This window comes from Sinohyriopsis cumingii, chromosome 2 (assembly GCF_028554795.1).
Source record: "Sinohyriopsis cumingii isolate HCF-2022 chromosome 2, ASM2855479v2, whole genome shotgun sequence".
NCBI lineage: Eukaryota > Metazoa > Mollusca > Bivalvia > Unionida > Unionidae > Sinohyriopsis > Sinohyriopsis cumingii.
The window spans coordinates 26375342-26447430 of record NC_142962.1 but is presented as its reverse complement, the minus strand read 5'-3'; the positions used below and the strand labels follow the sequence as shown (position 1 = coordinate 26447430).

The following is a 72089-nucleotide window of genomic DNA, read 5'->3' as shown; positions in this document are numbered from 1 at the left end:
TCATCAAATGACTCATCTCAACATGACAGAAAATGATAAGAACATCCTGCTAGAAGTTCTGAAAATGAAACTCTCCTGTGATGTTGTAGAAAGATTGCGACTGAACACAAACACACAGAAAAGTGAGGCAGTGAACAGATCAATCAGTGTTTCATTACCTAAGAATGTGAACTATTCCAGAAACTTTGAGGCAAGAGTGCATTCAACAATACACAGACTCAATTAACAGCCTGGGATCATCACTGAAAAAAAAAGTGACACACTTGGGAGGTAAACTTTCAACAAGGACTCTGAGATCACTGGAGACAATGGATAAAGACTGCACTTACCATCAGTTGTATCAAAAGCATCCCAAAACCAGGAAACGTATTCTAGCAAGACGAGGAAATATGATACAGGCCCATCTGAGGTACAGGACACAGCAAGGCAATAGGAAGTCTGACTACTGCAAAGGACTGCTAGATACCAAGGGCGATCACTCCTATGCAAAGGTTTAGCAGGAGCCAATGGACACTGCAGACAGAAAAAGTTATCTTAATTCCATGTGCAAAATGAAAGCGCTCAAATACACCATGAATAACACATTGTACAGAAGGGAAAACTGTAGTGGGGAAATCCGTAGGTAACACAACGCATGTTATGTGCAGTTGTGTTACTTACTACCACCTGATGAGACCTATGGAGAGGTCGAAACAGTTTTCTCTGAATATGAAGACACAAATAAAGAAATTAAAAAGCAAAATAAATAAAGATTAAAAAAATCAAAATTAAAATAACATGACATGACAAGACATGACTTACTAGACTAGCTGAATGAATGAATGAATGAATGAATGAATGAATGAATAAATAAAAGGAACGAAAGATGGAAGGAAGGAAGGAATGTATTTAAGAAAGCACTGTCATACCAGCATGGTCTACTAAAATAAAGACCACACTCTTTCCTTTCTCCTTGTTACTCAACACATACATACATCCATCCATCCATCCATCCATCCATCCTTCCTTCCTTCCTTCCATGCCAGACATACATTGATATGGATGTGGGTGGGTGTAAAGGATATATCATGATACCTGAATTTATTCCATATTACAATTTCAACTTTAACATGCAGTCAGGATAGTCACCATGGCCAATGCAATGACCATAACCTTTGCAATACTGTCTATTATTATTAATGGAATGACGCTCTAGAACCAGATGATCCACATTCACACACAGACTATTATGGCATAAATGGGATGCATCTAGCTCCTTTGGCATAGTCAGACTTCTCAACTTCACCATCAGTGCCAGTCTGTGAACATGTTTTTTCTTCCACGTGTTTGTTGTGGGATCCTTATATGACAATAGGCCATATAATCCATTGGCTGTTACATTTCCTGTCCATATTTTACAAACACTATTATGTGCTATTACAGAATTCAATGAAATTTTTGCTGACAGGCTTTCAAAAAAATCCTCCATTGCAACTTCAATATGGTGTAGGAATACACTGCTGCTAATAATAATGAGTGTCATCTCCAACAGATACCATTTCTGTGAATTTATAGGGAATTTTTTTTTTTTTAATTTTTAAATTTTTTAAAATTAATTTAAAAAAAAATTAATTAATTTTTTAAAATTTTAATTATATTTTCGGATTGCTACAGTCAATATACACAAGGTGTGAAAATCTCATGTGTCTATCATTAATAATAAAAATATTATAGCAATTTAAAGTTGAATCAATGCTTCCCTGACAGGACATAGGACACAATTAATTTTACTATATGTTATCTACATTGGTTTCTCAGTACTGACCTTTCCACTGTGTGACAATCAATACAAATCATATGCTAATCTAAACTACCTTCAAAGATGACTTCACGGTGAAGTTCTCGTCAAAGGTTGACCTGCTCTTTTTTTAGATGCTGAACTGTCAACACATCACCATGTACACAGAACACACATTTCACTTCCGGAGCATCACCAAGGCCTTATTACTCACTGTGCACTGTCGCCGAAATACACACATACAACAACACCCTGAGCTCATATTATGAAGAATAAACAGTTACCTTTAAATCCCTACCAAAAATGCATAAATAAAACTCTTCTATCACCACCAAAATGAGAGAGGAAAAAATGTTCTAAAAATAGACTAGAACTACATTCGTGGGTACTGAACTGGAAGTATTAATTGTGAACTGATTCCTGACAGGGTTAGACAATTTCACCTCCATGGATAAAACTTCCATCCATGATCAAATCAATGTCTCTTAAATGCTGCTGCAAAGTTTTAAGGACTTTCATCCATGAATAGGACAGATACAGGCTTTTAGCTGACACCACTGTAACACAGACACAACTCAATTCCAAATGGCCGAATTTCAAAAATGCACAAAACTTAAAGTTTAATTGTGATTTTGCTAATCAAGATAAACACTTCAAATAAACTGTAATTAATTTTTAGTTCTAACACCAATCTGGAAATTACTAGAAATTAAACTAGACTGTTTAACTTTCTTAGAAAATTCAATTTTAAAAAATCATACATATTTTGATATGAAAATTTAAATTTAACTTAAATTTTAATGAAATTTTAAAACCTGAAGTTGACAAATTTTGTTCTATGGCAAAGTCTCTCCAATCCTTTGTCATAAACATCAATGGTTTTCCTTATCAGGTGTGAAGCAATTAAACCAAAGCTTGTCAATGAAAGGTAACACCTGAAATCTGGTAGCATCTAAATACGCAAGCTAGGTCTAACCAAGTACATGACATCATTTCCACCCATGAAGGGGAGGAGTCTTCAGATGTCAGGCTTCCAGTAGTATTGAAGAGTTGGTGAAGTTCTCTGAAACCAAGCTAGCATGCCTTCTCCTAACTATATAAGTGAGAGAGAGAGGATGATTCTTGTATTTTACATGCAGTTATCGTAACTGAAACCATGAAAGGGTACAAGAAGAGGAAGACAACTTTTTTTAAACCTGGATATATTCCACATAACAAAGGAGTCACATATCTGACTGATAATACTCTACCAAGTTCCAGTGCTGCATCTGTTCCAGTGACAAGAAGAATGGATGCAGACAAGTTCTCTCTCACAGCAGTGACAAAGCCGACAAATGGGGGTCTCAAGTCAGTTCAGGCACCAGACTGTAATGGCACACCTGGGACTGCAAACATTCTACAACCATCATCCAAAGCAAAACTGGACCTGAAAGAGACAAATTTGAATGAGCATGATGGGACACGTATGATCTGTATGAAAAAAAATGTTGAAATGTGGAATGATATCATTCATCGCCATGGCAATCAAGTCAACATATGTGGTAGACCAGAGTTCCAAATTGCTAATGAAATAAAATGGGGACTTGCTTGGAAGCATACTATGATGTGTAAAAACTGCAGCTTAAGTCACCAGAGTATAAGTTGTATGATGAGATAAAAACAAATAAACCTGGGCCAAATCCTGCTGCTGTAAATATGATGTTTCAAGCTGGATTACAAGATACACCAATGGGCAACACCAGGGCTAGATACTTGCTTGCAGCCACTGACATTCCGCCACCTAGCAAAACATCTATGCAAAGGGCCTCCAACATTGTAGGCAAAGCAACTGTGGAGCTGAATGAAATGGACATGACAGAGAAGCTGAAACTAGTCAGACAAGTTAATGTTATGCGTGGTGTTCAGCATCCTGAGCAAATAAATGTTGCTTTTGATGCGAGATACAATGCCATTAGCTTTGGACATGAAAAGAAACCTGGTCAAAGTTCATCACAAGCTGTTGGAATTGCCTGCGAAACTGTTACAGAGAAGCAATACATTGTGGGAACTACAATAGAAAACAAGCTGTGTTGGACTGGAGCATGGCTGAAGGGAAAAGGTTTTGATGTGAAATGTCCAGGAGGCCATGTTGACTGCACAGCAAATCTGTCACCAGTTGCACCACATTCAGAGTATGAAATGGCAAGAGAAATGGGACAAAAATTTGTTCTGCAAGAGATTCTCATCAGACATGCAACAACAGATGGAGATGCACAGGCTGCTGCTGGCTTCCAAAATGCTTATACCATTCTGCATCCAATGTGGAAAGTAGAAAGACTGTCGGATCCCATCCATTTGGGTCGTTTACAGTTCAAACGGTGTAATTCTGCAATATTTAGTGAAAACATGTTTCCAGGAATAAGAACAAGAGAAGGAAAAAGGCTCAAACAGAAAATTTTCAGCCAAGACATTAAAGCACGTTGCGGTTTAATCTTCAAACAAATGATGGAGGACAATAGTGGTGATGTTAAAAAAATTAAATGTCAACTTCCCCAAGTATTGGATGCCACTCTGCGCTGTTATTCAGGGGACTGCTCCAAATGCCGGCATTATTCAAAGGTCTGTGGGGGAGGAAGTACTAACAGCTGGTGGATGCGATCAGCATACCTGGGCCCTCATCAAATGACTCATCTCAACATGACAGAAAATGATAAGAACATCCTGCTAGAAGTTCTGAAAATGAAACTCTCCTGTGATGTTGTAGAAAGATTGCGACTGAACACAAACACACAGAAAAGTGAGGCAGTGAACAGATCAATCAGTGTTTCATTACCTAAGAATGTGAACTATTCCAGAAACTTTGAGGCAAGAGTGCATTCAACAATACACAGACTCAATTAACAGCCTGGGATCATCACTGAAAAAAAAAGTGACACACTTGGGAGGTAAACTTTCAACAAGGACTCTGAGATCACTGGAGACAATGGATAAAGACTGCACTTACCATCAGTTGTATCAAAAGCATCCCAAAACCAGGAAACGTATTCTAGCAAGACGAGGAAATATGATACAGGCCCATCTGAGGTACAGGACACAGCAAGGCAATAGGAAGTCTGACTACTGCAAAGGACTGCTAGATACCAAGGGCGATCACTCCTATGCAAAGGTTTAGCAGGAGCCAATGGACACTGCAGACAGAAAAAGTTATCTTAATTCCATGTGCAAAATGAAAGCGCTCAAATACACCATGAATAACACATTGTACAGAAGGGAAAACTGTAGTGGGGAAATCCGTAGGTAACACAACGCATGTTATGTGCAGTTGTGTTACTTACTACCACCTGATGAGACCTATGGAGAGGTCGAAACAGTTTTCTCTGAATATGAAGACACAAATAAAGAAATTAAAAAGCAAAATAAATAAAGATTAAAAAAATCAAAATTAAAATAACATGACATGACAAGACATGACTTACTAGACTAGCTGAATGAATGAATGAATGAATGAATGAATGAATGAATAAATAAAAGGAACGAAAGATGGAAGGAAGGAAGGAATGTATTTAAGAAAGCACTGTCATACCAGCATGGTCTACTAAAATAAAGACCACACTCTTTCCTTTCTCCTTGTTACTCAACACATACATACATCCATCCATCCATCCATCCATCCATCCTTCCTTCCTTCCTTCCATGCCAGACATACATTGATATGGATGTGGGTGGGTGTAAAGGATATATCATGATACCTGAATTTATTCCATATTACAATTTCAACTTTAACATGCAGTCAGGATAGTCACCATGGCCAATGCAATGACCATAACCTTTGCAATACTGTCTATTATTATTAATGGAATGACGCTCTAGAACCAGATGATCCACATTCACACACAGACTATTATGGCATAAATGGGATGCATCTAGCTCCTTTGGCATAGTCAGACTTCTCAACTTCACCATCAGTGCCAGTCTGTGAACATGTTTTTTCTTCCACGTGTTTGTTGTGGGATCCTTATATGACAATAGGCCATATAATCCATTGGCTGTTACATTTCCTGTCCATATTTTACAAACACTATTATGTGCTATTACAGAATTCAATGAAATTTTTGCTGACAGGCTTTCAAAAAAATCCTCCATTGCAACTTCAATATGGTGTAGGAATACACTGCTGCTAATAATAATGAGTGTCATCTCCAACAGATACCATTTCTGTGAATTTATAGGGAATTTTTTTTTTTTTAATTTTTAAATTTTTTAAAATTAATTTAAAAAAAAATTAATTAATTTTTTAAAATTTTAATTATATTTTCGGATTGCTACAGTCAATATACACAAGGTGTGAAAATCTCATGTGTCTATCATTAATAATAAAAATATTATAGCAATTTAAAGTTGAATCAATGCTTCCCTGACAGGACATAGGACACAATTAATTTTACTATATGTTATCTACATTGGTTTCTCAGTACTGACCTTTCCACTGTGTGACAATCAATACAAATCATATGCTAATCTAAACTACCTTCAAAGATGACTTCACGGTGAAGTTCTCGTCAAAGGTTGACCTGCTCTTTTTTTAGATGCTGAACTGTCAACACATCACCATGTACACAGAACACACATTTCACTTCCGGAGCATCACCAAGGCCTTATTACTCACTGTGCACTGTCGCCGAAATACACACATACAACAACACCCTGAGCTCATATTATGAAGAATAAACAGTTACCTTTAAATCCCTACCAAAAATGCATAAATAAAACTCTTCTATCACCACCAAAATGAGAGAGGAAAAAATGTTCTAAAAATAGACTAGAACTACATTCGTGGGTACTGAACTGGAAGTATTAATTGTGAACTGATTCCTGACAGGGTTAGACAATTTCACCTCCATGGATAAAACTTCCATCCATGATCAAATCAATGTCTCTTAAATGCTGCTGCAAAGTTTTAAGGACTTTCATCCATGAATAGGACAGATACAGGCTTTTAGCTGACACCACTGTAACACAGACACAACTCAATTCCAAATGGCCGAATTTCAAAAATGCACAAAACTTAAAGTTTAATTGTGATTTTGCTAATCAAGATAAACACTTCAAATAAACTGTAATTAATTTTTAGTTCTAACACCAATCTGGAAATTACTAGAAATTAAACTAGACTGTTTAACTTTCTTAGAAAATTCAATTTTAAAAAATCATACATATTTTGATATGAAAATTTAAATTTAACTTAAATTTTAATGAAATTTTAAAACCTGAAGTTGACAAATTTTGTTCTATGGCAAAGTCTCTCCAATCCTTTGTCATAAACATCAATGGTTTTCCTTATCAGGTGTGAAGCAATTAAACCAAAGCTTGTCAATGAAAGGTAACACCTGAAATCTGGTAGCATCTAAATACGCAAGCTAGGTCTAACCAAGTACATGACATCATTTCCACCCATGAAGGGGAGGAGTCTTCAGATGTCAGGCTTCCAGTAGTATTGAAGAGTTGGTGAAGTTCTCTGAAACCAAGCTAGCATGCCTTCTCCTAACTATATAAGTGAGAGAGAGAGGATGATTCTTGTATTTTACATGCAGTTATCGTAACTGAAACCATGAAAGGGTACAAGAAGAGGAAGACAACTTTTTTTAAACCTGGATATATTCCACATAACAAAGGAGTCACATATCTGACTGATAATACTCTACCAAGTTCCAGTGCTGCATCTGTTCCAGTGACAAGAAGAATGGATGCAGACAAGTTCTCTCTCACAGCAGTGACAAAGCCGACAAATGGGGGTCTCAAGTCAGTTCAGGCACCAGACTGTAATGGCACACCTGGGACTGCAAACATTCTACAACCATCATCCAAAGCAAAACTGGACCTGAAAGAGACAAATTTGAATGAGCATGATGGGACACGTATGATCTGTATGAAAAAAAATGTTGAAATGTGGAATGATATCATTCATCGCCATGGCAATCAAGTCAACATATGTGGTAGACCAGAGTTCCAAATTGCTAATGAAATAAAATGGGGACTTGCTTGGAAGCATACTATGATGTGTAAAAACTGCAGCTTAAGTCACCAGAGTATAAGTTGTATGATGAGATAAAAACAAATAAACCTGGGCCAAATCCTGCTGCTGTAAATATGATGTTTCAAGCTGGATTACAAGATACACCAATGGGCAACACCAGGGCTAGATACTTGCTTGCAGCCACTGACATTCCGCCACCTAGCAAAACATCTATGCAAAGGGCCTCCAACATTGTAGGCAAAGCAACTGTGGAGCTGAATGAAATGGACATGACAGAGAAGCTGAAACTAGTCAGACAAGTTAATGTTATGCGTGGTGTTCAGCATCCTGAGCAAATAAATGTTGCTTTTGATGCGAGATACAATGCCATTAGCTTTGGACATGAAAAGAAACCTGGTCAAAGTTCATCACAAGCTGTTGGAATTGCCTGCGAAACTGTTACAGAGAAGCAATACATTGTGGGAACTACAATAGAAAACAAGCTGTGTTGGACTGGAGCATGGCTGAAGGGAAAAGGTTTTGATGTGAAATGTCCAGGAGGCCATGTTGACTGCACAGCAAATCTGTCACCAGTTGCACCACATTCAGAGTATGAAATGGCAAGAGAAATGGGACAAAAATTTGTTCTGCAAGAGATTCTCATCAGACATGCAACAACAGATGGAGATGCACAGGCTGCTGCTGGCTTCCAAAATGCTTATACCATTCTGCATCCAATGTGGAAAGTAGAAAGACTGTCGGATCCCATCCATTTGGGTCGTTTACAGTTCAAACGGTGTAATTCTGCAATATTTAGTGAAAACATGTTTCCAGGAATAAGAACAAGAGAAGGAAAAAGGCTCAAACAGAAAATTTTCAGCCAAGACATTAAAGCACGTTGCGGTTTAATCTTCAAACAAATGATGGAGGACAATAGTGGTGATGTTAAAAAAATTAAATGTCAACTTCCCCAAGTATTGGATGCCACTCTGCGCTGTTATTCAGGGGACTGCTCCAAATGCCGGCATTATTCAAAGGTCTGTGGGGGAGGAAGTACTAACAGCTGGTGGATGCGATCAGCATACCTGGGCCCTCATCAAATGACTCATCTCAACATGACAGAAAATGATAAGAACATCCTGCTAGAAGTTCTGAAAATGAAACTCTCCTGTGATGTTGTAGAAAGATTGCGACTGAACACAAACACACAGAAAAGTGAGGCAGTGAACAGATCAATCAGTGTTTCATTACCTAAGAATGTGAACTATTCCAGAAACTTTGAGGCAAGAGTGCATTCAACAATACACAGACTCAATTAACAGCCTGGGATCATCACTGAAAAAAAAAGTGACACACTTGGGAGGTAAACTTTCAACAAGGACTCTGAGATCACTGGAGACAATGGATAAAGACTGCACTTACCATCAGTTGTATCAAAAGCATCCCAAAACCAGGAAACGTATTCTAGCAAGACGAGGAAATATGATACAGGCCCATCTGAGGTACAGGACACAGCAAGGCAATAGGAAGTCTGACTACTGCAAAGGACTGCTAGATACCAAGGGCGATCACTCCTATGCAAAGGTTTAGCAGGAGCCAATGGACACTGCAGACAGAAAAAGTTATCTTAATTCCATGTGCAAAATGAAAGCGCTCAAATACACCATGAATAACACATTGTACAGAAGGGAAAACTGTAGTGGGGAAATCCGTAGGTAACACAACGCATGTTATGTGCAGTTGTGTTACTTACTACCACCTGATGAGACCTATGGAGAGGTCGAAACAGTTTTCTCTGAATATGAAGACACAAATAAAGAAATTAAAAAGCAAAATAAATAAAGATTAAAAAAATCAAAATTAAAATAACATGACATGACAAGACATGACTTACTAGACTAGCTGAATGAATGAATGAATGAATGAATGAATGAATGAATAAATAAAAGGAACGAAAGATGGAAGGAAGGAAGGAATGTATTTAAGAAAGCACTGTCATACCAGCATGGTCTACTAAAATAAAGACCACACTCTTTCCTTTCTCCTTGTTACTCAACACATACATACATCCATCCATCCATCCATCCATCCATCCTTCCTTCCTTCCTTCCATGCCAGACATACATTGATATGGATGTGGGTGGGTGTAAAGGATATATCATGATACCTGAATTTATTCCATATTACAATTTCAACTTTAACATGCAGTCAGGATAGTCACCATGGCCAATGCAATGACCATAACCTTTGCAATACTGTCTATTATTATTAATGGAATGACGCTCTAGAACCAGATGATCCACATTCACACACAGACTATTATGGCATAAATGGGATGCATCTAGCTCCTTTGGCATAGTCAGACTTCTCAACTTCACCATCAGTGCCAGTCTGTGAACATGTTTTTTCTTCCACGTGTTTGTTGTGGGATCCTTATATGACAATAGGCCATATAATCCATTGGCTGTTACATTTCCTGTCCATATTTTACAAACACTATTATGTGCTATTACAGAATTCAATGAAATTTTTGCTGACAGGCTTTCAAAAAAATCCTCCATTGCAACTTCAATATGGTGTAGGAATACACTGCTGCTAATAATAATGAGTGTCATCTCCAACAGATACCATTTCTGTGAATTTATAGGGAATTTTTTTTTTTTTAATTTTTAAATTTTTTAAAATTAATTTAAAAAAAAATTAATTAATTTTTTAAAATTTTAATTATATTTTCGGATTGCTACAGTCAATATACACAAGGTGTGAAAATCTCATGTGTCTATCATTAATAATAAAAATATTATAGCAATTTAAAGTTGAATCAATGCTTCCCTGACAGGACATAGGACACAATTAATTTTACTATATGTTATCTACATTGGTTTCTCAGTACTGACCTTTCCACTGTGTGACAATCAATACAAATCATATGCTAATCTAAACTACCTTCAAAGATGACTTCACGGTGAAGTTCTCGTCAAAGGTTGACCTGCTCTTTTTTTAGATGCTGAACTGTCAACACATCACCATGTACACAGAACACACATTTCACTTCCGGAGCATCACCAAGGCCTTATTACTCACTGTGCACTGTCGCCGAAATACACACATACAACAACACCCTGAGCTCATATTATGAAGAATAAACAGTTACCTTTAAATCCCTACCAAAAATGCATAAATAAAACTCTTCTATCACCACCAAAATGAGAGAGGAAAAAATGTTCTAAAAATAGACTAGAACTACATTCGTGGGTACTGAACTGGAAGTATTAATTGTGAACTGATTCCTGACAGGGTTAGACAATTTCACCTCCATGGATAAAACTTCCATCCATGATCAAATCAATGTCTCTTAAATGCTGCTGCAAAGTTTTAAGGACTTTCATCCATGAATAGGACAGATACAGGCTTTTAGCTGACACCACTGTAACACAGACACAACTCAATTCCAAATGGCCGAATTTCAAAAATGCACAAAACTTAAAGTTTAATTGTGATTTTGCTAATCAAGATAAACACTTCAAATAAACTGTAATTAATTTTTAGTTCTAACACCAATCTGGAAATTACTAGAAATTAAACTAGACTGTTTAACTTTCTTAGAAAATTCAATTTTAAAAAATCATACATATTTTGATATGAAAATTTAAATTTAACTTAAATTTTAATGAAATTTTAAAACCTGAAGTTGACAAATTTTGTTCTATGGCAAAGTCTCTCCAATCCTTTGTCATAAACATCAATGGTTTTCCTTATCAGGTGTGAAGCAATTAAACCAAAGCTTGTCAATGAAAGGTAACACCTGAAATCTGGTAGCATCTAAATACGCAAGCTAGGTCTAACCAAGTACATGACATCATTTCCACCCATGAAGGGGAGGAGTCTTCAGATGTCAGGCTTCCAGTAGTATTGAAGAGTTGGTGAAGTTCTCTGAAACCAAGCTAGCATGCCTTCTCCTAACTATATAAGTGAGAGAGAGAGGATGATTCTTGTATTTTACATGCAGTTATCGTAACTGAAACCATGAAAGGGTACAAGAAGAGGAAGACAACTTTTTTTAAACCTGGATATATTCCACATAACAAAGGAGTCACATATCTGACTGATAATACTCTACCAAGTTCCAGTGCTGCATCTGTTCCAGTGACAAGAAGAATGGATGCAGACAAGTTCTCTCTCACAGCAGTGACAAAGCCGACAAATGGGGGTCTCAAGTCAGTTCAGGCACCAGACTGTAATGGCACACCTGGGACTGCAAACATTCTACAACCATCATCCAAAGCAAAACTGGACCTGAAAGAGACAAATTTGAATGAGCATGATGGGACACGTATGATCTGTATGAAAAAAAATGTTGAAATGTGGAATGATATCATTCATCGCCATGGCAATCAAGTCAACATATGTGGTAGACCAGAGTTCCAAATTGCTAATGAAATAAAATGGGGACTTGCTTGGAAGCATACTATGATGTGTAAAAACTGCAGCTTAAGTCACCAGAGTATAAGTTGTATGATGAGATAAAAACAAATAAACCTGGGCCAAATCCTGCTGCTGTAAATATGATGTTTCAAGCTGGATTACAAGATACACCAATGGGCAACACCAGGGCTAGATACTTGCTTGCAGCCACTGACATTCCGCCACCTAGCAAAACATCTATGCAAAGGGCCTCCAACATTGTAGGCAAAGCAACTGTGGAGCTGAATGAAATGGACATGACAGAGAAGCTGAAACTAGTCAGACAAGTTAATGTTATGCGTGGTGTTCAGCATCCTGAGCAAATAAATGTTGCTTTTGATGCGAGATACAATGCCATTAGCTTTGGACATGAAAAGAAACCTGGTCAAAGTTCATCACAAGCTGTTGGAATTGCCTGCGAAACTGTTACAGAGAAGCAATACATTGTGGGAACTACAATAGAAAACAAGCTGTGTTGGACTGGAGCATGGCTGAAGGGAAAAGGTTTTGATGTGAAATGTCCAGGAGGCCATGTTGACTGCACAGCAAATCTGTCACCAGTTGCACCACATTCAGAGTATGAAATGGCAAGAGAAATGGGACAAAAATTTGTTCTGCAAGAGATTCTCATCAGACATGCAACAACAGATGGAGATGCACAGGCTGCTGCTGGCTTCCAAAATGCTTATACCATTCTGCATCCAATGTGGAAAGTAGAAAGACTGTCGGATCCCATCCATTTGGGTCGTTTACAGTTCAAACGGTGTAATTCTGCAATATTTAGTGAAAACATGTTTCCAGGAATAAGAACAAGAGAAGGAAAAAGGCTCAAACAGAAAATTTTCAGCCAAGACATTAAAGCACGTTGCGGTTTAATCTTCAAACAAATGATGGAGGACAATAGTGGTGATGTTAAAAAAATTAAATGTCAACTTCCCCAAGTATTGGATGCCACTCTGCGCTGTTATTCAGGGGACTGCTCCAAATGCCGGCATTATTCAAAGGTCTGTGGGGGAGGAAGTACTAACAGCTGGTGGATGCGATCAGCATACCTGGGCCCTCATCAAATGACTCATCTCAACATGACAGAAAATGATAAGAACATCCTGCTAGAAGTTCTGAAAATGAAACTCTCCTGTGATGTTGTAGAAAGATTGCGACTGAACACAAACACACAGAAAAGTGAGGCAGTGAACAGATCAATCAGTGTTTCATTACCTAAGAATGTGAACTATTCCAGAAACTTTGAGGCAAGAGTGCATTCAACAATACACAGACTCAATTAACAGCCTGGGATCATCACTGAAAAAAAAAGTGACACACTTGGGAGGTAAACTTTCAACAAGGACTCTGAGATCACTGGAGACAATGGATAAAGACTGCACTTACCATCAGTTGTATCAAAAGCATCCCAAAACCAGGAAACGTATTCTAGCAAGACGAGGAAATATGATACAGGCCCATCTGAGGTACAGGACACAGCAAGGCAATAGGAAGTCTGACTACTGCAAAGGACTGCTAGATACCAAGGGCGATCACTCCTATGCAAAGGTTTAGCAGGAGCCAATGGACACTGCAGACAGAAAAAGTTATCTTAATTCCATGTGCAAAATGAAAGCGCTCAAATACACCATGAATAACACATTGTACAGAAGGGAAAACTGTAGTGGGGAAATCCGTAGGTAACACAACGCATGTTATGTGCAGTTGTGTTACTTACTACCACCTGATGAGACCTATGGAGAGGTCGAAACAGTTTTCTCTGAATATGAAGACACAAATAAAGAAATTAAAAAGCAAAATAAATAAAGATTAAAAAAATCAAAATTAAAATAACATGACATGACAAGACATGACTTACTAGACTAGCTGAATGAATGAATGAATGAATGAATGAATGAATGAATAAATAAAAGGAACGAAAGATGGAAGGAAGGAAGGAATGTATTTAAGAAAGCACTGTCATACCAGCATGGTCTACTAAAATAAAGACCACACTCTTTCCTTTCTCCTTGTTACTCAACACATACATACATCCATCCATCCATCCATCCATCCATCCTTCCTTCCTTCCTTCCATGCCAGACATACATTGATATGGATGTGGGTGGGTGTAAAGGATATATCATGATACCTGAATTTATTCCATATTACAATTTCAACTTTAACATGCAGTCAGGATAGTCACCATGGCCAATGCAATGACCATAACCTTTGCAATACTGTCTATTATTATTAATGGAATGACGCTCTAGAACCAGATGATCCACATTCACACACAGACTATTATGGCATAAATGGGATGCATCTAGCTCCTTTGGCATAGTCAGACTTCTCAACTTCACCATCAGTGCCAGTCTGTGAACATGTTTTTTCTTCCACGTGTTTGTTGTGGGATCCTTATATGACAATAGGCCATATAATCCATTGGCTGTTACATTTCCTGTCCATATTTTACAAACACTATTATGTGCTATTACAGAATTCAATGAAATTTTTGCTGACAGGCTTTCAAAAAAATCCTCCATTGCAACTTCAATATGGTGTAGGAATACACTGCTGCTAATAATAATGAGTGTCATCTCCAACAGATACCATTTCTGTGAATTTATAGGGAATTTTTTTTTTTTTAATTTTTAAATTTTTTAAAATTAATTTAAAAAAAAATTAATTAATTTTTTAAAATTTTAATTATATTTTCGGATTGCTACAGTCAATATACACAAGGTGTGAAAATCTCATGTGTCTATCATTAATAATAAAAATATTATAGCAATTTAAAGTTGAATCAATGCTTCCCTGACAGGACATAGGACACAATTAATTTTACTATATGTTATCTACATTGGTTTCTCAGTACTGACCTTTCCACTGTGTGACAATCAATACAAATCATATGCTAATCTAAACTACCTTCAAAGATGACTTCACGGTGAAGTTCTCGTCAAAGGTTGACCTGCTCTTTTTTTAGATGCTGAACTGTCAACACATCACCATGTACACAGAACACACATTTCACTTCCGGAGCATCACCAAGGCCTTATTACTCACTGTGCACTGTCGCCGAAATACACACATACAACAACACCCTGAGCTCATATTATGAAGAATAAACAGTTACCTTTAAATCCCTACCAAAAATGCATAAATAAAACTCTTCTATCACCACCAAAATGAGAGAGGAAAAAATGTTCTAAAAATAGACTAGAACTACATTCGTGGGTACTGAACTGGAAGTATTAATTGTGAACTGATTCCAGATAAATGTTCAGCTGTTTAATATGGATGTGTATGCGTTAAGGTGTGCAGTTATGGGTTAGATGTTATGTTATAAAGTAAGTGCATTCTACCAGTTGCTACGACTCCAGATGTTGCAAACAACTGGAACTCCAGAACAGCAGACAGTCAAATATGATTTTTTATTCAACATAAGTTGTCAGGATTTTACACGTTTTCCGACATCACAACCTGTCCAAGTGTATGGGGCATTACCTTAAATTGTTTTGCATCCCGTTACAACAATTCCATTACTTTGACATCACACTCATGCACCTACAGACTAATTCACAAATATTGTACACAAAGACTTTTACAAAAAAGACGGAGGCACATTTTGGGACACACTAGGAGAAAATAATATACATGTAGTTAAATTCAACCGTCTCGCAGAGGCCTGTACGTTTCTAAGAAATTACTTTTGCGCACAGTACCACCCGTGTCGAACCAAATGACCTATCGTCACTTGTAATTCATGCTGATCAATTAACCAATCGGCGAGCATAAATTATACACACCTCCAGGCATTGCTTTCGTCAGCCATTTGCCTCCGAGAAACTGCTTGTGGCAAATAATGAATTGATAATGATAAGTAGTTCCAAATTTTGCAACGATTTGTTGATTTCTCGTTCGATAAGGGTGATAAGAAGTCAATAATTCTGACAGCCGATATCCAGATCGTCTAAATGGAGGGATTAATTTTTTCCTTTCCCGATACATAGACAAAACTTCGATGGGATAAATACTTTATGTTGTGGTCACGTACTGAACCTCAGACTGCGGTAGTTTAAAGTTTGAAAATTTACACTTTAATGTTGGCTTGTTCCAAAAATCTTGATTTATCGTCTCGATCTTTCAGACGCTTGAGTGACTCATCACTTTTTCATTGGGCTGAAATACGTAAAAACAATGGTTTCAGATAATTATCGTCCGAGACATTATGTGTGCATTTACATGTTTATATCAATATACATCATTGATCAAAATTCCATCTGACGAACACAACAGAACTTTAAAGTTATTATGTACACTACGATATTGTTCTTAAATTTTAATTCGTTTACTTCCAAAGGTAGCATAAACGTAAGCCAGATAAAATTAATACAAATAAGATTATATACCAAATACATTAGCACCTTTTGGAGCGAATTTCTTTTTACATCAATAAGTTTTCAAGCAGCTTTGAAATTGATTTTTTATTTTTTACTTAAATGAAACACTTAGGTTATTACTATACGAACTTAATTACAAATGTAAATATTTTCTGCTGCAGTATAATTTATGCAACTTTGTAATTGTAATTTAAATTTTTAGTAATAATACAAATCGTTTTTATTAAACTGAAACCTATTTCTTTACCAAATACTGCGTAGTTGTCGGAAGGTAACAGGTAGTCATGTCACGTGATTTGGTAGGCGGAGCGATCTATCATCTCGCGTAAGGTCATTTTTTCGAACCCGCTCCGCACTTGTTTTACCTCGCGGAACGTATGCAGTGTGGTGCACAAATATTTTTAAAGCCACCAGACAAGTTTTATTAAATGTTATCTTTACCTATATTATTTCGAGTGAAGTGCTCAACCAACCATATCCAGAACTTCACAAAAGCGATGACTGTTGCTGTACTTGAGAAAGATCTAGACAAAATACATATGTGGGTTGACATCTCAAGAGCAAGACAGGGTCAAGCTGAACGACTGCCATCTACGCTATGATTTCCGGAGCCGACGAATCGATAATACAGCATATAAATCCACGTGTACAAAAACGTGTGCTTCTTAAGTGTCAAATTTTGCAGCTAGTGCGTAAAACGTGTTTCTAACGCATTACAATGAGCTTCCAAGTCGGTGGAGATTATTTCGAACGTCTTAAAATGGAGAAACTCGTGTAATAACCGTTTTAATTAGATAGAACTTACAATTGGATGCATAAGCATCTCGAGAAAGACCAGTTACGAGTAACAAACAACCCTAAACGGGGAAATAAAATAGGAAAACAGCGTACATGAAAGCTACACTAAAACAACAGAAAAATCCGTCTACACATATGTACAGCCAGCTTCTAGGGTAAATGAAATAGACTAAATAGTTCATGTTATTCAGGTATGTTCTGTTTATCACTGAGAATATACCTCATATCGATACTTATCAGGCTATGACATTATAGCTTTAACTTTACTATGGAGGACCGGCCTTTGGACAAGACGAGCAAAATGGTTGCTTTTGGATCCTGCGTTCAAAACAAAAAAAAAGTAGCCATCTACAGTAACTCCACATGGCTCCTTGGGCATCGAAAACTACAAGGCCGACTCTGTTACTATGCTTTGTAAACTGCAAACTTCATTCAAAGGCACTAAAAGAGGCCTGGAGCAACAGTCATGGAAGTAGTATAGTGGGACATTATAGGGTCATATGAGTTGTATAAGGAAAAAAGTGGCCATGCCCTCTGGGGACAAAAGGGAATTTATCATTGTCGCAATACATTCCCTATGTTAAATTCTAATTATCCCTAGACAGGGCCAAAACGATAAATTCCATTTTGTCCCAAGAGTGCCGGGCCACTTTTTTTCCTTATATAACTCCATATGACCCTATAGTGCCCCACTATACTACTCATGGGGTATACTAGAAAAGTCTCTGGATGCTCATTATTTAATTCAGTTATCAGTCTCCTCAGTCTTCTTTCCTTACTGCTATGCGCGTATCTAACCATAGAATTGCTTATGATTGCGTTAGTTCATTTATAGGTAGTTAAATAAGGTTTGGTCTACTTTTTACATTATTCACGTATGATAATGACCTTAGCCCTTTGCCAGTTGGATTCCCAAGTCACATAGGTTTCATTGACCACTCAGTGTTAGGGCATGTAACTGCACAATCAACTGTAATTAGCCTTTATTTCAAACGAACCACAATGGCACATAGACAAAATATTTTATTCAGAAACAAACAACAAAAAAATGTTTTATAATGTTATCAACATCATTGCCCCCACATAACCTTCATATATAACCCAGTTCAGCTTATGATTATCGTATCATTCATTTATTTGACGTATCTGTCCCTAACCCTCCACCTTTATCTGCTACTAAAAGAAACCTCCGTATGATAAATAGAACCAAACTAATTCACGACATCCAAGCTAACCTAACAACTTGCTTACCTCCTACCGCAGAACAACTCGATAGCTGTCTGCGTTCATTGCTTTACAACCATGCCCCAGCTACCAAGTGCATAGTATCAATTCAAAAGTGTTCTCCATGGCATAGCAGTGTTAGGGACCAGCTTCGCACTGCTAAAAGAGACCGGCGTAAAGCTGAGAGGCTCTGGCTTTCCACCAGACTCACTATTCATAAGCAAATCTATGAAGCCGCTAAGAAGAATGTCACAAATATAGTCCATGCAGCGAAATCAGCCCACTACACTACTAAGATCATGGAAAGTTTCAGCTGCAAAGAGCTCTTCGAGATTACTAACAAGCTAATGTCAAGGAACAAATCAACACCACTTCCAATTACCTTCTGTCCAGTCGACTTCTTCCGTGACAAAGTACAAACAATTAGAAATAAGCCTGACACTACAATTTCAATTGACTCGTCGTCACCATACAGCTGCGATACAGAATTTGAGCGGCAACCATTAGCATCATTTGAACCTGTCTCTATGGATTTCGTACGTACAATCCTGATGAAGAGTGCACCAAAGTCATGTGAACTTGATCCGATTCCAACATCACTGCTGCTTGAGTGTTTAGATCCAGTATTGTCTTCACTAACTGATGTTATTAATACCTCTCTCTCATCCGGGGAATTCCCATCATTTTTCAAAACTGCCATTGTAAAGCCTCTGCTGAAGAAACCAACACTAGACCATAACGATTTAAAGAACTACCGCCCAGTTTCTAATCTCCCATTCATATAAAAAAATCTTAGAAAAGGTTGTTTTATCCCAGCTTGTATCTCATCTAAATTCAAACAGTCTTTTTAGCAATGTACAATCTGCATATCGCCCTTGCCACAGTACTGAAACTACTCTTCTAAAAGTAGTTAATGACATTCTCTCTGCGTTGGATAGCGGAAAGATTACAGTCCTCACCCTCCTTGATTTGTCTGCAGCATTTGACACAATAGACCATGATATATTACTTCACCGTCTCCAGCATGTATTTGGCATTCATGATACAGCCTTACTGTGGTTCAAGTCCTACTTGGTCAACAGGACACAAATTGTATATGCAAATGGAATGCACTCCAGCCCAGTTGATATATGGTGTGGTGCACCACAGGGGTCTGTTCTTGGGCTTGTTCTCTTCATTCTGTACACGCATTTGCTCTCAAGTGTCATAGATCATCATCCATTGTCTCACCAATTGTACGCTGATGACACCCAAATACACAAATCTAGCCATCCAACTGACGTTGATGCTACCATCCAAGGTGTAGAAAGGTGCATTACTAAATGTGAAATCATGGATGACATGTAACAAGCTGCAGATGAATGATGATAAAACTAAGGCCATTCTGATCACAACACAAAAACTTTCTCATTCACATCCTTTACCTCAAACAATAAATATCAGCAACGCCAACATTAAATTCACACAATCAGTACGAAACCTAGGTGTTACTCTGGACAGTACTCTCACATTGCACCAACATGTCATGAACATATGTAAGGCTGCATATCTTGAGCTGAGACGCATCAGCTCAATTCGCAAGTATCTTTCAGCTGATGCCACTAAAACACTTGTGTGTTCATTAGCTGAAAGATACTTGCGAATTGAGCTGATGCGTCTCAGCTCAAGATATGCAGCCTTACATATGTTCATGACACAAACACAAAATTTGTTCTCTGTGCTACGTTTCACTGTCGGACTCTAGTCCAACATACCTATCCGATCTCACCCATGTGTACACACCAGAAAGATACTTACGCTCCTCTTCTGACAATCGTATAGTCATTATTCCCACTATGAAAACAATGTCATATGGACAACGTTCCTTTGCATACCAGGGCCCAGCAACGTGGAATGAATTGCCCACTGAACTTAAGACACAAATACAGTTTTCACATTCAAGAGGGCTCTCAAAACTCACTTATTTTGACTGCAAGAACAAACTTAAAGACCTAATAATGTTTCCTACCTGAAATATTCTCAGCATGTTTTTTTTTTATATGTTTTTCTAATTTCATGGTGTTTGTTTTTGTAATATTATTATATGTTTTTTATCTTATAGGTGTTGTCTAATGTTGTAAAGCGCTTAGAGCTTCTAAAGATTAGGCGCTATACAAAGTCCTCATTATTATTATTATTATTATTATTTATTTATTTATTTATTTATTTATTTTTTTCACTACGTTTGTTTCTAATAGCGTCAATGTTGTTGTTGTTGTTATGGGGTTTAACGCCATTTTCCAGCACACCGGGAAGAACCACCGACCCACGAGAAGCTACTGGCCAGCTTTCTCACATACCCACAGTGACCGAATCCGTCATTGTAATGTACTCCTTATATGAACGATACTGATATCCATAACTGTCAAGTTGATCAGGGTTACCATATTTTGAACTTAAAAACAAGACCATACTCCGGAGAGTGGGTGTTCCTGTGTCAGTAAAGATTTATTATCCAACCAAGAGTGAAAACGAGTACAATAATACGTATAATAACCCTAGATTGACCGAAATTTCATAGTAACTAGTCATTCATCCTCTCTTCACTGTATTGTCCTTAATTCTGAAATATTTGTGGATCATCAACTTCCAGTTTCATTCTTCAATTCAGTTATCCGTCTCCTCAGTCTTCTCTCCTTCCCGCTATGCACAAACACCTAATATAGTGATCCTTATTGCGGAAATGATCGGTATAACATTATTTACAACGAAATGTAATGTACATTATGACGTACCGTAGTAGATACGTGACAACAAACACGTACAGGTTTATTGCGGTTTATTATTCAATTATAAAGGGAGGTCAATCATATCATCATGCTGGTGAAGATTGCGTCAGCGGAACTACAAAGTCAGCTGTGCTGTTGTAAACAAGCAACTTTTTCAGACGTAAACATAACCCAGGAGTTGCTATACAAATCTCGCCCGGTCAACAAAAGCATTCAGTCTGCCATATCGTGCTATAAACGGTTAAAAACGTTTTGAATATTCATTTTGTCATTGTGAATCATATGACAAGCCAATGCATATTTTCTCAGCTAAATGGGTTTGGTTTAAACAGGTTCCGGTTGGTCTGAATTTATAATAAGAACACAAGTGTTAAGCATAAGTGGACTGGATAAGATGTGGATTTTTGGATATGGTTCCCTAATCTGGAAGGTGGATTTCCCGTACATCCGGACGGTGGTCGGTCACATTAAGGGGTTTCAACGGAGGTTTTGGCAAGGAAGTACTGACCATAGAGGGGTTCCAGGAAAGGTATTGCATTATGAGATGTCAAATCTCATATAACAAGATTTTCAGTATTTTTAGACCAGAGGACATATAAGTTTAGTTATGTGCAAAACATTAAAAACCTGAAATAATTTGTGCACAAAGCAGAGTATATGTTGTATTAGTTATATAGTGTAATCGTTTTTATGCTCTAGTTGTTATCAGTTTTATGCTCTAGTTGCTATAGATTTGTAATTTTTGCAGTTTTCGGTTGTATGTAGAATTATTTTATTTATGGTTGAAATGCTCACGTGATTTTTGGTGACTGAACTTGAGAGTCATTTGCTTTTAGACAGCTTGTAAGATAGACAGTGTAAGCACCTATGTTTAGTCTCAAATTTTTTTATTTGTATTTATTTAATGTAAATTTATAGGCTAAGTATCAGATTATGAGAATAATTGTGTACAAAAGGTCATGTGTATGCTCTGATTGATGCAGTGTTTAGCTGAATGCTGTTCATGAATACCAAATTAGCATTCCCTAACTACACAAATAATAAAGCAAATAATAAAAGTACAAACAGTAATAAATTGTGCTTTCCTACAAATCCATGCATTATGTTGTAACCCAAACTGATTCCAGTACCAGAAAAGAATAGTTTTCATCTTAAATACACATGCATGAACTTACTAAGCATGTTATAGTCAGAATAATATGTTTGTAGAACAATAATCCCAACTCTTTTGGGTCCGACTTCAATCCCAAAATTGCAGTCATTGGGTCAAGTCACAGAAGGTAATAACTGCCTTAGGGTCAGTTGTCAGTTGGATATCTTGTCATGTCCAGTAAGTATGTACTTGCATGATAATCTTGATAATTTCCCAGTTTTGATTCATTAACTCAGTGATAGACCTTAATGTCAGTGTCAGTTACATGTATGAATCTGTTTTCAAATGGTGTTGGGGAAAATAGTTTCAAAATTCAATTTTTTTTCCTCATTTCTGTATGTAAAAATTTGGCTGCTCATACATTATTAACTAACCAAAGAGTGTTTAGTTGTTCAGGCTAGTTGGAATTGTCATCCCATGACATCAAAATTATATCACTGTGACCTACTTTTCTTTTGATGGAGACCAAATTGGACATAATTCTGAAGTATTTATGAAATTTTTATTGTTTTGCAGCCAGGAAGAGTTGTGACACTAGTACCTGCTACACCAGAGGTGAGTGTTTGTGTGTGGAATTACATTAAAGGTCATTTTGATTAATCAGCTTTATTTCTGTGTTGTCTGTCTTTTTTCAGTACTCATCAATACAAAAAATAAAAATCATAGTTATTTGTTCCAACTTTGGCAATCTCTTTTTACGATTAAGCAAAAAATAATCAAATAAACAGAATTTAAAAAAAATAAAATTGACGATAGTTTTTTGTAAATACTAAAAAGAATAAGATTGGTCTTTCTTGTAAGAATAAATTCTCATAAATTTGGTATGACCAAGGCAACAATCTCACACAGCATTCGCAGTTTGTGTGACAATGCCTACACTAACATAAGGTTGTTGCTGTTGGTACAACCATGGCAACATTCATGCAAGGCCATTAATTGTTGGAACGACCTTGGCCATACAAAAATTTGTACCATAAGTGAATACTGTCAAATCTGTAGAAAATTATACAGCTTTAAATTTGAGAACCTTGAGATAACCTGCATACAAAAAACATGCAGTTTTGCACAGAACTCAAATTAGCTGGTTCTCTATTGTTTAGTGCATAAAAGATGTCCTCTCTTAACATTGTTAATGGTGAATGGCCATACCAAAGGATATTTAGTTACAACAGCCCAGTGTCAGCATATATTCATTTTAGATGAAGCTTTCATTTTAATGGTATAACACTAAAGCATCCATTTCATGGTACAACACCAAAGCGTCCATTTCATGGTATAACACCAAGGCATTAATTTCATGGTATAACACCAAGGCATTAATTTCATGGTATAAAACTAAATCATCCATTTCTAGGAATAGCACTAAATTTCATGGTATAACACTAAAGCATCCATTTCATGGTATAATACTAAAGCATCCATTTCATGGTATAACACCAAAGCATCCATTTCATGGTATAACACCAAGGTAAATGTGTTTGTGTTTGTATTTTTGCTTCTATTTTCTTTCTTTCCTGATATTCCTGGCACCCACACAGTTACAATGCCTGTTGTACTTGCATGTAAAACACTTATTTAAAAAACCCAGTATATATTGAAAAGGGTTTGATTTTATTTCAGGACCAAGTTTCAGGAGTTGCATTTGAGATAGCACCAGAAGATGAGGAAAATGTTAGGCTCCATCTGGACCACAGAGAAAAGGGAGGCTACAGCAAAGTACCTGTAACCTTTTATCCAAAAACTCCTAGCATCATTCCATTCAACCTGGAACTCTACATTGGGACAGAGGACAATCCAAACTATCTCGGACCTGCACCTCTGGATGAAATAGCTTTACAGATTTACAACTCTGTCGGACCAAGTGGCAAAAATATCGACTATTTACTGAACTTAGCAGAGGCTTTGAGAACTATTGTCCCAGATGAGGAGGACGGCCATATAACTGAGCTGGAAGCAAGAGTCAAAAGACTAATAAACTGTAATGGTTCTTATTTACAAAATTCTATTCAGACTTTAGAAACTAGTATGAATATTCAGAACACTGAAGTAGCTCCAGAGTCCATGAAAATATCTGATACAAATACTGTTGATGAACAAAGATGTTACTTAGCATGGACTAATTGCTAGTCAGTAATATTAAATAAGATTTAATTGAGCAAATACAAAATGGATGGTTGTATGAAGCTTTTTTGAAAACATTAGGATAAAGATGAGACTTCTTTGGGTCTTTTTCTATCAACATCTTTATATTTTCATTAACATGTGATTCAAAATATCGGTTTTAGCCATCGTCAGAATGGTATGAACAATTAATGCCTGACTCAGATTATCAGGCAATTTACATTCACTCGCTTAGGTGTTAAGATGGTAGATTTCAAAGCAATGTATTGAAAATACTGGTGACTTTTCTGCTTAAAGTGATGCTAAGCTACGTAAGATGGGATGGAAAGGAATAACTCTCGATAAACTTCTGTTATTATGTCCATAAGCACATGTATTGGCATCAGTGGATCAATATACAAGGGAGATAATTACTATCGTGCTATGCCATTTACATAAATTTGAGTTGCCTCCCTTGACAGATCTGTGAAACTATTGGAACATATTTTGGTACTATTATTTAGTTGCTATTTTTTTTAGTAAGTTCATAACATGTATTTGGTAACACAGTACAGATATTATGCTATAAGCATGGACGGACTGAAATCACTCGAAGCCAAAAATGTAACATCCATAACACTATAAATCGGGCATGTGCAACGTTCAGCCCACAAACTGCTTTTATCCATTTATTTACATCATAGGGAGTGACTTTAAAAATCACTTATCTGTCCTATGCCTTGTATAAACCATGGGAACAGTTGTCTTTCTCCCGACAGTTGTCATATTATGGATGCAGCATGCATTGTTTGTTCAGTGTAAATCATCTCTACTATACTGATGTGGTCAGTACACATTCCATGAACATTCAGTAGCAGAGCCAGATATAGTTCAGTCAGAATACCCCCAACCCTCATCTCATACCACTTGAGATATACTTTTCAAACAAAATACCCCTACCCCCCCCAACTCATGCCACTTAAGATATATTTTTCAGCAAACATTGGATAAAGTTGATCATTTTAAGTGAGAAAAAATACACCTTATCAAATTTGAACCCTCATTTATTTATTTTTATGTGCATTTACACCAAATGTTGTATTTAGTACCAGAGATAAATGTATTTACTCATGTATGCCAAAGTCAACATCAAGCAGAATGCCTAGGAACGATGTCACCATTGACAATTTGTGACCTGCAGTGAATGCATGATACAAATTACAAGAAATGGAACAATCCTGGCAAGTACATTTGACGGATCAGGGCCACCACAGACAAGCTGAGAATTATGCTTACAATTTCATACATGTGATGAAGGAAAATTATTGATTTTTCTGCATAAACAGCTTAATTTTCAGGAAACTGATTTTGTTTAATCACTCTGGATATAATGTGGTGCAAGTTTGATTTTGTCATAAAAAGATATCTTATTTTGGTATTAAGGGCATGTTATCTGGGCATCATGTTTGATTTTGGTATGAAAAGATCTTTTATTTTTACATTAAGTTTGACTTTGGTATGAAAAGATCTCTTATTTTTACATTAAGTTTGATTTTGGTATGAAAAGATCTCTTATTTTTACTTTAAGTTTGATTTTGGCATAAAAAGAGAGATTATTTGGGCATTAAACATGAAAACGACATTTGCAGTATCTACCTCTCCCTCATTATAACACTTTTTTACAATGTGATTGCTGATGTAATGCAGTGTCAAAATGGATCCCAGGATTAAAATGAAACCATTGTACTTGAATTGGTTTGTAAATGGAAATAAAATGTTTAGTATTACATCTTTATCTTCTTCATAAAACAATTTATGTGACAAAATTGAATCCACAAATATCATGAAGTGGAAAAAGATATTTTGTTTAAATAAGCTAAAATTATTACAACCCATTTGACTGGCATTTTGCTTTTCTTCACAGACATACAATCATTGAGTGTCCAATTTACAGCAATCAGTGGTTATGAACCCCTGTTACTGCAATATAAAAACAAAAAGATATATATATTTTCTCATGTATGTAATCTGAGCTTATACTGTACAGTTATATATGACCGCTCCGGTGGCCTAGTGGTTAGAGGGTCTGCCTCAGATGCGGGAGGTTGTGGGTTTGATCCCCGGTCAAGTCATACCAAAGACTTACAAAATGGTACAAACAGCTGCCTCGCTTGGCACTCAGCGTTAAGAGGTGTTAGGACTGGTCAGCCTGGTGTCAGGATAATGTGACTGGGTGGGACATCATGCTACATGCCTGCGGCATGTTGCCCCAGTGCTAGATATCACTATAAACTGTCACACTGCAGACATTGTAGCAATATGACTGAAAAATTGTTAAAGCTACGTTACAAATCCAAATCACACACATACACAGAGTTTTATATTGGTTCCTTGGCACTAGATAAATCTAAGATGATTATCAGTGACTTCATGTAATACCAAATAATTTTCACAAAAATGTGACAAAGTTTACACTCTACATTACTCACTTAGTTCAAAATGCCATTATAATTAAACTCTTCCATACTTAATGTATATAATTTTTTTAGTATCTGGTTTGCCTTTGTATTTCAGTTTATTATGCTGACATTCCATTTTACATACTTTTTATTAGTTGTTTTGCCAGCTGTGTTGCATTTAATGAATAAAAAGGAACAGAATTCACAAATTAAAGACTAAAGTTACAATAAGTTGGTGTGTATGCAAATTCACTTTGAACTAAAGATAAATTTTTAATATCTTCACTCCAACCATGTTTAACAGTGGATAATATAACCTCAGCTGCCTTGCCCTGGTTCTCTAACTCTGTCAACATTGGCTTTCCATTTCTGCTAACACGGTGTTGAACTAAGCCATGCTAATAACTTTATTAGCCATCAAGTACAGCTTGTTAACTATATTGAGACTGCTTTAACTTGCCACAAGTAGCTTTGAATAGACATATATTTATGAATGCAGCCTTGACAAAATTATTTTCCTGACACTACCTGTCATACTTGGAATGATTGATATGGCACCAACAACAGTTCCAACTGTTGTACCTAATTCCACTACACCCAGACCAACAGTGGATGCCTCTGCAATTTCATAAATAGCATCTACAGCCACACACTGACATTTGTATTTTATGAGTAACCTGGTTCTCTTGGCAATTTCATCTCACTGCTGTTGTTCCACTTGGATTATTTTATTGTGCTGGTAACTTTGAGGATCATTTATAGTTCTATTAATAATGCAGCCAGAAAGTACAAATGCTCAGTGATCTTGCCATCTCCTGGTGCAACATGCACGTTAATGTCTCATCAGTCTATTTTTCTTATATTATTACACAATACATTTATAGAAAATCTCTCTATGAGGATTATTTATGTCTCTGGTGATTTTGTGTTCTAAGGGCCTGGCACCATGTTTATATAGAAACACGCTGATTACACCATTGAATAGTTTCTAAAATTGTTCTCATCTTCACCAACAAAACTTTTACACAAAAAAATGCATCCTTCTTAAATAACAGTATTTTTCTCGGTTGAGTTGATGTTAGTTCAGCATAATCAATGGGAAACACATCCAGTGTGCATCTGTCAGTGAACTCCACTTCATAATTGTAGAACCAATCCAAGAGTCTTTTCATGTCTGGCTGCACGTTTGTGACCAAATGTTTTCTTGTGTTATTACTATAACATCAAGCTGGCCTCAAGTTGATACATTAGGGTGGTTCCTATTGTCTATTTCTATTTGGCTTTTAACAAGATTATATTTCATTGTATACAAGGGATTGTTAACACCATGCTGACACAGACAGTCATAGACAAGTGGAACATATTCACCATCAATGTTAGCATCTGCTGTCAACTGATAAACACCCTGTTGGCAAATTCTGCAACCTCATCACCATGGTCAGAATCCTACACTTATGTAATTATAAATTTAATCTTAAACACAAACACTAAAGATGACTAAGTACCTGTATGGATAGATGTGGATTGTTAAATAGAATATTTTCCAAAATTGCATCAACCCAGATATGCTCAAATGACCTTTCATTGAGTATTGCATCACCTCTTGAGCCTCTTTTACAAATTTGCATGACACATTTCAGCAAAATAGTAATTTAAAATTGTAAAGTTAGAAACACTCCATTGTTTGAGATCCATTATATCTGCATTCTATACCCTCATAAAATACTATACACTTCAATTTGTGAACTTTCTTATATATATATATATATATATATATATATATATATATATATATATATATATATATATATATATATATACATATACAGTATATATATATAATTGGCAATTTTTCATATAAAGGGAAACAGTCTGACTGACTCTTGTATAAAGACAAAAATAATAGACAATCCAGAAAGTCACTATTTCGTCTTTAAGAAATTGAATGGCATGTAGAAATGAGCTATTTTCTTGATTTAACACATCTTTATACAAGAGTCAGCACCGCTTTGCTGACACAAATCAATATCGATTGGTCAGGCAGCAGATTGCCGATAGTGTCTAGCAATGACTGTAACTGAGGGCTACAGTCATGCATCGGATGTGTGTAATATAATTCCAAAAATAGTGGTTGGTTTGTTTATTATGTGATTATTGATGCAAATCATGATTGTGTATGTGAACATAGATGTAAACGTGTGTACTTAAGTAGTACTCTCACTATACCCCTGTCGTATCTGCATTGCACCCCAACCTGTATTTGTTACATCAATGGATGATTACAGAAACATATAAGTAGTATGATATTAGCGGTTTTGTTTGGCTACTGATCCATATTGAAGTCTTCTACCCAACATGACTTTTCTCTGGCATGGGCACCTGTCGGTAACTGCTTGGTGGTTATGAATGTGTGCGTGAGATGTGAGGACAAAGTCATGGGATTAGAAGGCTTTCACGTAGATCAGTAACAAAAATACCAAACTGCTATGCTACTTGATTTAAGCAATTTCTCAAAATTTGACCTGATGCTATAAAAAATGTGTGCAATATTTAGTTAGATGTACACTTCATGAATACTCTCCTTGCCATCATGTTTTTCAAATAACTATACCATGCCATATATTGGATGATGAAGTTTCATATGCATCTGCTATTTTTTGTTAAAAATACTCGATTCTCTTGGTAAAACATAAGCATGTCTTGGTAAAACATGGTTTTCTTCACAAGCATGTCTGTCTGAAGCAGATACATCAATATTGTCAGTGTTGGCTAGGATATTCTTAGCTAAACAATAACATATTTACACTGGTATTTTAAAAAAAACAAAAACCACATTCAGGTTGCAACATAGAACAAAAGATATAGTACGTTGTGAGTAGTAAAACCACTACCCCCAAAAAAAGAAAATGTACTGCAGGATACCAAGTCAAAGCTAATTGTGAGTTTCATTATATTACACTGACAATGATTAGGAAAAGATGTAAAACTAAACAGTGACAATAACATAGAGAAGAAAGGAACAAATGATGAAAGAGAAGGAATCAAGTAGAGGCCAAAAAGACTGAGTGCAATTTCAACATCATGTGAATTGATATAAAATGCACAGTTTTATTATCAACTAAAAGTCAACTAAAAATACAATTTACAGATCATCAAATTGCTGTGAGAGAGAGTACACCCCACCTCACCCTAATATTGCTGACAATTTCAGGTCTTGGATGCCTCAAAGACCCTGTAGAGAGAGAGAAACAGAGATTAGTCTTCAAGTAAAGAAATGTTTTCCACTTTCTTTTCAAGCTGAATTCAATTTTTATGGAAAATTATCAATCAGTTATCAAACTTTAGCTGTAAATTGACCTGCCACCTTGAGCGGAATGAAATTCAAGATGCCAGAGGAAAACGAAAACAGGAAAAAGCAAGATCAGTGTTTGTGACCTTATAGAAAAACTTTACTAAGGAACTGACATACCCACTCTCTTATGCTACTTACTTAACATGATGTGTGGCACATAATAAACATACATTAGTGAAACTTAAATGGTGTCTTCCATCATATCTGCAGTAGTGAAAACCTAATGTGAAATTCTGAACCTCCATCTACATCCACCAACACTGATAATTTTGTGATCATAACATCATGTGCTTTATCTAGTTGAGCTACCCTATACTGGTACATGTATTTTATCCAGTTGAGCTACCCTGTATTGGTACATGTATTTTATAAATGTGAACTACGGTACACTGTACTGGTAAATGTACTTCATACAAGTGAGCTACCCTGTAATGGTACATGTACTTTATAAATGTTAGCTACCCAATATTGGTACATGTACTTTATATAAGTGAGCTACACTGTACTGGTACATGTACTTTATCCAGTTGAGCTACCCCGTCCTGGTGCATGTACTTTATACAAGTGAACTACCCTGTAATGGTACATGTACTTTATATAAGTGAGCTACCCTGTATTGGTACATGTACTTTATGAAAGTGAGCTATCCTGTACTGGTACATGTACTTTATGAAAGTGACCTACCCTGTATTGGTACATGTACTTTATGAAAGTGAGCTATCCTGTACTGGTACATGTACTTTATACAAGTGAGCTACCCTGTAATGGTACATATACTTTATCCATTTGAATTACCCTGGATAAGGTACACGTACCAGTAAAGGGTAGCTCACTTTTATAAAGTACATGTACCAATACATGGTACTGTATCTATCAATTACCATGAGTACCATCACATAACCTCACCAATCTGAAGCAAGCAGTTGAGTGTAACTGTACCTTTAATAAACTTGTTCACTCAGTAAACCAGAAACATGATAACCAATAAAGTGCCTTAATAATTATGCTTCAATAATCTTGTCCATACATGTGAACCTCCTGCACTGAAGAGTTTTTCTCCCAAGTTTTCAGTATCTCCCATTCCTCACTGCAATATCATGCATTCATAATACTAGTATTGAAAACATTTTTCCATTTTGGTTCCAGTGTAGTATCTTTATGGTAACACTGCCTGTGATCATGTGACTGAATTAGATCAGGCAGGGCAAGACAATGTAATTAATAATATAAGCATTTGATCCTGTCAGTATTAAAGACCTTAACTGATTATGGTTAGGTTACTAAAGAGCTCAATCTGCATAAAACAGTAAACATCACCTTATTCTCTCCACATGGCACTGTATCTATAAATCAGCATAAAACAGTAAACATCACTTTGATTCTCTCCAAATGGGGACCCCGAGTAGCCGAGTGGTCTAAAGTACTCTCCGTTACGGATCACTGCCATCTCACCTCTGTCTGCGTAGGTTCAAGTCTCGGATTCGGCAATATGGGTATGTGAGAAAGCTTGCCAGTAGCTTCTCGTGGGTCGGTGGTTCTTTCCGGGGTTTTCACGGGTTCTTCCTCCACCATTAATACTGGCTGCCATGTATAGCCTATCATGTGCTGAAAAATGGCGTTAAACCCTACAACAACAACAACATGGTACTGTATATATCAATCAGCATAAAACAATAAACATCACATTGATTCTGTCCACGCGGTACTGTATCTATCAATCAGCATAAAACAGTAAACATCACTTTGATTCTCTGCACATGGTACTGATTCTATCAATCAGCATAAAACAGTAAACATCACATTGATTCTCTCCACGTGGTACTGTATATATCAATCAGCATAAAACAGTAAACATCACTTTGATTCTCTCTACATGGTACTGTATATATCAATCAGCATAAAACAGTAAACATCACTTTGATTCTCTCCATGTGGTACTGTATCTATCAATCAGCATAAAATAGTAAACATCACTTTGATTCTCTCCACGTGGTACTGACTCTATCAATCAGCATAAAACAGTAAACATCACTTTGTTTCTCTCCACATGGTACTGTATCTATAAATCAGCATAAAACAGTAAACATCACTTTGATTCTCTCTACATGGTACTGAATATATCAATCAGCATAAAACAGTAAACATCACTTTGATTCTCTCTACATGGTACTGTATATATCAATCAGCATAAAACAGTAAACATCACTTTGATTCTCTCCACGTGGTACTGTATATATCAATCAGCATAAAACAGTAAACATCACTTTGATTCTCTCTACATGGTACTGTATATATCAATCAGCATAAAACAGTAAACATCACTTTGATTCTCTCTACATGGTACTGTATATATCAATCAGCATAAAACAATAAACATCACTTTGATTCTCTCCATGTGGTACTGTATCTATCAATCAGCATAAAACAGTAAACATCACTTTGATTCTCTCTACATGGTACTGTATATATCAATCAGCATAAAACAGTAAACATCACTTTGATTCTCTCCACGTGGTACTGTATATATCAATCAGCATAAAACAGTAAACATCGCTTTGATTCTCTCTACATGGTACTGTATATATCAATCAGCATAAAACAGTAAACATCACTTTGATTCTCTCTACATGGTACTGTATATATCAATCAGCATAAAACAGTAAACATCACTTTGATTCTCTCCACGTGGTACTGTATATATCAATCAGCATAAAACAGTAAACATCACTTTGATTCTCTCCATGTGGTACTGTATCTATCAATCAGCATAAAACAGTAAACATCACTTTGATTCTCTCCACATGGTACTGTATCTATCAATCAGCATAAAACAGTAAACATCACTTTGATTCTCTCCATGTGGTACTGACTCTATCAATCAGCATAAAACAGTAAACATCACTTTGTTTCTCTCCACATGGTACTGTATCTATAAATCAGCATAAAACAGTAAACATCACTTTGATTCTCTCTACATGGTACTGTATCTATCAATCAGCATAAAATAGTAAACATCACTTTGATTCTCTCCACATGGCACTGTATCTATAAATCGGCATAAAACAGTAAACATCACTTTGATTCTCTCCACATGGTACTGACTCTATCAATCAGCATAAAACAGTAAACATCACTTTGTTTCTCTCCACATGGTACTGTATCTATAAATCAGCATAAAACAGTAAACATCACTTTGATTCTCTCCACGATGTACTGACTCTATCAATCAGCATAAAACAGTAAACATCACTTTGTTTCTCTCCACATGGTACTGTATCTATAAATCAGCATAAAACAGTAAACATCACTTTGATTCTCTCCACGTGGTACTGACTCTATCAATCAGCATAAAACAGTAAACATCACTTTGATTCTCTCCACATGGTACTGATTCTATCAATCAGCATAAAACAGTAAACATCACTTTGATTCTCTCCACATGGTACTGACTCTATCAATCAGCATAAAACATTAAACATCACTTTGATTCTCTCCACATGGTACTGTATCTATAAATCAGCATGAAACAGTAAACATCACTTTGATTCTCTCCACGTGGTACTGACTCTATCAATCAGCATAAAACATTAAACATCACTATGTTTCTCTCCACATGGTACTTTATCTATAAATCGGCATAAAACAGTAAACATCACTTTGATTCTCTCCACGTGGTACTGACTCTATCAATCAGCATAAAACAGTAAACATCACTTTGATTCTCTCCACATGTTACTGATTCTATCAATCAGCATAAAACATTAAACATCACTTTGTTTCTCTCCACATGGTACTGTATATATCAATCAGCATAAAACAGTAAACATCACTTTGATTCTCTCCACATGGTACTGTATATATCAATCAGCATAAAACAGTAAACATCACTTTGATTCTCTCCACGTGGTACTGTATATATCAATCAGCATAAAACAGTAAACATCACTTTGATTCTCTCTACATGGTACTGTATATATCAATCAGCATAAAACAGTAAACATCACTTTGATTCTCTCCACATGTTACTGATTCTATCAATCAGCATAAAACATTAAACATCACTTTGTTTCTCTCCACATGGTACTGTATCTATCAATCAGCATAAAACAGTAAACATCACTTTGATTCTCTGCACATGGTACTGATTCTATCAATCAGCATAAAACAGTAAACATCACTTTGATTCTCTCCACGTGGTACTGACTCTATCAATCAGCATAAAACAGTAAACATCACTTTGATTCTCTCCATGTGGTACTGACTCTATCAATCAGCATAAAAAAGTAAACATCACTTTGATTCTCTCCATGTGGTACTGTATCTATCAATCAGAATAAAAAAGTAAACATCACTTTGATTTTCTCCATGCAGTACTGTATCTATCAATCAGCATAAAACAGTAAACATCACTTTGATTCTCTCCAAGCAGTACTGTATCTATCAATCAGCATAAAACAGTAAGCATCACTTTGATTCTCTCCACGCAGTACTGTATCTATCAATCAGCATAAAACAGTAAACATCACTTTGATTCTCTCCACATGGTACTGTATGTTCTGCCTTGGTGCTTAAAGTTGTTGTGATGAATTAGAGTGGATACCATGCATGATCAAAAGTAATTAGGATTAGGATTAAAACTGTTAACTGATTATGACTGGATTACTTAGGATATTTAGTGGCATCAAACTAAGTCAATCTGACTTTGATATTTAAAGTTGTTGAGATAGCTAATTGTTCCAATGCCAAAACACCATACCTCCAAGTAACAGAAACATATGATATTCATTGATAGTTTGAAGTGGAAATTTCAGTGCTTGCAATCAAGTCAAAAGGGACATGACTGAATATGTATTCTGTTCTTTGTGTAAAGCTGATTTTTAAAGTCTTTTGAGATGGCAAGAATGATCCCATCTCATAAAAGCATATTAACTATGACAATAAATATGCCACCACTGAAATCCAAATAATGTTGACAATGTTACAAATGCCATGACACAGTTTGCCAACTTTATAGCAGAACATAATCTTCTGCTAGCAGATCATTTGTCAGACCAAGTCAAAATAATGTTCTCCGATTCAGAAATCGGACAAACATTATCATGCAAATGGGCAAAAGCAACTTACATAGTAACTATTTTCTTTCCAAGAAATCCTAATCCTAATTGTGTAATAATAATAATACTAATAAAATAATAATATATGAAATATATGAACTCCCTGTTGTGAGCAACCGTCAGCAGAGCAACCAATATTTAAAGCAAAATATGCACTGGACACTACTATAAACTGCAAAAACTGATATCAACACCTCTGACACTGATTTAATCCTTGGTAAAATGAATATAAATCAGACTAAAGTATATATATCACTAATTGCCATTGTAATCCATAATGTCTGGGATGAATGGAGTCTTTGTTTTTGTTTATAATACTAGTAAATGACAATTGTTTTCTGGATAAATTGTCATTATTATAGAGTGGATGATAGTGATGATAATAACAAAAGTGTCTGCAAACTATGCTTAAATTGACAAAGAATCTGATGGTATAATGTATGCATTTGTGGTTCATGTAAAGATTCTTACTGACTCTGGAAAAACATTAGACCCAGACAGTACCAATCTTGAACAGTTCTGGCAGGCAGTGAGCAATATGAATCTACCCACAGGCAGAAAATGATTTAAGCTTCTTGGTGCAGTCAGTCGTGTTGTACTGACTTTGCTACATTCCAATGCAGAAAGTAAAAAAGACGTTTAACTTGCTGAGGAAAGTTCAGGCTGAATCCGCAGGATCAATATGATGAGGACTGCTTCCAAAATATAATACAGCAATGATCTGCTACAAGATGCTAATAATGCATACCAGCGGAGTATGAATGACAACAAGTTAAAGTGAAAGGACCGATTTCATGAGATGATGTGCATATTTTAATATTCAAAAATGTACATTCATTCAATAGTTGTTCTTTTTGTCATTTGCATGCTCTAAGTCAGGTTGATGAAAATCCTACCTCATTTAAAGTCAAAATTCCACACCAAACTGTTTAAATCTCCTGATTCATTCTAACATGACCCATCTTTTCTATCCGTTGTATGTTTATCACATACATTACTAATATTACTGTGAGAAAGTTACAAATCACAGAAATATATCATGAACAGGCAAACAAACCTTGAAAAATGTCTTTAAACTTTTATGCGAATTGTTAATAATTAGGCATTCATGTAACAAAGCACGTGATATACATAAACAAAAAAAAGGTGCTAATAAATGCACTGTAGCAAGATCACGGTTAAATTATAAACAGAACATGACCTATTTCCATCTCAGTATTTTACTTGCCAATTGCCATGCACTTTGCAAACTTGAGCTTGCCTGAGCCAAACTTGAACTTGTCAAGGGCATCGGGTAGGTGATTTTGTCCAAATAACTGTAATATCAATAATTTGATCAAAACAGTGTAGTTTTCAGCTTAATTAAACATACGTCCCATCTTTTAATGTTTATTTATTTTGCTATTATGAGAAACTAAACTTGAAGTTTACTCATTTTAAGACCAAGCTTCAACTATGTTTTCTTTTATTTTTCCATTATTTATTTCTTGCTGGTAGATTCCCCCTCATACAAATATTGAAACTGTCTAGATTTCTATTGGCTTTTGTATTTGTTTGGTGATGTTAAGATTTTTCTTTCCTTGATGAAGAATTTGTTTGACTCACAGCATGGAGAAGCTGTTTTGTATATGTGTGTGTATATATATATATATATATATATATATATATATATATATATATATATATATATATATATATATATGAATTAAAACTTTCAGACCAATTAAGACATTCATGAGTTTCTCTTTATGAAAAGGTGAATAAATGATCCATGTGGTTAAAACATGTGCTTCATTCTTTTATTTAGATACTCACCTCAGTACAAAATACAAAACTATATATCACCAGAAAGAACTCCAAAAAGTTACATCATCTGATGGTTAAATATGTCCCATGTGTGTATGTGAACTTTTAGAATTTTTAAATTTTACACATTTGATTTTAAACAAATCTGCATATTTGATTTCCAAAAATATGAAAATTTACACTATTTTTTCATCAACATTCAATTATAATGACTTTTCACGATTTCAAAACTAGGACATTAAAACATTTTTCTCAGTTATTTGATGACTCTGTTTATACTGACAATATAGTACAAGTTCAAATAATCCCTTACAGTTACCAGCCTGCCTTACAGTCACCAGCCTCCCTTACAATTACCAGCGTGCCTTATGGTTACCTCCCTTACAATTACCAGCCTGCTTTACAGTTACCTCCCTTACAGTTTCCAGCCTGCCTTACAGTTACCAGCATTCCTTAGTTACCAGCCTGCCTTACAATTACCAGCAATCCTTATGGTTACCTACTTTATAATTACCAGCCTGCCTTACAGTTACCAACCTGCCTTACAGTTACCAGCCTTGACCTTTGACAACTATAAAATAAAATTATGATTAGTCTTTAACTGCAGACATGTGCTCAGGTGTAAGAGTTGGAAATGCAAATTTGTTGCAGTTATCCAAATAATAAACTTGTTGGCATAAATTTGTTGCATTGTTCTTAAAAAAAGAACTTGTTCGCATAAATTAAATGTGATTTATTTACCAAGTTCAAAATATGGGACTTGTTGCATCAATTAAATGTGAATTATTTACAGTATTCAAAATAAGGGACTAGTCATAAATTAAATGTAAATTATTTACAGTGTTCAAATTAATGGACATGTGGGCACAAATTAAATGTGAATTATTTTCAGTATTCCAAATAAGGGACTAGTTCACATAAATTTGTTGCAGTGTTCTTAATAAAGGACTTGTTGGCATAAATTAAATGCGAATTAGTAAGTGTTCAAAATAAGGGGTGTGTGATTTAGATTCTTAATGTAGCTTTAACAATTTTTCAGTCATATTGCTACGATGTCTGCAGTGTGACAGTTTATAGTGATGTCGAGCACTGGGGCATCATGCAGCAGACATGTAGTATGATGTCCCACCCAGTCACATTTTCCCCGACACCAGGCCGACCAGTCATAACACTAACCTCTTAATGCTGAGTGCCAAGTGAGGCAGCTGTTATTACCATTTTTGTAAGTCCTTGGTATGACTCGGCCAGGGTTTGAACCCATGACCTCCCAAAATAAGGGACTTTTTGATATGAATTAAATGTGAATTAGTTACAGTGTTCAAAATATGGGACTAACTGACAAAAATTTTTTGCAGTGCTCCAAATAAGGGACTTGCTGGCATAAATTAGATGTGAATTATTTAGTGTTCAAAATAAGGGGCTAGCCAACATGAATTAAATGTGAATTAGCTATAGTGTTCAAAATAACAGACTAGCTGACATAAAAAAATTTAAAGATAAGGGTCTTACTGGCATAAATAAGATGTGAAAATATATAACTGTTTAAATGAAAAATGTTTTAAATATGTCTCTGGAAAGCATATTTTCATTCTGTCCTGACTTAGTTGAGAAACAGTTTCCTCCTTGTGTCTGAAATGTTTATGTATCTTGACACAATGGTCAATGCAATCCAAGATTACTTTAGCTATTGGATGTACCAATTCACAGTCCACACAGGTCATGTTCTTTCAGATTATATTGCTGCTATAATGATGGTCTGACCCTCATTTTGTCTAAGTCTTGGTCCATGATGGTCTGACCATTAGATCATCTCAGTCCATGATGGTCTGACCATTCGATCATTGAAGTCTTAGTCTATGATGGCCTGACCTTTCAATCATCTAAGTCTTAGTCCATGATGGTCTGACCATTAGGTCATCTCAGTCCATGATGGTCTGACCATTCAATCATTGAAGTCTTAGTCCACGATGGTCTGACCATTAGATCATCTAAGTCCATGATGGTCTGACCATTAGATCATCTTAGTTCATGATGGTCTGACCCTTTGATCATCTAAGTCTTAGTCCATGATGGTCTGACTTTTCGATCATCTCAGGCTTAGTACATGATGGTCTGGTCCTTAGACTGTCTAAGTCTTAGTCCATGATGTTCTGACCTTTTGAACATCTTAAGTTTTAGTCCATGATGGTTTGGTCCTTAGATTGTCTTAGTCCATGATGTTCTGACCTTCTGATCATTTAAGTCATAGTCCATGATGGTCTGACCCTTTGATCATCTTAGTCTTAGTCCATGATGGTCTGACCATTAGATCATCAAAGTCTTAGTCCATTATGGTCTGACCCTTATTTCATCTACATCTTAGTCCATGATGGTCTGACCATTAGATCATCTTAGTCCATGATGGTCTGACCATTAAATCATCTCAGTTCATGATGGTCTGACCATTAGATCATCAAAGTCTTAGTCCATGATTGTCTGACCGTTAGATCATCTAAGTCCATGATGGTCTGACCTTTGGATCATCTCAGTCTTAGTACAAGAGAACACTGACTGGTTCCTGTTAGTTAGTGTTCCATATGCATGCACTGAAAGCCCCTCAAGAATGGGGGGTAGAGAAAAGAAACTACATCTGGTGGCTCAGACACATTATATTGTGATATCATAAGTATATTATGATCTATGACAGGTCTCTTACAAAATCATCACATTCTAAATCAAAGTAAATAATCCTAGGAGGTTTTTCTCTAATGGATTATACAAAATCTCCAGATTCTACATCAAAAGTAAACAATCATAGGAGGTTTTGCATTGAGAGTCATACAAAATCTTCATTTTTATATCAAGTAAAGAATCCTAAAAGGTTTTCTACGACAGATTATACAAGGTCTTCACATTCTACAACAAGGTAAAGAATCTTGGGTGGTTTTCTCCAATGGGTAATACAAAATTTTACACATTCGACATCAACGATATATAAAAGCTTAAGTCTTATAATATGCAATCTAAAAAGGTATATTAGGGTTTTCTCCTGATGGTATTTTACTTCAGATTTTACAGTATTGTGGCAGTGGTGTTTTCTTATCAAGAGGAGGGCACCAATTCACACAAATGGTGTTGGGCACCTTCAAGGATGGGGTTCATGCAGATTTCTAAAACACCATGTCCAATATCAAACAAATGCACAAAAATAATACATAATATTGCAACCATAAGCTTTATCCAATCTGTTAAATCCACCCATAATAAGACTATCCCCCAACCCCTTTACTTCAAATGAAGGAGGAATCTCCCTGCACCAATTTTCAATTGTAGAATAGACCCTGTATTTCAAGCTTGGTTACAAAGCCAAAATATATCAAAACTGAGGTCAGGACTATTATGTGCATCATTAACTGAGTTGTTGCTCATGATGAATCACATAAATCAAAGATGAAATAACAGATCAACTGCAAAGTTTTTGAAGCAACCGAGAAAGTGAGGACTAATAAATGTGTCCAGGGCCTGAATAAATACCTAATTTTGTTTCTGTATAGCCAAAGCTATTAGAGGAAAAAAGTATTTTTTATGAAATAAACACCAGTATGTAACTTATCTACTATGTCCAACCCCCATTATGTGGATTATCTATTGTATCCAAACATCCTCTTCAGTTATCCATAATGTAAAGCAAGAAAGTACTGTAATAATACAATGCAACAAGAACATCATAAATGGCACATGATACACTCATCCTGCCATATTTTATTGTCAAGATTTGACGTTTAAGCATTGAACCTGTTAATTATATATGCAATACACTGTCTAGTTAAGATGAATACCCATGTAAGCATTCATCTTCATATCTTCTGTAATTCAAAAGTTACAAACCAACCACTAAAGAAAAGTTAAACAAATAATTCAGTGTTCCACTTTCTCTTGATGTGACCTTGACCTTTTCTGTCTAAGCATGATGGATAAACTTTCATGTAAATATCTCTAATAGTTCCAAAGCTGCAGCCTGTACAAGTCATGGATTTATTTTTCCTTGCCATATCCCTAAACTTGGGGTAGGGAGCATGATTATAGTGTGACAAACTGTCAAGTCATGATGCAAATCTAGCCAAAGTTCTGGAAAATATATCAAAGGATTTTAAGCTGAAGTCCAGACAAGGAAATTTGAATTTTGCACAGTTCTAAAAAAATTAAAAAAATACACTTTTAATAAATAGTGACACAAATATGTATAGAAATAGAAATACATGTAACACTGCACGCTACATTTTATTTTACAACAATTCAATAGTGTCTTACTTGTCCATGAAATTGTAAGATATATGTTCAGATCTTACAGACTGCTCAATAAAGACTGCAATAGAATAGCTTAAACTCAAGACAACAAAAAGTTTGTTTTCTAATTCCAGTGTCCAATTTTTCTACAGGACTACTCATTTTTGCTCTACAAATATTGGTAAGACTAATAATAAAATTACAACAGTCAACAACATTTAAATCTCTGGTAAGGGCAGATGTTTATAAAAAGATAAATTAGCCTGATTCTTCCAGACTTTGAAATTTTAATTAAAAAATGGTAAAATGAACAAAGAATAAGCCAGTCTTTTACTTAAAATGTTTACTAATACTGGCAGTCCTCTGAAAGTTTTGTGGACGGCAACATCACACTCTTCAATGCTCAAAAAAGCTTCTTTCTCATCCAGGAAACCAAAGATGGATCCCAGCGGGTGACAGTATTATCTCCTGAAGAACTGCTTGTCTTTGACTTGGTTGCAGGTGGCAAGGGTGGTGGTGGAGGTGGAAGAGGAGCAGCAGTGGGAGACTGGGTTGGGGGCTGAGTACCACACGATAGTTGGGGTGTATGTGGTGCTGTGCTTGCTGAATTTAAGCTATCTTCAACAGTTCTTTTATTTTTCAATGTGCTATTGTTAATACTGCTACTGTTGATAGAACGACTGCTGTCATTTGTGTTTACACCAACACTTTCTGAAAATCTTTGGATCTGGAAATATAAACAGTATGAAGGCAAATTCCATTTGTTTTAATAATAAGAAGTTGAGTTGGTAAAAGAAGCATACATTACAATTATAGGAGGGTATACAAAACAACAACAAGGTACATTGTGTAAAACAAAATAATTATGATAACTTATTTTCTAAAGCAAACAGAAACTTGTTTTAATGGTTGGGTCATCACACATGATATGACTTGGATATGGGTAAATATGGAAAAGTCTCACTTGTACAAACAATTCAAGTAATATTTCAAAGTATAATATTATCAATGAAAATTCCAATATAAATTTACTTCCTCAGAATCCAAGGTGTGTTTATATCTGCTAGCAATCAGACCCAAAATCGCTTAAGATTACTTTGACATGAGGACTACTACATACAAGGAGGGTAGTTGTGTAGAATTTTTAAAGATTCGTGCCACAAAGCCACTGCAAAGAAAATAAATAAATTACAGTGAACCTTGTTTGGCAATGACCTGCAAAGTGCAACCACCTGTTCATGGTGACCATGGTTTTCTGGTACCCTCCAATTTTCCTGTATAGTTTGACTGTGTATAGAAAGCTTCTTCCCAACACAACCAGCCACCAAATTTGTTTTTGAATGAACTAAAGCAGATGTTTTGTTGTTGTTGTTGTTGTTGTTGTGGGGCTTAATGCCATTTTTCAGCACACGATAGGCTATACATGGCGGCCAGTATTAATGGTGGAGGAAGAACCCGGGAAAACCCCAGAAAGAACCACCCGCCCACAAGAAGCTACTGGCAAGCTTTCTCACATACCCACATTGGCTGAATCCGAGACTCGAACTGCCGCAGACAGAGGTGAGATGGCAGTGATCCGTAACGGAGAGCGCTTTAGACCACTCAGCCACTGGGGGCCCCATAGATGTTTTGTGGACTGCCACATACCAGCTGCTTTGTCACATTCCGGATTAACTTTTTTGATACAATGTTTTGATTTTGGCTAGCTATAGACGCCAGACAAGGTCCTTATAAATAACATGCAAGTGACAAGGCATAAGCTGTCTACTTAGCTGGTAATAAGAATGGCAAAAAATATACTTAGTTTTACATCCTGAATTTCCTCAAAATATACTTTCTTAGTTCTTCAAATCCAAATTACATGAGCCATGTCATGGGTTGTCAAGCTTGAATACACATTTCGAAATTGTACTATAATTTCAACTATATTCCAAGCGCAATTACATCCTCCTTACTACATTAAAAATGAAATAAACATTATATTCCATAGAGTCTTTTTGATAATTGCAATTGAAAGACTTCATATTTTTCCCACATTATGATTTCAAATATTCAATGACAGAACAGAAACACACTTGCGATGTCAACACACTGCTGAAATATGATGTACTTCATGTAGAATTGGAACATAAATCCAGTCCATAATCATGATATTTTGTAGAATCAACAAAAATACCAAAATCTATTCATTCCAGATCAACTGGAAAAGTTCTTGCAATGCGCATTCATTCACAATATGACTCCAAATTTAAATTTTATGTAGACCAAGCCATTTTCTTTTGAACACTATGTCAAGCGTGTGACTAAGTTCAAATTATCTGGGCAGAGTTATGTGCACATTATCAATGTTATTGTTGTGTAATGATGAATCTGTGGTTGTGTATTTAGTTTGGAATATGGCATACATTTAGTTACTTTGTTTCTTGTAGTGTATTTTTGTTTATATAATTAAGCCTTAGGTAGAACAAGAAAATGAGCATATAATAAAAGGTTACTGCACTTGAATGGGAAAATAAGAACTCATTTTGTCAGATGGATATACTGCACTCCCAAGGTCTTGCAGTATTTACATCCGAAAAACTCATTCATATTTTCCCATACAAATGCAGTAACCTATAATTTCACTGCAATATAATGAGTGAGAAACTTGAATAAAAACATAATATGTTGGAATTAACAACCAAGGCAAGGTGAATGAGTAGAAGGCTAAGGGTATGTGGAATTGACAAAGACTGCCTCATACACAACAAATGTTCAACAGCCCACAACTTGTTAAGAGCTATATATGTATGTGAGCAAAAACCAAAAAGTTTTGTAAAATTCAGCAAATAATTTATTTTCCTCATATACAAGATGAAAATTTAAAAAGAACTTACACCATTATGAAGTCAATCTGGAAATAGTTCTAAATATTCTATCTCAAGTCCAAGTGTATGAAGTTCCAATTGAATACCAGTGGTATTCCAAATATAATTTGATACTGAATTGTTCATGTGCCAGTAGTCTCAAATGTGCTATTGTGCCAATGACCTGGAATGTGGTGATGTGTTAACACTTTTTTTATGTATCACCTTAATATAATCAAAAATGGTCTTGTCTAAATTCACTAAAATTCCAAATTAACATTTTACTCCAAGAATATTACTAAGCACTTTGTAATTTCTGTAAATAATTATTTTAATAAATAAATCAACCTAATTAAAATGCTGAACATAACAATAAGACTGATTTTGCTTCACATTCTAAGAAAAAATTGAATAATTTATAGGTAAACAAGATTATCTACCATTCTACTTGACCTATGACACAATTACCATTTTCTGAAAATACTCTGTCAACTTAATAAAAATTTTCCATTCTGGACATTTCTAAGGTCAGAACCAAGACTGTAACTTTAACTCAAATTGAAATAAATATGTTTACATTTAATAATGATCTGAATATTTAATCCACTATCATGGAGAAATATTAGTTATGTATCATGTTGTTTACAAAATAAATCTCACTGATCTGGTACACCATTAACTTGATTTTGGACAAGGTCAAGTACAAAATACTAATGTGTGTGTTTATATATATCGGGCCTTTCATTAGATTTAAAGTTGAGGGTGAGTTTCAAGGGTGAGTTGCCAAAGTAGGCAGGGGAGGTTGGGGGGCCTCTTTCAATGGTGGATATGGGTTTTATTTTAACAGTTGTTTCAAAGTAGCTGGGTATAAAGTAAAAGGTGTATATGTATATATATATATATATATATATATATATATATATATATATATATATATATATATATATATACATATGTTTATGTGTGTGTGTGAGCCAGCTGTTGATCATTTTGTCAATTCATGCACTCTATCTTTCAGTCTAAATTTAGTCTTATAAATACCACCTGTCTGTTAAGGACATTTTTACCTTGTTCATGGAGTGGTCATTATACACAGATCTGACAACATATAATTAGTGAAGCATTACATTTCAATACAGTGTCTGCTTCTACTCATAAATTTGCATTACGAAATTATTAAATTTTCATGAAAATAAGTCCATTTCACTACTTGAGTTTATCTGAAAGAAAGAAAGAAAGAAAAAAAGAAAAATAAATAAATACCATGTGGTCTGGAAGAAGATGGGCATTACATCCAAGGGAGATAACTGGGTCACAAAAATCATAACCTAGATGTTTGTAAAAGTCCTGCTTGTCATGGGTTGTCAAGTACATCCATTCATAGCCTTTCCTGGATTAAGGAAAATTGGTAACAAAACTTTGTTTCTAAAATCATATCTAAGTCTTTTATTAGAACAAAATCTCAGCTGATTCTCTCATTAAATTTACATCGCCTAAAGTGAAAGTTGCTTGATGAACGTATGCAACAGACTAATAGTCTAAGATCAACATTTTTGCTCTCACTGCCTTAAAATAATTATGAATGAGATAAAACTATTGGTTTAGGACAAAGCAAGATGTCTTTCACAGTAAAATATTTGTTACGTCAACAGTTAATGAGAAAACTATGCAAAAATCATTATGCTCTCTATTAGTACACAATCTGACAATACTATATAAATTATTGATCAAACAGAAGTTTTGGTATAACACAAATGTGCCAATCTTGCATCAACTCAAAATATCCAAACCCATATACATCTGACTATTTGCTTGTAGACAATAACATTAAAAATTCGAGAAATACTTAATACAGATCATTAAATTTGATAATACACAAAGCTGGTTTTATTGGACAGCTTTATGCAGGAGATTATGACAAATTATCTGAATTATCAACAATTTGTAAGATCTGCATCAGATTAACATAAGTATACTGCTGTGGTCTTTTGGGACATATATTTTCTACAGGCCTTTGGTATTCCCATTACCTGTTGCCCAGGATAAATGAATCTTCATACAGCAAATAGATTTCTTGCTGTATGTTTCCCATCAGAAAAGATGGAACTGGATTGTGATTTTTGGGGGTTTAATGCCATTTTAGCACATGACAGGCGATACATGGCAACCAATATATGTGGTGGAGGAAGAGAAGGACAGACCATGGGAAGAACCACCAAACTAAGGGAAGCTACTGGCAAGCTTTGTCACGTGTTTTGGTCAAGCCAAGTCTTGAACACATGTGGACTGAGGTGAAATATGAGTGATCTGTAAAGGAGATTGCCTTAGACCCACTCAGGCAATCACAGCCTACATGCAAGGAATATAAATTGTTGAGCTGGTAAGTAAAATCAGCAATTTCATTTTGCTCATGAAATTTTGAAGGTCTTATTTGACACACTAGATTTTGCTCGTGAAATTTCGAAGGTCTTATTTGACACACTGGATTCTGTAGTTTTTATACTCATTACCTGCTTCAAGTATTCACAGTCAATTATGTTTTCAAAATATGTATAAGTTTATATTAAAAAGTTGATAACAGACTACCTTTTTGCAAACTCTTCTGTTTCTGTCATAACTTTTCGTCCATACCCCATGCCCCTTTTATTCTTCTTCACAACCACTGAAAAAATTAAACAGTCATGTGACTTACTATTTGAAACAACACAAGACACAAAAAATGAAAAATACTGTTAAATGTTTAAAATGTTATAGAGCAATGAGTATATGTTTTATAAAGCACTGTGTAAATGTTTAAAAATGTTATAGAGCAATGTGAAAAATGTTATAGAGCAATGTGTAAATGTTTTATAGAGCACTGTGTAAATGTTTAAAAATGTTATAAAGCAATGTGTAAAAAGTAAAATTGTTATAGAGCAATGGTTAAAAGAGTAAAAAATGTTATAGAGCAATGTGTAAAACAGTAAAACTGTTATACAGCAATGAGTAAAAATGTTATAGAGCAATGTGTAAATATGTTATAGAGCAATGTGTAAAAAAATTATTGAGCAATGTGTAAAAATGTTATAGATCAATGTGCAAATGTGTAAAAATTGTATAGAGTAATGTGTAAAAATGTTATAGATCAATATGTAAATGTGCAAAAATGTTATAGAGCAATGTGTAAAAATGTTATAAAGCAATGTGTAAAATGTTATAGATCAATGTGTAAATGTGCAAAAATGTTATAGAGCAATGTGTAAAAATGTTATAAAGCAATGTGCAAAATGTTATAGATCAATGAGTAAATGTGCAAAAATATTATAGAGCAATGTGTAAAAGTTTTATCGAGCAATGTGTGAATGAACAATCTCAATGAAATATATTTTACAAAAATAAATTTCCATTGAGCAAAATAATCTGATCAGTTTCAGAACTTTCCTTGTGAAAAACACTGTAAATTGGAACCAACCTGACACACAAAAAATCTATGTGGATATAGTAGAAGATTTTAAAAACATTACATCTCGACTAATACACCCCTCTACAAGTTTCAAACAGCCCTGCACCATACAAACATAATGCCAAACAACCATGCACCTCATAAAACCACATTATAAGGTCTTAATTTACATTGCTGATAACTTTAACTTAGTCTTCCCTCAATATAACACTGTTCAAAGTGTAGCATGTTACAGGTATGGCTCCTTATACTGGGATTAATGATACATCCCTCACTATAACACTATCAGGAAAGAAATAAAAGTTTATCATATCAAAGGTAAAAAGCTGCCTTATAATGGGAAAAAAAGCATGGAAAACATGTCAATAAATATATGAGTTCCATGACCATTTAACAGGATTAAAGCCAGATGAGGAAAAGTAGGAAAAGTATCAAGGAAAAGTACTAAACACAATCATCTGAATGATATGTTTATTTATAATGCATACAAATAATGAATGTATCTGACACCTTACTCATGAACATCAAATACAACAGTGGATATAACATAATTATGTGTGCAAAGTTCAACAATGGATATAAGAAAATGATATCATTCCTAAACATAATCAGTCAAAACATAGAATTTCAATGAATAACACAACTGATCCTGTATATGACTGGATATAATCAACATATGAAACTATCACCAAATATAATGAAATGGTACTATGGCCTAGCTCTGGTAGAATCACATGTATGTAAAAGCCAAATAGTACTAATTACTGGTAACCAAACAACCTGTCCCCCATTCATAGGTCACATGATATCTATGTGAAGTACAGAAACCAGCCAGAAGCAGACTAGTGGGTACAAGAAATGTTCCAGTACTTGCTGCAAAATGTGCAATGATGTGTAGGCATTTAAGGGGATTAGGGCAAGCATGTATACACAACAAGCTGTAATTGATTACTTCATTAGTTTAAGCCAACTTCTGGATGTTTTTGAAGTAATAAAGGGATCAAATGTTGTTGTGGTAACTTCTAAGTACTTGATTAATAATCAGTCATTCTTTGGCTGAGTTGAGATAAAGAGGAAACACAGACAACACAATTTTTTGTACAGAAACACTTGCATACGTACACTGATTTATTTAAATGGTCTTGTTTAATTGCTATTTCATTTTTCAGCATGTTTCTAGTTAAAGTTTAATAAATAATAATTGATCTGTTCCTTACTCATGTTTACACTAGTGTAATGCAACACTGGTTAAATGGCACCTATGAACAAAATCAAAAGTGTAAAGAGAAGCTGTATAGAGAAAGACATGTTTCAGATGCTAATGAAGATAAACACAGTTGATCCATTGAGTTAGCAAGATACTGACAAGAGCAGTCAGACAGTGTCTGACATATAGAGCTGGAGAAAAATGTTGCTTTATTTTTTGAGATCCAAATAAACACACAAGCTGAAGTGCAGCAAGTGCAGTGTTGTGTGACAAATAATAGTAATAAAAATGTGGCACTTTTGGGAATATGGAATTTGGAGTCAGGGCTTGTCATTTTTGCATTAAAAAAACTTTTCTTTGAGTACTTTATAAATAGATACTTTATAGTGAAAGACCACTCTACACACACACACACACACACACACAATTACAATGGAATCCATTACCATACCAGTGTTATATCTGTTGTTGTTTAAGGTGTTTAATGCCATTTTTTAGCACAAGATAGGCTATATGTGGCAGCCAGTATCAATGCTGGAGGAAGAACCTGGAAAAAACCTGGAAAGAACCACTGACCCACGAGAAGCTACTGGCACACTTTTTCATGTACCCACATTGGCTGAGCCTCAGACTCAAACCCACGCAGACAAAGGTGAGATGGCAGTGATATGTAACAGTGAGTGCTTTAGCCCACTTGGCCACTCAGGGCCTGTTATATCTGTGACAGTGTCTTCCCACGATGTTTTTGCAGCAAGAAACCAACATACAAATGCCAATGTGGCTCACTCATAATGACTACAAAAGTGAAAATGTATTACTGAAGTTTAATAACAAGATGTTCTCTGTAAATCTGAAATGTTCCACATACCCTTGAAAAGACTGGTAACACTAACAGCTACAATCAATTTGCATAATGTGACTAATGGTTTCTTAGATAAATGATTAGAAGATAAGTGTTTTGGAAATGGAAAAACTTTTAAGAGAGAGTGATGTTAAGGTAAAAGACTCAAACATGTCTTATCTTTCCTTAATTTTGATCATGTAGCAATGTATAACATTTTTCTGTATCTACATGACTTTTGTACACTGAAAATTCAATATATATATATATATTCAATATAATACCAAAATGGTACATACAGCTGCCTTGCTTGGTGCTCAGCATTAAGAGGTTAGTGTTAGGACTGGTTGGCCTGGTGTCAGGATAATGTGACTGGGTGTCATATCATGCTACATGTCTGCGGCAAGATGCCTCAGTGCTGGAATCACTATAAACTGCCACACTGCAGACATCATAGTGATATGACTGAAAAATTGTTAAAGCTACACTAAAAATCCTAATCTCACACACACACACATACATAGATACATACATACATACATACATACATACATACATATATACAGGGGTCATCAAGCTAGACTTAAACTTTAGGGAGAAGTAACTTCTTTTGAACAGAACAGAGAGAAGTGAGAGCTGAACAGGGAGAAAGGGGAGCAAAGCAAGACACAATATATATATATATATATAGATAGACAGAGAGAGAGAGAGAGAGAGATATAGATACATACACACACATATATATGCATGTGTGTGTGTGTGTGTTTGTGTGTTGATTTCGATCTCTATTATGCCCTCTATTTCCCTGTAAGAGTATTTGCATTTACCTAAGTTTAAGTTTTGAAATGCAAGTTTGTATGTTTTTATCACCAAAGGATAACTTGCAGTAATCAAGCAGTGTTAGTAGTTAACACAACGCTTGCCTGTGAATGTGCAAGAGTTTGTTTGTTGGGGCAATTGGTATCAACACCAACTATTTGATGGCTTGAAGCCTACATTTCAAATTGAGCTACATCATAACACTGGAACCAACCTGGCCAAGGCAAGGGAGCATCTCTAAAAGGAGAGTCATACAATGTTCCTCTCAAAACAATCACAGGGCAAAGTCATTTTAGCTTTTCTAACAGAAGAAGGCAAAGTTTACATTGTTTTGGTGACTTAGTCACCCACTTTGCCTGGTAATGTGACCCTTGATATATATATATATATATATATATATATATATATATATATATATATATATATATATATATCAGTGCAAGAAAATGCATGACTGACAATGTGATATTGACATTGGTTACAAGGAAATTGAAAACTGACAGTATATTGTGTGAAATAAAGGATTGTGAGATGAAAGAAGCTCTGGGCAGTTGTGCATTTGAAGAATCCAGGAAGATGTCACAACAAAATAATACTTTTTTTTACAAACCAAATTATCACAGAAAGGTGCCAGTATTAACTAACCTCTAGGACCAAGGCTGTTATCATACCTGACTCTACAAGACAGCTTTTCTCCCTTCCATGCACAATTGAAACACGACTATGCCCAACAACTTCCTTATTTGAACCATTCACTTCCACCAAAATAGGGAAACTGGAAAGGTATCACAAGATTTCTGTAAACTGTATAATCTGAAAATAAGGAAAACTATGACAATTAGGTTCTCACAACAAGAAAATACCAACTGATGCTGACTATGACAACAAGAAACAAGACATATGTTGAGATACAGGTGCATAAAAATTAAATGTATACTAACTTCATATTACATACTTAATAATAATAATAATAATAATAATAATAATTTCTTTGCAATAAAAGTTTGTAAATAAATGAAAAGTTCAACAACACAATAGGTATGCCATAACTTTCTGCCAAAAAGAGTGATCATAGAAAAAAAACATTCTTTCACACTGGTTATGGATAAATGGTGTTCAAAGAACAAGCTGCTACATTACGATGCATTCCCTCACTTAGCTGAATAAATGTTTAACAGAAGGCACACAGCCTAAAAAACAACTTATGTAACCAAAAATTAAATGCAAAACTTAACAAGCGCATGTAAAATATTGCCTTTTTCTATGTGTTATTTGAGATATAAACAATCATCTAGCATAAACAGTTCAAATTTAAGCAGAATGGAAATGTGAATATTGATTAGTTTGGCTTACGATTGGAATGAATATGTAGTACTCATTAATATGCACCCTCTTCCCAAGGTTTAGAGTTCCAGATTTAGCAGCATACATACACTTGGTGGCAATCAAGTTAGAAAAATTATAAATCATTAAATATATATATATATATATATATATATATATATATATATATATATATATATATATATATATATATATATATGTATGTATGTATGTATGTATGTATGTATGTATATATATATATATATATATATATATATATATATATATATATATATATATATATATATATATCCTTTATGCTTCTCGTGTATAAAATCTGTTGGGAGTACAAGCTGCAGGAGGGGTAGGCCGAAACTATAGTCGAGATGAAAAGAGGCTATATATCTGTGTTACACAGTTACAGGTTTCGTCCGTCCCCGCTCCAACAACAAAACTCCCTTACTACCTTGATCAATACCCTGAGCGTTATTTGTAATGAGCCTCTGTGTTTGAGACCGTATTAAGATTCGTCGTTTTGGTTAAGTAAACAAGGTTATCGATATATGGGTGCAGCAACTAACTGGGCGATTTATTTGTAAAATTATGTTCATTCACTGTTGTATTGTTCGATTTATTGTAGAACCTTGCTGATAAGCTTCTTTTCCATTCTTCATTCAAAACCTCGGCACATCCCTCATAAAACTCGGCATTTTCGTGTAGAGGTAGAAAATTCAAGTCACACATGACTTTCTGAATATATTAAACGCTTATTTTTTAGTGTTGTGTCGATAACATAGCAGCTGTGATACACTGATCTATGTACAATGACTAATAAAGATTAACATACCGATTAGACAAGAGTGATTTCAAGCTAGTAGAGTATACGGTATAATAATGATGATGATGATGATTGTTATTATTATTATTATTATTATTATTATTATTATTATTATAATTATGTTAATAACATTATATTAATAACATTAATATGTATTCTGTTATGTACGCTCTAGATCAGTGACGAATTTTTACTTATTAATTCTTATTAAACTATTAAATATTTTTACTAATATAAGGCATGTTACTTTAATACACCTATTGTGGAACATATCATAATTAGATAGGCGTCTATAAGTTAACAAGGGGGCGTCTGCTGGTGTCAAATGATAATTATATAGGCAGCCTTGGTCTGGAGTGAAATCAACCGCCCACAAAGTATAACCTTCTGCATAATCCTCGTACGTAAATGCCTTGACTGGTCCTGGTTACTAACTGTCCCGTGGCTTCGTATAGGGAGGAATACGATCTCAAGTAATTCTTATTCTGGTCACTAAAGTCAGGTTCGAAAGGCCTTGTACACAAGGTTTTGCCATCTCGACTGACTTCCATCCTGGACGCATTGTAGCAGCAGAGAGGGTGAACAGTAGTAAAGGGGGATACATTAGCGACAATGGGAATTAGCATTACAGACCCCCCTGGGACAGATTAGCGACAAGGGAAATTTAACATGGAGAAAAATCGTGGGTCAGATTAGCGACAAGGGAAATTAACATGGGAATAAATCGTGGGTCACTCTAGCGACAAGGGGAATTTAACATGGAACTATAGTGTGGGTCTGTCTAGCGACAAGGGGAAATTAACATGGGAATAGGGGACTGTATAGCGTCAAAGGAATTTAAACAGAGTGGGTCTGTCTAGCGACAAGGGGAAATTAACATGGGGAATAGAGTTTGGGCTTTTGGGATTTTTTTTTTAAATTTAAATTTAAATTTAAAAAAAGGGGTAGGCAATGGAAAGGCTATCTCTTTTCGAGAAATATGGCTGGCCCTGAAAAGGGCCTTTGGGTTTTCTTCTTCTTCTTCTGCTTCTAATTTCTTCTTTTTCTCCACCAAGTTCTAATTTTATCTCCAACACTCTTTCTCTTCTTCTCTTTCTTTTTCTCCTGCTCTTCTTTCTTCTTCTCTTCCTCCTCTTCTTTCTTCCTCTTCTCATTTTCTTCTTCTTTTTCAATCTTTTCGTTCAATTTGCTTATTCTTATTCTTTCCTCTTCATCCTCCTTCTCCTCCTTTATCTCTTTCATGACACCACTAATCTTGTCCTTTACCTTTTTTAAGTTATTAATTTCCATCTTTACACGATGGGGACTATAGGAATAATGGTCTTCAACCAGTCTTATCAACATCTGCTCCATCATTCCTAAGTTGTCTAAAACGTCTTGTAATGTTTGTATTTTGTCCATTTGGTTAGAAGCCATCTTCTTTTTTTATTCTTTGCAGAATGGTTTGAACGACGAATACTGTGGGTTCTTATACTTAAAGCGCGTACGTGAAGGAAAACATCCCCCTAAAACGTAAAATTGATCTTACCTAGATCATGACCAAACAACGCGCGGACGTGAAGGAAAACATCCCCTACTTTTTCATTTCATATAATAAAACCCAAACTATACTCTCCACATACGCTAAGAAACAATAAACAAATCCATAATCTACTATCCACACAATCGTACGTGAGCGGGTACAAACACAAACACACAAACACAAACACACAAACACATACGCTAAGAAACAATAAACAAAATCCATAATCTACTATCCTCACAATCGTACGTGAGCGGTTACAAAACCCAAACTATACTCTCCACATACGCTAAGAAACAATAAACAAAATCCATAATCTACTATCCACACAATCGTACGTGAGCGGGTACAAACACAAACACACAAACACATACGCTAAGAAACAATAAACAAATCCATAATCTACTATCCACACAATCTTACGTGAGCGGGTACAAACACAAACACACAAACACAAACACACAAACACATACGCTAAGAAACAATAAACAAAATCCATAATCTACTATCCTCACAATCTTACGTGAGCGCTTACAAAACCCAAACTATACTCTCCACATACGCTAAGAAACAATAAAGAAACCCATAATCTACTATTCACACAAACATACCTGAGCTCTTACAAGCACCAACACACAAACACATACCCTCACACTATCTTAGAAAAGAGTTAGTGTTTATATTCACACTACTCTACCTACACATTGGCAAATCGATCGTTATTTCTTTTCTAGAGTATTGGGTAGCCCTGAAAAGGGCTGTTTTTTTGGAACTTCATGGACACCTGGTTAATGGTGGCACCTTCCAGGCCTGGCGCCACATACACATCTTATCCCCCAGTTACTTTTTACTTTTTTGGGGGAGAGAGCAGAGGCAGGATATGTCGCTTCAGAATCCCAATTTTCGCTCTCTGGGATTCTGAAATTTATTCTTCTTCTCTTCTTTTCCTTCTCCTCCTCCTCCTCTTCTTTTTTTCTTCTCTCCTCCTCTTTGTATCTTCTTTCCTCTTCTTCTTCTTTATATCTTCTCTCCTCCTCTTCTTTTTTTCTTCTTTCCTCCTCCTCTCTTATCCTTCCCTCCTCCACAATGGCTTCCGCGGCCAGTTCATTCAACAGGCGCCTGGCATATTCCAGATGCACATGAAGTTCCAACAGTTTAGACAGTCTCGTGTTCATTTTTGGTGTTGATCAATCAACAAGGGTAGCTAGACTGCCCAGCGAGTTTCAATTTATAGTGAAAGCGCGGACGTGAAGGAAAACATCCCCCTAAAAAACATAAAATTGATGTTACCTACATCATGACCAAAAACAACAACGCGCGGACCTAAAAGAAACACTCACTCACTTTTTTATGCTACCCATCACTATTTTAAAATTTTTTATAAATCACTTCATTAGACTATCCACATACGCAAAGCAATCCAATCTAACTCCAAATATACACCTCAAACACCAAAAAAAAAACATGATTTTAATCTACTATTCATACCAACTTACTTAAGCACTTACTAACACACAAACACATACCCTCACATTTTTTAAAAAAGAGTTAGTGTTTATTTTCACACTATTCTACCTACACACATTGGCAAATCGATCGTTATTTCTTTTCTAGAGTATTGGGGTAGCCCTGAAAAGGGCTGTTTTTTTTTTTGTTTGCTATGGCATTCTTTTTTTAGTTTCTAAGAATGCGATGTCCTCTGAGGATAGACTTTCTGGCGATAGGTCTGCTTCTTCGGAAAGAAAAGAAGAACTCTTTGGTGTCGATACGGCAATCGACAAAGCCTCTGTCAGGTTCAGGTTGCTGCTGCTGCTGCTCTTGTTGTTGTTGTTGTTGCTGCTGTCTCTGAAGTCTGTACTTCTCTGTCCATTCTTCTTTTTCCCTGTTCATTTCTTCTCTGAAGAGCTCTTCTATCAGGTCTTCAGTGATTTTTAACATTCTCACATTCTCTATTTCTTCTGGCTTCGGTATCAGACTGTGTCTGACCCTATGCAAATTTACGTAGGCTTCGTTGAGTTTAGCTAGTTTGGAGCACATCTTCTTAGGAGGATGAGTCGACAATGGATGGTTAGACTGGAAACAACCCGGTTCTTAAAGTCAAAGCGCGGACGTGAAGGAAAACATCCCCCATACGGTTTTTGAGTCGCAACGTTTAGTGAGTGTCATGAGAGGGATAGTAAGAAATGAAAGAGCATCAATCCAACATTCTTATAGCTAAACAAAAGACAAAGGCATTTTTTTCAAAACACAACATTTTTTATTCAAAAATCACTTAACACTAAACAACAACTCTAACATTTTTAACAATAATCCAACAATATAACATCAAACAATTTTTTTCAAAACACAACATTTTTTTATTCAAAAATCACTTAACACTAAACAACAAGAACTCTAACATTTTTTAACAATAATCCAACACTAAACGTTTCTCCACTAGGTAAAGAGGGATAACAGTCTTCCATGGTTTCTAGTAATCTAGGATGACTTCTCTCAAACTGTTGATTTCTATGGTATTATCGAATTCTGCATACAGGATGACGTTCACCGTTTCATCAGGGTCTCGGTCTTTAAACTGAATTTCCACACGAATCTGGCCGGATTTTATAGGGTGGAAATGTCCCTCGTCGCTGCCTTGGTCTGGAGTGAAATCGAAAGCCCACAAAGCGTAGCCTCCTGCATAATCCTCGTACGTAATACCGTGACTGGTATTGGTTCCTAACTGTCCGGTGCCTTCGTACAGGGACAAGTACGATCTCAAGTAATTCTTCTTGGTAAAGTCAGGTTCGAAAGGTCGGGTACACAAGGTCTTGCCATCGCGACTGACTTCGATTTTGGACACGCCAAAGTGTTGAAAGTAGAAAGGATTTTTTTCGGCAGCTCCGTTGAAGGCTGTATTCTCGACGATACCAACGATCAAATGTTTGGGTAACTGTCCTTGGAACAGATGATCTTCGATCATGGATCGCTGTCCCTTGGGAATGGTGAAGGTTTTCACTTCCACGCGTCGTATGGGATACTTGGCAGTCGTTCTGCTCAACGTCTGACTGATGTCGTTTCCCACTTTAGGTAACACTTCCACACGGCGTACGTAGAGTCTGGCTTCTAGGATTTTGGTTTTGTAACCGTCACTATCAGCCATCAAATGGAAAGCGGCACTGCTACGATTCAGTCTCAGGCGGACATCCCCCCCGTTCAGCAAATACTTTTCTTGCAACCACATGTCCAAATGCAAACGATCCATCAGTTCTAAACTTGTGTCGGCTCCCGTGATTCTCTTTCTTCGTTCTACAAATCCATCATTGTTGTCTTTCTTTTCATCAGTTTCCAATATTTCAAACTTGGTAGGTTCGTCAGCTTCCCATACCACACAGGCATTGAGATGAGTGTTCTTGGCATCTATTCCGTACGTCAAGAGATTTTCCAGGTAGGCACGATAAGGGTAAGTATCCATGCTGCTACTGACCAGTTTGTTATTCAAGTACAAGTCCACTCCACTGAACAAGGAATGCATGAAATTGTTGACGGGAGCTACTGCTTCATCGTCTATAGCACCTCCAGTCTTATCTAGAATTTTGACTTTCAGGTACAAGTAACTGCTATTCAGATCGATGTAATCTTCGGGCTGTCCTTTGATTTCAAACTCGATGGGAGCGGAATCGGTCAGTGAGGAGACGGGGTGAAATTCCACCCACTGGGATTCTTGCATCGTCATCATCGTGGGGGGCATGGCAAACAGATCCAGTTCCGTCTTGGAACAAGCGCAAGATTCTCGGTGCATCATTTTTTTTTTGTCTCTTTTCTCAATAATCGAAAACGTCTAAGTCTCGAACGGTTCTTCTTTTCTTGGCCTTTCTCGCTTGAAGTCTGGTGAAAGGGTGTTTTCTTCGTCGTCTCTTTCTGCCTTGTCCTTGCTGAATGCCTGACTCGGTAGCGTGCAGGGCATTTATAGGTGTTTCTCGTTGGCCTAAAATGTCTTTTCCCGTTTGCAGCAAGACATTTTTGCCTGCCCTCATGAAGGCTTCTTTAGGGTTTTGTTTGTCGATGATGACATTTTGGAGAAATTCTTTGCCTTGCGTCAGTGCCGCATCTTTCAAGGCGTGCAATCCGCGTGTCACCATCGGTTTCAACACCGGGGCCACCGAACGAAAGGCCGATTTTAACATGTCTCCTAAGCCGTGTCCTCGCTGTCGAGCAACCCCTCGGTACACTGGATACATGACTTAAGAGTCGTGAGAGAACCGTTTTCGAAAATGGAGTTTCACCGTGACTTTTCCTTTGGTGAATGGAATATTTTGTCCCAGATCTCCTTTTATAGCAATGTTGACCGTGTCCAAATACGACTTACTGACAGGCAAATAGTGAGGATGGACAAATTCGCGGTGGACGTGGTAAGTGTTTCCACCTTCCTCGTCAGTGTTCGTGGCAGAATCCACTTTGAAAGGAATGACACGCAGTAACGGTACGGAGGTGTGTCCCACCACGTTGTACTCCACCACATCGGAATACACGAACATCAAATTCAGTCCTTGGTTCAGTTCTACCGGGGCACGAAATAACTTGCTAAAAGACTCGTTGTCGTAAACGATGGGTAATTCGTTTTTCTTGATCATGGTCTTTCTCATGTCCATGTCTCCGCCCAACATGTCATACAATTCAGGACAAAATAAAATGGACAGGATTTTACTCCGTTCAAATTTCATCAAGAAGCGACGAGCTGCTTTGTGGTACTCCATGGTGACATTTTTGTTGACATGCTCCAAAGCTTTCAGAAACACGACATTAAACCTGGAGGTTATGGTGCTGACCAAATGTTGACCACTAAAATAATAGCCTGGGGGAATGAACAAGTGATAGGTGGTGTACTTTTGTGTACGGGTTTTCTTGTCATATTTGACATTGCTATCCATCCACTGTTGCATTTGCTCGTCATGAACTTCCACATCAAAAAAATTTTGATTGGGAAGGACATTGAGGACTTGGGTCGGGTGAATCATTTCTACTAAAGCCACTTCCCAATGGGCTTCGTGATCTAACTGGATGGCTTGAGGTAATTTGGCCGTGTAACAGCACAACGTGTTCTTGGGAAACACCTCCATGGAACTGTCACTGGGTAAGGTTAAGTAAAATTGGTTTTGGTGACTCATAATTCCAGAGTTCTGTGGCTGTCCGAGGGGTTAGTGGACGTCAGAGGCGTGTCTCCGCCCAAAATGGGGTTCTGGTTGTGATTGAAGTGGTGACTGGCACTGGCACTGGACACAAGGTTCCCGGGGTTCCCGTTCGAGGTGAATTTCAGGGAGGGATTAGGAAGCAGGTAACCGATGCAACTGCTCAATAAAATGGTCCACAATTGTTTGTCTCCTTGTTGCAAACTCAAATTGGCAATGGCTGCCCCGATGACACAATACACCACGAAGATTTGGCAGAAAAAGACGATTTGCGTTTTAGGCACACGTTCTCCACACCACACCCACAAGGGTTGTTTTTGTAAATCTTGCACAGAAGAACTAGGTGAAGGAGGAGTGGTCGACGTAGCTGCGTCTGCTGTGTGAAAGGGCATGATGGTCACTTCTTTTTATAGTCGATGACTTGCGAAGCGTCGATCCAAGAATCGAAACTGGGTGGATATCCTTTCCAACGTACTTTGACTTCTTTGACACGTCGTTTGCCCACTTTACGGGTTCTGCGTTCGAGAATGCTTTCGATGTCGTACACGTCGTCTTCTTTTTTGGTGACACGTTGTAACTCGGGCAAATAGAACGTTCCTTTGAGCACTTCTCCGTTCATGTCTTCCAATTTATAGACGGCAGGATGACGGCCATGCACTCGTCCAGTGACGCGAAACAATTCGGTGGTCCAGTTAGGTAAGTAACCTTTGTCGAAAGTGCGTTTGGTTTTGCCAATGCGCACCCAATCTCCTACGGCCAACTCTCCACTTTTCTTGGGGACAGCCCTCGTCGGGGACGTACAAAACAGGCGCTCAAACACCAGCACTTCGTTGTCGGGAGTCACGTCTTGCGGGGCACGTCCGATGCTTCGATGGTAAGATTGGTTGTACGCTTGCACCAGGTGCGGTAAGATGTCGATGTACTTCAGAGTGTGGTGATGCGTAAAATATTTCCACATGCGTTCTTTCAAAGTGCGTTGAAAACGTTCCACGATGCTGGCTTTGGTTTCGGGATTCTCGGTGGTAAAAAAATGAATGTCACGTTTCTTTAATTCTTTTTGGAAAGCTTGGTTCAGAAATTCGGTGCCTTTGTCCGTTTGCCATCGAAGAGGGTGACGACCGCTTTGTTTCAACACCCGTTGCAGGGCTCGCACTAACTCGCTGCTCGATTTGGAAGTCAAGGGCACGACCCAGGCAAATTTGGAGAAGACGTCGATGACACAAAACAAATATTTGTAGCCACGATTGTAGCTGGCCAAATGAGAGACGTCGGCTAAATCGGCTTGCCATTGATGATCGATGCCTTCCACTCGGGTGCGACTTCTGGCAAACTTGCGTCGAATGGGTTTGTGTAAAGTGTAGGTAGCTTGTTCTTGTAACCATCGTTGCACTTGAGGTAAACGGAGACTTTTCAGTCGCGTTTTGGCAGCACGATACAATTTTTGAACTCCTGCGTAACCTGCAGGATGGGAGGGATCGTAGTAAATGCTGGCTAAGACTTTTTCCATTTTTTTGTGTTGGTTGGTGTGTTAATAAGACACCCACTCTTGGAGGATGCTACTCTTTTTCTCTTGGGGTATTTTCTTGGATTGTAATGCTTTGCGTGTGCGGCCAGCAATAGGTGTCGAAGAGGAGAAGGATGTCTGAGCGGGGGATATCGGTTCTTGTTTCACTTCTGTCTTCACTTCTGTCTTCACTTTCTTTTTCTCTTGTGAGGAAGAAGGGGTGGCCATCATCTTTTTAATCCATCCAATTCTGGAGGTAGGTGGTGTTGTTAACTTGCGTACTTTTTCTGGTGGAGTTTGAAACCCTTCCTCTTCTTCTCCTATTTCTGTCTTGGTCACGGGTACTGGTGGTACTGGTACTGGTACTGGTACTGGTGATGGTGCTGGACTTTTCATCAAGGTCTTAAAATCTTTCAGAGTGGGTAGAGCTGTTTCGTCTAAAGCTTTCTGGTGAAAGAGTTGCAGTCGTTGCAAGAGTTGACCGTACTTTTGCGATTTTTCTGTTTCGGACAAATCTTGGCGATCCATCAAGGACTGCAATTCGTGTTGTAACTGGGACATCTCGCTCAAATGGGGATTGGGAGGTAAATGCGGGCTGTGTTGTTCTTGCCACCGATGGTATTCCATCCATCGTTTGTAAGGTACTAAAGCTAGTCTTCGTCCTTCCATGGGGTTGTCAGGGGTCGATTCTGAGATCTTGGAACTTCCGAGGCCTTTTTATCTTGCTCCCACCAGTCCTCCCAACATGGTTCCCAAGACTCCTTTCAGTATGGGGCCTAACAAGAGAGGTAAAATACCTCCACGTTGCACTAACATCTTCTTTTTTTGACGAATGGGAATTTTCTTTCGAACCATTTGGCGAAGAACGTGACGATGCTTGCTTAAGCATTGTTTCTGGTGTTTGGACAAAGGGATCGTGCCTTTCAAAACGTTCAAACAACATTCGCACACGGTATCGATGACCTCTTTGGAGGCCGTTTGAATGAGTTTTTTTCGTAGGGGTGGAGAAGCTTTGGACAGGACAGATAACATGTCCCCATGTTTGGCTAAACGTGGTGGCAATCCTTTCCTTTTCTTTCCTTGGGGTTTTCTGGAGGGTGACATCTTTGAGTCTTCAGGAGCACCAAAAAACACTGATATCCGACTTGGTCACAGGTCTTTTTTATACTGGAACGCGTCGCCACTGATTGTCTTGACGTCGTATTAGTTTGAGGACAGGCATGACACGTCGTGCAGGGGTACGCAACGGACTAAATCGAGCCAGTTCTTGTTTGGACAAATCCAGTAAACTTTGTAACATGCCCGATCTTTCATGGACTTTGATTTTGGGAGAAGGTACTTTGTGAGCAGCAGCCACTGCCGCTAAATTGGAGGGTCCTGCCACTGGGGAAGTTCTTTTGGGGGTCATCAACGGAGAAGTTCTTGGTGTGATCAACGTCTCCAAGTACTCTTCAGTTCCTGGTGTCATTAACGGAGAAGTGGACAAACGTGAGGATGCCGGAGACGCAGTCACCGCTGTGGCAGGTCGTGGTTTGCGAGTGTAAGGTTGCGTCCTGGCCGAGGTGCCTCTCTTGCGACTAGTTTTCTTCTGTGGACTTTTCTTTTTCTGGGGACTTTTTCTCTGTTTCTTCTTCTGGGGGCTTCTTTTCTTTTTCCGGGGTGGTGGTGTCTGGTCAGAGGAGGGTCCTGCCACTGGAGAAGTTATTCTTCTTGGGGACCTGGTCTTTTTCTTTTTCTTCTTGGGGCTTCCTTGGACTTTTGTCTTGGGGATAACTTTGGGGGCATTAGGATCCCATCTTAAAAGTGAGCGAATGATGACCCCTCCTAGAGTACCGCTCCCTCCAGGTTTCAAAATGATTTGTTTTTTGGTTTGAGTGTCGATGCGGGGATCGGCCAGTTGGACCAAAGCGACTTTGTTTCGATCGAAAAAGCGTTGGGTTTGATGAGGAATCTGAATGATTCCTTGGAGTAATTGACGTGCCGTCACCGTGAACCATCGTAAGACTTCTTTGAGACTAGCTTCTAAGACACGAGCTCGTGTTTGTGGATCTTTTTCTCGACTGATGCCATACAAGGCACGAATCAATTTGACGGGAAGATGCGACTGAAGGGACGTCATGTTCGCACTGAGAGTGAGACAGACGAAAAAGGGTCTGAGGTTTTTATAGATTTTTTTATGGGGAGTGAAATGAAGTCGAGGACGGAGACGTGTACAGGACAGGCCCTCCGTCTTGGCACCAGTGGTGAAACAAGTGGGTACGAAATCGCAAATCCTCGGGAGTCGTAGGTTTCAAATCGACGAGTAAATAGGCGTGTGGTGTTTGAGTGGCATCGTCGTACGCCTGAGTCAGCCAAGGCGTTCCTAACTGTTTGGCTAAGACTTGCACTTGCGATTTATCTCGAGGGCTTTTAAACAAGACCACGTAATGCGCATTGAGACTGATGGTGCGATGGGCTTTACTTTGTTGAAACAAATTTTGGGTGATGTAAACGACACTGGCATTACGGTGATGCCCTTTGCGCGTGAACCACAGTTTAATTTCTTCTTCGTCTTCTCCTAACATGTCGTCGAAAATGACCAAATGGGTTAGACGGGAGTCAGAGACGATGCCGTCGTCTTCTTTAGGAATGCCTTCCACAAACACGATGGAATCGCCTTGACTTTCTCGCAAGAGGCTGTACGCCGATTGCCACTCTTTGTAACACCACACGATTCGTTGAGGGGGTCGATCGATCAAATGATGTTTATGTTCGATCAAACGTTTGACGAATTCGGTTTTGCCTGAACCGCTAGGTCCAGCAATGAGCATGTTAAAGGGATGGCGAAGATACAAAGCCTCCCAACTGGCACGATCTAAGTGTTCGTCGATGACTTTGACAGTAGAGGAAGAGGGAGCAGAGACAGCAGAGGTAGCCATGGTGTGAGAAATGTCACTTGTGACACGAAAAAAACAAACAAGACAAGAGTTTATATACTTTTTCAGAATACGTTTATTGAATTTTTTTTTTTCAAACATGAATACGAAAGACAAAAATGCATAAAAGCCAAAGGCTTAAGTACAAGAATAAAAGGCACATGATAACCATGAACGTGGAATAAACACAAGTGTCTGTACAACATGTTTTGGGTAAAGTTCTAACCAGTTCTACAGTAGGGGTAAGGTCACACAAGTGTCCTCCCGAAAGGGTCTTTCAGGCCTGTCCACGACAGTCCTGTCCTGGGTGACGGGTTCTTCTGGCACCGTCACTAACACAGGTTGAAAAGTAACTTTTTTCCTTGAATAACTCTCGTGCATACTGAGCCACCTCTTGTGTCCAAGCCTCAAAACCCTGGTCTCGGTGATGTCCAACATTTGACTCCTAACCAATCTGGTTTCTTCTTTGTCAACGACATGGTAAGTTACTTCAATGAACAATGAACTATCGATCTTGCCTAGGGTTCCTTTTCATATACAGACCAATACCGACGTGACCGTACGGTAAGGTGAAGTGATTGGGAAGTCGCACTCGCTTCTGGTATACAATTTGATAGACTTTTTCCAAGGGTCGACTGACGATGTGATGAGTGGGTAAACGTACAATCTTGTTCGGTTGATAGGTGGTCACTTTAAAGTTTCCATCCTCTCCCGATTGCAAGGCTTCTTTCAATACCCCAAAGTTGACCACTCGACTGGTACGATGATTCAGAGTCAGTCCTTTCACTTTGCACGTCGTGTGCACTTCTCCTTGTTTGTCCCGGTATTCGTAGCCGTAATTTTTGGGACCGCCACTGACGAAACTTAGAATCTTGTCGTCGGGATGCTCGTCTGTCCAGGCTCCTAAACGGTCTCCTTCGATGTCAGGGTGCTGTTGAATCGGGTGATGGATGTAAATGCAACTGTCCGTGTCAAAGTACAGGACGCGTTCTTCTAACAGTTCTAAAGCTTCGTACAATTTTAAGCGAGCATGAGCTGTCACGTAAGCCGCAATGATGACATTTCCAAAAGGGTCGTCTTGTACAAAGTCCAGATCTTCTTCGTAATTGACCAAGATCAAATCCTCTCGAACGACGTCCACGTGTTTCATGTATTTGGTTTTGTCGTGAATCATCTGGAAGTAGCGGGAAGGTTCTGTCAAATATTCCGTCTTGGGTAAACACGGTCGTTGTGCCATTTTACCCCACAAGCAATTTAACATCACTTTGGCAAACGATCGCCTGCCTTCGTTTTTTTCGATGTGGTCTAAAGAGATGCCTTCTTGTGCATAGTATTTCTCTTTGAATTGTATTTGGTCTTCGGGAGTGTGACACCAGGAAGGATAGCCGCTGGCTTCTTGCTTCAGTTTCAAAAAGGCATCCACGTAGTCGGCGAAAATGCCTTTCTGAGTAGGGTCACCCTTGTGGTACTGTTGTGTCTTGGGAAAGTGGCAAATTTCGTACACTTCTAACAGTTGGTATCCCATGTCCAGAGCTTTGAATAATTCCACGCTGACCCAGGTTCCCGTCAAGGCACGTTCTTCCTGGCTGTGATGGCAAGGTTGGTCCTGGTTGCACGTTTCGGCACAAGTACGGCACAAGGGAAACATCAGTTTGCCTTGACAATGGTGAGGTAAGACGGGATGGTATAGGTTCGTGGGAGGCAAAACTTTGCACTTGATCAAGCCTTCGTATTGTCGAATGTTTTTCAGGTCGATGTGTTCCGTGAACAATTGCGGGTGCCCTACAGGAAAGCGACAATATTTGCATACGTAGGGATACAGCGAACACACGTCCAAGTATTTGATTTCTTCTCCTTTCTCTTCGTTGGCTTGGTACAGCAAACAGGTGGCATTGGTCCTTCCTCCGTACAAACTATCCCTCGGGTTCAGCGGGTCCATGAACTGGTAACTTTCCACGAGGCGTTTAAACTCGGGATCGGTTTTCAAACGGTGATCGTACTCGTGTTCCCACATTTCCACCACTTGGTATCCTTGCTGTTCTAACTTTAGGCGTCGCTGACAAGTGTCCTGGTACAAGTCTTCCATGGTTCGTTGCAAAAACTGATTTTTAGTGTCACGGTCAGGGTAGCAGACGGGACATCCGTGAAATAAGCAACCGTTAAACTCGTACACGATCTTGGGGTTTTCTAAGTCCCAGCCATCGACCGAATACGTTCCGATGGTCTTTTCGCCTCCTCCGTTGCGGGCATGCTGAATCCATTTGTCTTCCTTGTCGCACAAGTAATGTAACCAACGTAGGGCTTTGACCGAGTATTGACGCTTGACATAGTGGGTCGTTTGAGGACTGATGACAGCCACGGTGTTTTCAGGCATGAATCGTTGGCGGTACACTAAGGAACACGCTTTGGCAATGGTGCAAGCTTCTTTCAAAGGATCGACCCCTCCGTGTTCCATGAACAGTTCTCGAAATTTTCCATAGCAACGTCGTAAAATGTCCACGTCGGAACGACAATACTTTAGCATTTCTTCCTGAAAGTCGAAGGGGTCAGAGGCATGAGCCTGGTACCAAGCGTAGAAAGCTTCTCGTTGTTCGGTACGCGTGTTGTCGGGGTCGTAATAGTGAGCCTCAGGTAAATGGGGTAGAACGGCATGTTGATTGGCTTCCGTATTGAAAAAGTGTGGAAAGTACCCTTTAGCCATTTCTGTCATTCCAAACGTTTTAGGCATTCGACTCAAAGGCATGGCCAAGTAACTCATCGAATCTTTAAACTGTACTTGTCCCACTTGCATGAAAATGATTTTGGCTCCGTTCAATGTGACTTTAGGACGTTCGGTGCCTTGTTCCGTATAGTACCTCAAAAGAAACTGTCCATCGTATCCGGAGAAATTGTGAGCCATCACCGTGGCATGACGATGACAATCTCCGTAACGTTCGATGTCCTCTTGGCTCCACGTCTTGTCGATAGGGTCTAAGACCCATTGGGCAAAATCGGCTAACGTGTTTGGTCCCCGAAAGATTTTTTCACGTCCTCCAGGAATCTTGCTGCAGTGAGGGCAATGACTGAAGATAGGTTCTTGAATACACTTCTCGCACGCTCGATGAGCCACGCAGAAATTAGGAATGTGAATGCCAGTCTCTTGCATGCATTCGAAATCGAAAAAGATGAAATTGCCTTTCTTCTTGTGACCGTCCTCTTTCTCTGGTGGGGGTTGGTATTTTTGCACGTAGCATTCGTGTTCCAAGTCCACGATGTGGTGACAAATGTGACATTTTTTCTTTCCTGAACATACGTGTGCCTTGGTATTATTGGTACGTATAACTTGTTCACACGTAGAGCACAATCTCAGGAGTTGACAAGCACATTTCTTCTGTGAACCTTGCGTTTTCAGATGTTGTTGGTAACAGGTAGGGCTGACAAATGTGCGCAGACAAGTTGAACAAGGCACTGGTTCTTCGCTCAGACAGGGTGAAGAGGCCAAACATCCTGAACATTTCAATCCACAATGCTTGTGTTGCTCTCGATTGTTATAACCATGGTCACATTTCTCACAGTAATAACCGTATCCCAGGAATCCAGTGATACTGGTAATGGTATCGAAATGGTCATCGTGATGATAGACATGAATGTATTTTCCGTCCTTAAAGTCTTGGCCTCGAAACAACAGAGACCCGCGCATTTCTTGAGGGTGCACTTTCAAGGTGTAGCGTGGAGCTAGGGCATCTTGCAATTTTTGCATCTCAGGAATGCCACAGGGTGTGTCTTTGGACAGTCCGGCTTGTTGCAACAGGAGTTCTGCTTCATTTCGTTGTTTGGCTCGATCGCATCGTTGAATAGTTTTCCAGGTTCTTTTCCATTCTACCGTGTCGTTCTTGTTGGCATAGGTTCGTCCCACCACGATGGCACGGGCTAAACACATCTGGTCTTGAGGTTTGTTAATTCGGACGAGACTCTTTTTGGTGTTGCGAAGGTCGTCCACCAATAACATCTTTTTGCATCCAGTTCCTTGAGGAGGAGAGACGTGGGCCATTTTCAGTGTGGCTTTACCATCGGTGATGTCAAACTGGTCATTAGATTGTTGTACGTGTTGAATCTTGTCCATGACTTTGGAAGGGGTCAGTTCTGCGGGTCTGCTAAACTCGATCCAAACAGGGGATTTCAAACCGTCGTGATCTATCGATAGTGTCAAGCGATCGTCTTCTTTGGCTTGACATTGTCGCTTGAGTGCGGTGAGCAAAGAATCCCACATCTCGGTGATAAACCCTTCTGCTTTCTCCAAGGGTACGTCGGCCTTGAAATCTTTAAACTTCACCGTGTAGGTGTAAGCCGTGGTTCTAAATTTTCTAGAGGAGCGCTTTTCCGTCTCTCGAATGGAATAGTACTTTTCAGGGTTGACTAAGGGTGGTGAACTTGGTTTAGAGGGTTCGGATTCTGGTTCACTCATGTCCTCTTCAAAATCACTGGCATGAATTTGTGCCAAGATTTCAGCCCTGGTACGAGGCGATAGATCACGTTTCTGCCTCTTACTTTCTTCTTCTTCTTCTTTCTTCTCGAATGAATGGGATCGTTTCATCTTGAGTGCAAAACGTCAAATGACTCAAGTTTAAACACCATAGACTAATTTATAGTCTTGGCAAACCAGCGTATATAAAAAGGGTGTGTGTCTTGTCCTTTCACTATTCATTTCACTCTCAAGCCGAGCACAACGATGGAAGAGACTACCCAGATGGAACGTTTCGTCAGAGCTTTGCGAGGGGTCATTAGAAAATTCTCTTCAGACCAGCCGACGGACTACTCTCCTTCCTTTCGAGATAAAAGTCAAGATACTTGCTATATCTGTCAGAAGAAAGGGCATTGGTCTTCAGAGTGTCCAGACCGTCAAAAAAGAAAAAAAACAGGGGCTCAAAAAGACAAAAGTCAAGATACCTGTTATTATTGTAAAGAAAAAGGACATTGGTCTCCAGATTGCCCAAAAAAGAAACAAGAGGAGTCAGAAGAAAAGAAGGATTCTTCAGAAGAAGAGAGGGATTCTTCGAAAGAAGAGAGGGATTCTTCAGAGGAAGAAGAGGAAGAAAGAAGACAATTCTATTTAAAAGAAGCAAAGAAACAGGAGAAGAAAAGAAGAAGGGAAGAAAATGAGGAAAAAACGGTGAAGAAATTCAAAAAACAGAGAGACTAAACAAGGAGAAAGAAGAAGTCAATGAACTTTTAATTAAAGTGTTCTGTGGTGAATTGTGAATTGGATTGTAAAAAAATGGATAAAAGAATACATGAATGATATAAGGTAAGTGTCTTTGAGTTTTGATTTTAAAATAAGAAGCTACACTCACGCACTCATACACAGACACTTACTATAAGGTAAAATGGGTGGGGTTTATTTTTGAGTGATTGGCAAATTGAAATTGTATTTCTTTTCGAGAAATGTGGGTGGCCCTGAAAAGGGCCTTTTTATTTTGGTGTAGGGGTGAGTTTAACCAATCAACTTTAACTGCCTTAAGCCTTTGCCACGGCCAAGGCCTACTTCTGATGATTGGGTTGAAATCACTAAGGGTGGTACGATAGGCTTAGTCACAGGGTTGGCGTGTTTAGCTCGGGAAGGTCGTATTCTCTTCGGTCGTGATAAAGAAGTCTGATACATTTGTTTCAGACTTCTTAACTCCGCTAAAATGTCCAACAGTACCGTAGCCGTTTGATTTTCACCCTCTTGTTTCTTTGCTGCTACTTCTTCTTGCTGTTGTTGCTGTTGTTTTTTTCTTACCTCTTCTTGTTGCTGTTGCTGTTGCTGTAGGAGAAAAGCTTGTTCCGCTTCCTTTTGTCGTTGCATAAATTTCTCCAATTCTTCTTTCTGTCTCTGTCTAAAATTCTCCACTTGCGGTAATGAAGATGGTAACGAAGGTTCCGGAACAAATTCTTGCGAGGTAAGAAAATCCACAAAATCCCAATGTACCTCTTCTGAAAGTAAGTCCGGGTTCCCTTGGGCAGTCTCCCCTGCTGGTGCACCCCAATGGATCGTTTTCTGAGTTTCCGTCATGTTGAATCACTGTCGCATAGATTGACTGCACACAAGCGCTAGCAAATCTATATAGACTACGTGACGTCACAGACTGCTCTCTTCGGATTGGATGCGGGCTGACTGAATTTTGTAACGCGTGTTTGGATTGGTGAATGAACTCAATTTGTTTCAATCCTACCTGTACCTATAAATAAACGCAGTTCAGTGCAATCACTCACTCAGCTATTCTCGTAGCCGCAAGATGTGGACTGACGTTGAATCTTCCACCTTCGTGTCTTCAATGATGTTCCGGACGGACATGCTCATGTATGTCCGATCCAAGTGGACCGTTGTCCACAGGACCACCAGCAGTTTGTGGATACGAAGAGTCTACATAGAGAGACAAGGTTGCCTCAAGAGGACTCTGATGTATGGCCCTGCTGTAAGACGCAGCTTGAGGACAAGAAGATGCCACAGATGCCCTTTATGTTAAGGGCATATTAACATAAATCCAAAGGCCCTTTTCAGGGCCCCCATATTTCTCGAAAAGAGATAGCCTTTCCATTGCCTACCCCTTTTTTTAAATTTAAATTTAAATTTAAAAAAAAAATCCCAAAAGCCCAAACTCTATTCCCCATGTTAATTTCCCCTTGTCGCTAGACAGACCCACCCTGTTTAAATTCCTTTGACGCTATACAGTCCCCTATTCCCATGTTAATTTCCCCTTGTCGCTAGACAGACCCACACTATAGTTCCATGTTAAATTCCCCTTGTCGCTAGAGTGACCCACGATTTATTCCCATGTTAATTTCCCTTGTCGCTAATCTGACCCACGATTTTTCTCCATGTTAAATTTCCCTTGTCGCTAATCTGTCCCAGGGGGGTCTGTAATGCTAATTCCCATTGTCGCTAATGTATCCCCCTTTACTACTGTGAACAGACCACTTAAGGGAATGGTCACCCTTGTGTTTAGACCAAAAAAAATAGTGACCCTTCATAGAGGTCAATACCACGTCTACGATTATTGTTTGTCCCAAACAGAATTGTAGACAAACCCTCTCTGCTGCTATCAATCTTGGGAATCATCATCTGAATCATGGGAATCTTTTGTTTTGTTCTTCAAGTAATATTCAAGTTCTGATGGTGGTTTTTCTATTTTTGGATTTATGTTCTTTCTTTCTCTGTAATAGTTCATCAAACTTCTGTATCGATCTCCACCGCAATTTTTGCAAATCTGATATAATCCTCTAACGCCGTTGTTACATCCAACACAACTTCGTGAACCAGCATGAGGATTTTTCTTTAAAATATAATTATGTTTTTTACAATATTCTCCACGACACCTTTTGTTGCATTTATTTGTTGTTCCTTGAATTAACCACGCACAGTTGTTCATTATATGAATGATATCTGTTTAATTAAATTTACACCCTCTCTGCTGATATCAATTAAAAAATTGTTATATTTAAAATAATGGTACATCCAGAATCTCATACTGCAAGAATGGCACGAGAACGATTAGAAGCAATTAAAAAATTTCTTCCTGTCAGAGACTCATTTAGAAAAAATCTACAAGCGCAGCAAGAAGCACAAGTTGAGTACGAAGAAGAAACTAAAAAACTGTTTAAACCCGTCACTGCAGCTACTGAAAAGGTTACAGCTGTCATCAAAGAAGATCTTCTTCCGGTATCAAAACAAACAGCAGAACAAACTGAAAAAATAGCAAGAAGAACTAGACAGACAAAGAAGATTTTACGAGATCTTCCAACTGATATAGCTGCGGCTCAACCTCCACCTGTCGGCGAAGAAATACTTGAAAGTATTGGAAAACTTCGTACTGAAGTCGCCGACGTGCAAAAAGAACATGCACCTGAACCCGAACTAGTAGAAAAAAACGTGGAATTGATTGCAAAATTTAGGAAAGGGGTTGTTGAAGAAATTAGAAATACTAAAAGAGAAAAATTACCCGAAGCAATATTAAATATACTATTTAATAAATCTAGTATTTTAA

At 37.4% G+C, this 72089-nt stretch overlaps 1 protein-coding gene and 1 pseudogene across 2 annotated transcripts; one reads left to right on the top strand and one right to left on the bottom strand.

Annotated features, from left to right (window-relative positions):
- Positions 1–21605: 21605 nt before the first annotated feature.
- Positions 21606–26451, top strand: LOC149804507 (putative glutathione-specific gamma-glutamylcyclotransferase 2). Its single transcript, XM_089940825.1, has 3 exons — positions 21606–21940; positions 23081–23119; positions 24185–26451. The coding sequence occupies exons 1-3, from the start codon at positions 21806–21808 to the stop codon at positions 24689–24691; spliced, it is 681 nt and encodes a 226-aa protein (XP_089796951.1). The 5' UTR covers positions 21606–21805; the 3' UTR covers positions 24692–26451.
- Positions 26452–41636: 15185 nt separating this feature from the next.
- Positions 41637–52901, bottom strand: LOC149804506 (N-alpha-acetyltransferase 80-like; annotated as a pseudogene). The gene is made up of 5 exons (XR_016416040.1): positions 52783–52901; positions 51488–51629; positions 47094–47169; positions 45771–45897; positions 41637–42388 (listed from the first exon to the last, which is right to left on the bottom strand). The product of XR_016416040.1 is annotated as an N-alpha-acetyltransferase 80-like (transcript).
- Positions 52902–72089: the final 19188 nt, after the last annotated feature.

Coding starts and splice junctions, on each gene's coding strand:
- LOC149804507 (XM_089940825.1), top strand. CDS start 21,806: ATGTGGATTTTTGGATATGGTTCCCTAATCTGGAAGGTGGATTTCCCG. Junction 21,941..23,080: donor ATAGAGGGGTTCCAGGAAAG/GTATTGCATTAT, acceptor ATTGTTTTGCAG/CCAGGAAGAGTTGTGACACT. Junction 23,120..24,184: donor TAGTACCTGCTACACCAGAG/GTGAGTGTTTGT, acceptor ATTTTATTTCAG/GACCAAGTTTCAGGAGTTGC.